Source organism: Euphorbia lathyris, chromosome 2 (assembly GCF_963576675.1).
Source record: "Euphorbia lathyris chromosome 2, ddEupLath1.1, whole genome shotgun sequence".
NCBI classification, from domain to species: Eukaryota; Viridiplantae; Streptophyta; class Magnoliopsida; order Malpighiales; family Euphorbiaceae; genus Euphorbia; species Euphorbia lathyris.
The window spans coordinates 68,041,712-68,113,800 of NC_088911.1; the positions used below are offsets into that span (position 1 = coordinate 68,041,712).

Genomic DNA, 72,089 nt, shown 5'->3' on the forward strand with positions numbered 1-72,089 from the left:
GTTAGCATTTAATATGATATACACAATATACAAGAAAGTCTATAAATAAACTATCAACAAACATGAACTTTATATTTAACTTCTCTTTTGCACTTACTTTTGGTTAATAGATACATCTTTAGTTTTTTAGTTGAATACAGTTTAAGGTTATTAACTTTTCTTTATTTTGTTGTTTATTTATAATCTATATGTGGAAATTCTAATTTTCTTTTTTTTCAGCTTTAGAATTTTATTTTGAAAGCTTTTCTGGAAGTTATCTCAAGGTATGTATCTTATATATTTACTTTTATTATATTAATATTGCCTTTCAAATGATCTATTTTTTAATTTTTTTTATTTACATATCGGATTAAGTAAACGTCAGATACTACCTACAAATAAAACTTTAGAATGTAACAATTAGTACATGTGTTAACTATACAGACTGTTGTCTTAATTTATTAAGCAGATGGTTTTGATAAAGATTCCTTTGAGATCTTTGCTCAATGAATTTTTCATACAAATGGAGCTTCCCACTATAACTGAAACTTTGAGTCATGATCCAGACAATAATCTGTTTTGCTGTTGTCTATCATTACCCGCCCTCAATTCAGGAGAGGTTGAATTCCAGTCGGTTGATATTTGCGGATACAGTGGTAACAACATTGAAGAGGCTAAACATTACGCCGCTCATCGATCTCTTGAATATATACAACCAATATATAATACTGAAATTCATGATTATAGTTCCGAATTAATTTTAGAATTAACTGAGAAGAAGGGAAAACTTGAGCTTGCTCACAATAGTGGCATGGAATCCTTGATAATACTCAATCAAAAATATAACGCTCTTAGAGAACTGTACGATCAGACTATTTCTATCTTTCGATCCATTAGCAATTCGTTTCGTAGCATCAACTTAGCTGATTTTGGTAATTTCTGAAATTGTAATATTTTTTTTTCGATATTATAAAAAATAAACTTCTTTACAATACGCTTGCTTTTATATTTGACATGTCAATTAAATGAAAATTGTTGTTTTTATTTATGTATATTTTTTTTTAAGACTTAGATATATTTCTCCTTAATGAGTGTTATCATTTTCCTTCTTATTTTTTTTTACTTATAAAATATTTTTTATTAAGTTATTTATTGACATATAGTCACAAACTTATTGTTTTCTTATATGTTGTATGTTAGGTGTTTTGTTTTAACAAATACTGTAAATTAAATTTAATATTTTTAAATTTTTTTAAGTAAGTTTTAAATTTGTTTGCAGCTATATCAAAATAATTTTATTACTAATATCTTATGTTTTTTTAATTCAATAATAATTAAAAGTCTAGTCTTCATTATTAAATTTATATATATATATATATATATATATATGTGTGTGTGTGTTTTTTTTTGTAATGATTGTAAAGGCTCACAAGATTTGGAAGATCTTATCCATTGTTTTGTTAACTTACTTATTGTATTATTTAATTATATTTTACTAATTTATGAATGAATATATTTTTTACACTATTCATTATTAACATATATCATAACTTTTATATTTTATTTATATATTTTTAAATTTTACTTATTATAGTACAAAGAATTCATTTTAATAGTTCTTTCATGCGGTAAAAGCTATTACCCTTATTCATTTTTATTTTCTTTTGCTTTTCCAAATAATTTTTAATTTAGTTATGTTTTTTTCGATATGTCCTATAAATGTTTTTAATCAAACACGTCTTTTTTGCTCTGTTAAAGTATTATGTAGTGATGCATATTGATACATGTTTCTGAAAAACAATGTTTGAGAAAAAAATAGGATTACTTTGAATTATTTCTCATGTTAAAGCCTTTTTACGTATCAGATGACGAGTATCGCAATTTCCTTGGATGCGGTTCTACGATGTGCTCTAAATGAATTAGGTCTACCACCGCCAACAATTGACTGTGCACAAAATGAAATGGGGTTGCATATTTGCCGTGTTTTTTTCACATATCATGATAATTTTAATCAGGAAAAATCAATGTCCGTATGCGGTATAAGTTCAGAGAGTGAAAGCACAGCAAAAAGAAAAGCTTGCTACTCAGTATTAAGAACATTACAGCAATTCTACGACATTGAAGTAGTTGATTTTAATCACACCACGGCAGCTACGTTGCATTCAAGTTACATGGAGGCCTTGGATAACTATAAGAACAATATATTAATCCCTCATACAAACCTTCTTTCCGTTTATAATTCTTTAAAAAATAAATTAAACATAGTTAAAAAATTGATATCTCAAATGCATCCGATAATTGATAAATTAAATAGGTTAATTTAAATTTAGATGTCTATTATTTCTTCATACTTTTAATGTTTGTAATAAAATAAATATTGCGTTTTTTAAAATATCTTACTGACTTTATTTATTTATTATAAACATTCATATTGTTTTTTTTCCTATATTCAAGTTTCTCTTTCATAGTACATCTATGGAACCATTTTCATCATACACTCTTCAAGACACCGATCTTATTGAAACTCCTATACAGATCAACCTTGGTAATATATATTTATATATATATTTTAGTTTTACGACATGTTTTAAATTGTAAATTTAAATTGTTTGTTAATTATAAACTGCAGATAGTGAATACAACAACTCTTTTCTTTGTACCTTAACAACAGAAAACGCTCCACCTAAACGATCAAAACTTAGCAATGCGAGTTCGTCCCATTCTTCAGTCATATTAAACAATCATTCTTTCAGTAATTCATCGTTCACATACTGTGGTTTTCAATAACAAACAGATTTGATAGACGTTCCAATTTCTATCGACCAAACAGTATACTCTTATTACAAGAACACAGACTATATTAAAAGTTCGTATTAAATTTTACAATTTTGAACACTTTTCTATTTATTGATTATCATACCTTTTCCTACTCTCTAGATGTCCCAATTTCCAATTACGGTGAGGCATCCTGCATATGCCCTTTTTGCGGGGCTTACTTTTGGCGCGAGGAATCGATTAAGTCTACCGTTAACAATATTGTGCCATCTTTTAATAAATGTTGCAAAAAAGGTTTAATCAAATTAGATCCATTTAAAAATCCTCCATCCTACCTTCAAACTCTTTTAAACAGTGAAACTAATCATGTTTATACTAAATTCATGGTTAATATACGAGTTTATAATTTTATGTTTGCATTCACTTCTATAGGTGCCAAGATAGATAGTAACATAAACAAGACTCCAGGTCCATATGTTTTTAGGATTTGTGGCCAGAATCACCATCTAATTGGTTCTTTTATTGCCTCCAACTAATCAGCCACCTAAATTTCTCCAAATATATATGGGGACCCGACTTGAGATAACAGGATGGGTAGATTCATCCTTGTCACATGTTCATCTCATTGGTATTAATAGGTATAAGTAATCCTCAGACTCAAAGGAATGTTAATTGGTGATTCTGGATTATGGAATGTGATGCTTTGATCCTGTTGTAACACGATCCATAACAGAGATGACTCTGGGGTGTGAACGGCAGACGTTGGGTATCACAGGAAGTAATTGCAAGATAATTATACATTGGATTGAGCATTTGTCACTCCCGATAAATGGGAGATACGTCCAAGGATCGCTTGTGGAAGACTTGACTCTAAATCCTTGCAAGGTGATAGCTTAAGACTTGAAATACAGATTTCACTTAACCTATCTAATTGGAGTTGACTCGGCCTGTATAAGTAAAACGAATGTCTCGCTATATGTGACTTGACATTATCCATAGTCATAAGATTCAGTTCAAGGATGTAGTTGATAAAGGATCGAATTATACTGTAACTAATACGGAAAGGTCAACGACAGAATCAACCTGTCTTCTTATAGCTCTGGGGGAATGTTTCGGATTTGCTAATCACATTTCGCGTACTCATTCCGTTATGCAAAGATTAAATATAATTCTGTGAAAATTAATTTAATAGTTGCATACGACTAGAAGCAATAAGAACCTAATGGGTCACACATAAGACTTGGAGCCCAAAAGAGAAACACATGTTAATTAATTGATGGAAGCCCAACTGAGTCCACTAAGGCCCAGTAGATAGGGGTGGGGCAATTTTTATGTATGATAAATACATAAATATTTAATTTGATTTTAACAATTCTAATTAGATTATAATTGTGAATTAAATTAATTAAAGGATAAATAAGTTAGGAGTTTTAATGAGATTAAATTGCTCATATTATTATCTTATAAGGTTATTATTATTATCTTTATATTTAAGATATAATTGTAAATAATAAATAAGAATTATATTCCGAATTAAATTCTTATTCAGTAACCTAATTCTATCTAACTAGGGTTTAGATACAAGAGAATATAAATACCCCCCTATATGTGATTTTCGAAAAACACATACTCAACCCGGGAGAGAGAATTTCGACCCACACTAGAGGACGAGATTATCCACCGCTTCCTTCCGTTCAATTGATTTTTCATCTCTTTCTCTTATTCCTTGATCTTGTGTTGATTTATTAGAGACAATCTATTTCTTGATTGTTTTATACGGTTGATATCTAACTTACTTTTGAATTGTGTTTTGTCTTGTGCTCGGGAACTCGAAGTAAGAGTTGTGGGCACTTCGATTGCAACGGTAGATAGAACATCAAAAGGTATTTCCTTTTATCCCTCTTTATATGAAATAACGATTAACGGATCTTGGGTTAATGGAAATAGGTTAAAATTTTTATATTTCCGCTGCCAAACGTTTGCCTATTTTCCTTCACTTCAGTCTAATAACATCATCACTCTCATTCTTGTTTGTTCGGAAGATATTGCACATGGTGATGAAGTCCTGAATGTGGGCATTTGGATCTTCATTTGGGTAGCCGCAGAATTGCACAACTGATTGCAACATCTGAATCATTCATGCTTTAATTTCAAACATGTGGTTTCCTTCATTGGACAGAACAACGCAAGACGAATGGCCTTCAGTGGATTGTCTGGAATAGTCCTTCATCCGCAACCTCTGATTCCTTGTTGTTACAATTATTATTATTTTCTTCATTATTTTCACCATGACCCTCATCATGGTTCTCTGGTCCTTCAGCTTTCGATCTCGGGATTTCATTGTTCATCCTTGCAAGTCTAGCTTGTCTGAACAATCTTCTTCTTCTTCTATAAGTTCTTTCTATTTCGAGATCTACAGGCAGAATGGGAATACTTGTTCTTCGGATAAATAGTTAAAAATCGAAACCAATGATACTGAACAAACAGGGGGTTAACATGTAACAAGTTAAGCATACAAATTCTTCTAACTTAATTTAACAATCCCCGGCAACGACGCCAAAAACTTGGTGTATTATATATGGACGCTAGCAAGTGTACTAGGTCGGATGTAGTTTTGGCAAGACCAAGTGTCGTATTCCACAGGGATTGATTTAAAGTTGTGAAAATGAGTTACCTTAATTGTTAGAGGCAAATAGTTGGTTGAGTTGATTTTAGTGACAACGGCATAAACAAGCAAAATAACAAGATAAAATTAACAAGGAGATATCAATTGAAATAGGCACATGCCTAACACTACGCCAATAGGCAACTGTAAACATACTGGTTCATATAATAAAGTAATTCCATATTCTTGATTTGATTCTCTTTCTCCAGATTCGCTAAGGTTTGGTGTCCCATTTCCAAAGATTCTAAGCATACAGATTAACCAAGTGTCCTTGCGTTAAGTGCATATAAGCATTAAGACCCAGAAAGCATTCATAAAATGAAATCTCAATATATGATTGTTTTCGTGTCCGTCCACAACGATATAAGCCACATAGCTGGTTCCAATACATTGGAGCACCGTCGTGCCATCTGCAGTAACTATAACATAGATTTGATCCTAATCTACACATTTAGCACACTATGCACAATCATTCATGGATAGAAATACTTCATTGATAAATAGTAATACTTATAGTCGCCGTTTATGGCTAGCTAGGCCTGCAAAAAGAACTACTCACTTATTCTCATGAGTGAACAACTCGTTCCGACGGAAATATTCCTTTAGACAAAATAAAAGTGCAAAGAATTGAAAGGTGGCAGAAAATGAGGTGCCAACCTTAAACTACTTAATACTGTATTTATAGGCAACAAAATGAACCCTAAAAACAAGGGCAAAAAGGTACTAAATCAACTATATAAGGACAATGAAATCAACACCCTCCACTTGGCATAAGATGGATGCAGACTTGCTATCCACGTTCTCTTCTCTCATTTGTCTTGCTTGACCCTCGCGTTAATCCGTAACCCGCCATTTTGATCCATTTCTGATGCTATTTATGCTGTTATGTTTCTTGTCATAGCTATTCGAGAGGAATCCTTCTTGAACTGTCATTTCTAGCTGTTTCTCCCAAGAATGGTTGAAAACTATGTCATTGAAGCTCTTTTCCATGAACATTTAGCCTCATAATTTCGTCCATATTACTCGTATCATGGACTAAAATTAAGTCTAACCTGATTAGGAAAGACAAATAGAGATGATTTGGTGATGGATCGAGTGACTGTTGCTGGAATATACTGATTTGTCCCGTGGTTCTGATTGGTGGAGAGAAAGGCAACTCCGACAGTTGTCCGGATGGCTATTCCGCACGGTGCGAGTGAACGATAGCAGCATGTGCGATAATACGATGATCAGTGATGGTAGTGTGCAATGGATTGGCGACGGGATGCAACACGGTTAGCAGCTACGACTGATTCCATCGTCAAACGGCGGGCTTCGGCTTCAGCAGCCCTACAATGGGCATCTAGTACAGACACAGGGAGGGGCTACAGAACTATAGTCGACAACGGCTCTATTGTCGATGCTGTAGGTGTGGTTGAGACGGTTAAATTTGTTGATGTGGTTTAATTTTGATTAAAGGGAGAATAGAATCGCCAGCCAGAACTCGGTTGAAGGGAAGAACCGGAGTCTGTGACGTAAGTATATTCAAGTTGAGCAGCACAAGGAGGAGCTGTGGATGTCAGATGATAAGAGGTAGACATCGGTAAATTGGTTGATTCAGATGATGCGGAAGTAGAGACTACTGATACCTTGTTGAATGGATAATAGATACACAATGAATATATTGTAAGGATATATGTATAATGGGGGAGAGAGAGAGAGAAGTATAAAAAATATAATGAATTCCCTTGATCAGGGTTAGGCTTGGAGCCTTCTATTTATAGTGATAAATACATGAGTTAGTGTAGGATTAGGAATACACAATACGTGTTATGGATAATTATAAACACTGACTTTTATAGTTTTTAAGCTCAAAATCCTAAAAATAACATCAATTATAAGATATTGAGACAGTTGCTTTTGCAACACTGACTTTTATAGTTATTAACCATTATATTATGGTTTGTACAAAATTGTTAGCATTTCAAGAGTTTTTATTAATAGTCTTTATGTAAGAAATTTCTCTGATGAACAAATGTATCAAGTTGGTATTTTTTGAAGGAGCACAAAAAGATATTCCTACATCAATAAGTTAGTGGTTTAGTAATTAAGTTTTTACAACAGTTTTATGTGTACCTGTTATCATCGTAACTTATAGCATTTTTAGCATTTAATTACTAGTTATTTTGTACCATTTTAATAAATTTTAATAATGGTTTTTGTTTATTTTCTTCATTTTATGTATCTAAGCCACTTTGTGTGTTTTTAGGCACTTTCGCGAGGTTTTCGGCACAAATAACCAAGTTGGGGCTTAAGGCGACAACTCGGGACTAAAAAGGACCAGAAAAAAGGAGTTTTAGTGACACCCAGCGTGCGCCTCATCGCGGATGGGTGATGTAAGATAAAAGTCCAATTGTTCACACTAGGACAGATTTCACACATTCTTGCATTTTCAACTTATCTCCCTCATACAGACTCGAATTAAGGCGATTCAAAATGCGTTGGAAAGCTAAGAGAAAGATGAACAAATGAATAATAATAATCATCTCCAAATTCGAAGTGTGTCAGGCCCAGAAAATTATCCAAAGTTGATGAACATGTTGAAGCATGTGATTCCTTTCCCACCTTTACACATTTCAACTCCTAAATTGTCAAAGCCTTCCACCACCTTCTCTTAAAGGCTGAATTCAGAAGATTAGGGAGTGAGAGTCCATAAAGAGACTTGGACTTTGGAATTATGTGTGCCATTTTACTATAAAAGGAGGCCTTGGGAGCCATTTGAAGACACCAAGCTTAGGCTTAATTCTTCCCTCTATAATGTTATTTTGCTAATTCTTCTCTTTAAGAATCAGTTTTTTTTGTTGTTTTAATTGTTGTTATTGTTCTCAAAGTGTTGTTTGTGCAAAGTTCATCCAATAAAAGTAAGTTTTAAGTTACCGAAAAAGTTCGTTCGGCAATCGTCATTACGATTTCTTCTAAACTTTAGGTTATTACGATTGATGATTTATAGTAACTAATAATTTTGGTATATCAACCATTAGATTCTGGGTGTTGCTATTTACCGCCCCTATTTTACTTATCACCGTTCCCTATTTGACAATTTTGCCCTTCTCATTTTATTTTGATCAAAAACTGAAAATTCATTTTCTCTCTCGAGCAAAATCGAAATTCTAAAAAAAATGGATCTGAGAACACCGGAAATGGACGATTTAGATTTTTTTTATACTCGTATTTGGCCTAGACGGGAGAAAATCCCGCCTGCCCAAAAGGCAGGCGGATGAACTTCCCTCATGCCCTTTGGCCAGACGGGAGATTCATCTGCCTAGTAGGCGGATGACGAGTTCTGTCTCTAAATCCAGAAACGGAACTCGTGTTTTCGATAAAAATTTAACAAAAAAAAACATAATTTTCCAGTAAATTTGCGGTAATTTTTCCCAATGATTCTCGTGTAGAGGTTTGTGATTTTTGGAGAGATTAGAGCGAGAATGAGAAGTTTTGGTTGAAAAAAAATGAAAAGCGCAAAAACGTCAAATGGGGGACGATGATAAGTAAAAGGAGGCGGTGAATAGCAATCCACTATTTATTATAATTTTGCACGGATATGTAGCACTACTCTATAAATTGCAAAGTTGGCATATAGATTGAAGGGTTTGACAAAGTTCTCTCTCGATCGGCTGGTAAGCTCACTTATGAGAATTGTTATTTGCACAAGGATTGTCATGTTGCTGGAGAAATTTTTGACATTTGCAGCATAAAAGGTGAAATGGTTTACATTCTCTCTCAATAATCCATTGCTAATACTATCAAATGCACTAGAATGTAAATCAAGTTAAATTAAAGGTCGAACATTTGCTCATGATGATCTACTATTAATACAAATATATGACAATTGAAAAAAATAATCAACTAAAAAAATCAAGATTAAAATTAGTTTTAGACAGACAAAGCAGATGATAAGATGGACACAGTCGAATAATTAAATGGAACGACCTCAAAATTACTCATCCATCTTAAAACGAACTACTACACTGTTTTGTAAATTGACATTTTAATGCTTGTATCTCCTTTAATTTTTTAAAAAGATTTCTCGTATAACTAATTGACCATTCGGGTGAACTGAATTGTTCTTTCGCATGAATCCTTCCCAATGCCCCCTTACTTTTTCCTTTAGCTACGGGTCTAATTGCCAACTTTAATAATACTTTGCTGAAGTGGATTACTATACCTAGCCACAATTTCCCACACTTAGACTCGGGAAAAGACTGAATTACCCTTTACTCAAATTTCAAAATTCTCAAATCCTCTCAAACAACCTAAACTCTCTTTAATCTAATCTGGACTAATTTATTAATGAAAACATGGATCGGAGGATGGACGGCAAAGGAAAGGGACTTATGGTACGTAATTTCGTTTGATTTGGATAATTTTTATACGCTTTTTGAATCATTTCGACTGTTTTTTGAATTCGAGTTTCGCGACATGGGGCGCACGGCTATCACGCCGTCACCTACGGTACGACGTATGAATATCACGCCGCACCACAGGTGACGTCGTGATAGCCATGTGCCTCACCACAAACGACGTCGTGATGTTCATACATTGTCACCCATGGTGAAGCGTGATGCTCATACACTCGTGTGGCGAAATCCCAATTATATATATTTTTTAGTTAATTTAATTTAGTTAAATTTGTGTTATTTTTATTTTATTAATTTGAGTATAATTTTTATTTTGTTAATTTTAGTTTGTTTAATTTAGTTTAACTAAATTTATATTTTGTTAATTTTAGTTAAATTTTTATTTTGTTTAATTTAGTTTAGTTAAATTTTTATGTTGTAAATTTTATTTTGTTAATTTTAGTTAAATTTTTATGTTGTAAATTTTATTTTGTTTAATTTAGTTTAACTAAATTTTTATATTGTTAATTTATTTTGTTAATTTTAGTTAAATTTTATTTTGTTAATTTTATTTCGTTAATTTTATTTTGTTTAATTTCGTTTGGTTAAATTTTTATGTTGTACATTTTATTTTGTTAATTTTAGTTAAATTTAGTTAAATAATGTGGTCAATACGTGTAGATGGAGAGGGAGAGTGTAGCCAGGAAATCTATCCCATCAGCACCTAGGCAGCTAGATATCGATGAGGAGGATACACCACGTCATACGAGAAGGCGTGGTGTTGATATATCAGGCCGTAGACGGAGAGCAGCTGAGACGCAGCAGTTGCGGGCGGCTCAAATAGATCAGCCTGTGTTGGGGGAGAGGAGGCGGATGATTCAAGAGACCGAGATCCTAGTCTTGACGTTGTCGATGAGTATTTTTAGGAGTTAGCTGAGGCGTAGCGACGGTAGGGATCTGATGGTGATGATGATGATGATTATGTGCAGCCGACCCAAGGCTCGAGCAGACAGCGCAGGGGTGGTCGATTTGCTAGTACATGTATTATTTATAGTTTAATATTATTTAAAATTTAGTATTAGTTATAGTTTAGTATTATTTATAGTTTAGTATTATTTAAAATTTCTATTATTTTTAGTTTAGTATTATTTATAGTATAATATTATTTAAAATTAAGTATTATTTTTAGTTTAGTTTAGTATTATTTATAGTTGAGTATTATTTATAATTTTAGTATTATTTATAGTTTAATATTATTTATAGTATAATATTATTTAAAATTGAGTATTATTTTTTAGTTTAATTTAGTATTATTTAAAATTTAGTATTATTTATAGTTTCGTATTAATTATAATTTCGTATTATTTTTAGTTTAGTTTAGTATTATTTAAAATTTAGTATTATTTATAGTTTAGTGTTATTTATAATTTTAGTAATATTTAAAGTTTAGTATTATTTAAAATTTAGTATTATTTATAGTTTTAGTATTATTTAAAGTTTAGTATTATTTAAAATTTAGTATTATTTATAGTTTTAGTATTATTTAAAGTTTAGTATTATTTAAAATTTAGTATTATTTATAGTATAATATTGTTTTAAATTTAATATTATTTATTTCAGGGACTAGAAAATGGTCCAAAGCTACTGAGGACCGTATCTGTATTGTTTCGGGGCCGGTGGAGGGTGGTTCCAGTGATGGTTCCGTGATTACTAGTTTTCTAGGACACGTTGCCTCACGGATGCTGGGAGGGGAACATCGATCTTATCTTACGTGCTACAACAGATCATTAGCATGTGGCAAATTAGAGCGATGGTATCGGGGTACGACACCCGAGGTAAGAATAATTTGCTCAATAAATTATTTTACTTATTATTTTTAACCCTAACCCTAAAAAACATTCAGTAATTGTATATGTGTCATGTTTACAGCTGAAGGATATGGTAGAGAGGACTGGGTTTTCTCACCTCCCATCCACCATGTTCAAGAACTTGGATGCGCCTCTAATATATGCGTTCGTGGAGCGGTGGTAGCCCGATACGAACTCTTTTCACATGCCGTTCGAGGAGATGACTATTTTTTTGCACGATGTATGGCAAATTCTACGTATTCCGGTGCACGGTCAGATGATCTCTGATACATGCAGTGTTGAGCGGTTGCAGGCCATATGTATGATGATGTTTGGGGTCACTTAGCAGGAGTTGCTATCGCCAATCGCGCATTACTAGAGTGGTGGAGGTGTTTATGCTGATACTGTGGAGAGACTTACACAGCCGGAGGGGGGGGGGGGGGGTCGGGAGGATGGGACTCGAGCCACAACGTGGATATGGCTTCTGTTAGGATCCACCTTGTTTGTCGACAATAGTGGCGATAGGATCAGACCATCCTATCTCTAGGAGGTTCACGGCGGTGTCAGAGGGGCAGTTGGACGTTCTTGGAGGTCTACTACACTTGCCACCTTATATCGGCAGCTGGGGATAGCGAGTAGAGGAGAGTGCTCGGGTATATGTGGATGTTTGACCCTCCTCTAGGCATGGATATATGAGTATTTTCCGGTGTTCCGGTCCTATCGACTACCACTCCAGATTCTAGATGATGCTCCCCGACGTGTAGATGGGAGGTCGGGTCTCCAGGCAAGAAGGCCGCCCGACTCGAGACCATTCGTGCACAATTGGACCACATGACGGCAACCGAGGTAAAATAATATTTTATAACTTGCAATAATTTACTTAAATAAATGTAATTTCTTATTTTCATGTTATTATATTTTTTTTGCAGGTCACGTGGTTGCCTCATGGTCCAGTCGCCGATGGCGATCAGCTACGAGTGTCCTACACCGGTTGGATACGATGTAGAGACATTGTTGAGCCATATATGGCCGATCGAGTCCTACGTAAGGTCGGTTATGTTCAGCCTATACCGACTGAGCATATTAGACCTGATACTGCATTCCGGCCATGGAAGTCTCTATCGTACAGACTCGCGCATTCATCTGTTACAGTTGATGATACTTGGCGGAGATTTCCATCGACTCGTGGCGTTGATCGGAGGAGAAGCCAGTCAGTTAGAGCCGATCCCACAGCTTGTGATGCCCGGTACATGAAGTGGTACAGACGATATTCACATCCTCGTCTGCTTCGTGTCCCTCGGGATGCGCCGATCCACCATTCTCGCTCCAACAGTGAATATGTAGGTTTTTTTATTATTATTGTTTTACATATGTTTGTTTTCTAATATTTAATTTTCTGCAGTGGGTTAGCCGTTTGGCAGGCATCGCTGAGCGGGCGATCTCATGCCTGCCCGATGAGGATGAGGAGGCTCCACCTATTAGGACTGATATGGAGGAGTGACATCGGACGAACTGATATCTGTTGTACAGGAATATTCACATGGACCTTAATGTGAATTTAGTCATTCACCGTTAGATCTGGGCTTATTAAATCTAAGCCACATGATGCTTTGAATCTCCAACTTAGGATTCTAATAAACCTAGATCTAATGGCGAATGACCAAATAGTACATGGTACCATGTGATCAAAACCGATCTGTTGTAATATAGTAGAACTTATTGTTTTTAACTCATTTTAAAACATATGTAATACTACTTGTATATTAATTAATTGTAGTGTTAATTGTTTACCAAAAAAAAATTAATTGTAATGTTAATTATTTATATTTAAAACTAAAAGGTTAATAATTCAAATTATAATCCGCAATAAACCACTAATCTGCAATAATTCAAATTATAATCCGCAATAACTATAAGGTTGGAAACTTGTTTTTTTCCTCTCCCGACACGCGAGCGTGAGGACATCACGCTTCACCATATGGTGAGGCGTGATACACACGCCTCACGTCCGGGTATCGGGAGAGGAAAAAAAAATAAATTTTCACATCCCAACACCTGAAAGGACATTTTCGTCCTTTCAGGTGGCTAGGGGTGAGAAATTGTGGCTGGGAATAACAACACCCTTGCTAAATCAAGCTATTAAACCTAGGATGAAACATTTCTTTCTTACAGTAATAACTACGATTTTGATTTTAAATACTCTATAACTACGTCAACATTTTTAAAGTTTTTATTTGATAATGATAATAATTTATTTCAATCTTAAAAAATATAAAATTTATTTGCAATTTTCATTCTAGTTGTGATCAATATTAAAAAATGAAAGTTTATGATTTAATTTGTTTTTTTATATTTTTATTATAAATAACTAAAATTTTTAAACGTTAATTAATTAATACAATAATAATAATTGAAGGAAAAAAAGAAAAAAAATTCTTGCCGGTCTCCGATCCACGTGATATGGAGAGAACGCAAATTGAGTCCACCAAAAAGAATTAAAAAAAAAAGAATAATAAGAAAACAAAATATACTGGGACGATTGACGAAGGCGGCCCTGGCCAGACGGGCGTTGATATTTTTCTCTCGAGCATCAGAAGAGGGCAAGAGAAAGTGATAAAAGGGTGAAAGAGATATCCTTGAGTCTGTTTTCTTTCTCCCACATAGTTAGAAAAGGTATTCTTCCTTCTTTCATTTAATTTTCCATACGTTTTCTTCTTCAACCTTCTTTTTCTTTTTTATAAATTGATTGTGTTTTTGTAGTGAAATGGCTCCTTATTCAGCCGCTGCGGCTGCCTCAAGTTCTTTGTTAATGAGCCTCCCTCAAATACGTTCTTGCTTGAGTCCAAGAGACGATGCTTATTCAAGAAGCTGCCGGGTCAGTCCTACACAGCCGCCGCATTTTTCAAGGCTTTCTACTCCTTCGGCTCGATTTCATCTCATACCTCAACCAATTTTAAACCACAAAAAGTATGTATTCGTATTCAGAGTGTTCAAATCCTCTTCTTTCAGTTGTTTGTTTTATATGTTGGTCATCTGCTTTTTTTTCAATTGAAGGTGGCCTCGTGGAGGATCATTCTCTTGCAGAAAGAAGCATAACGTTGGGAAACGGCCCAGTTTCCTGCTTGATGAAAGGGTTACTGAGGCTTCTTTTTCAGAACCTAGGAACTGGATTTCTTGCTGCTCCCTTAACCACCATGCCAGAAGTTCTAGGATCAGAAGATCTAGACCAATAGCCTTCCTTGACAAATCTACTTTTCATTTGCCTGGGCGTTCAGTTGGTGCTTCTTCTGTTAGTAATCTGCTTTCTTTTCTTGATCTCTTTTTTTTTTCTGTCTATGCCAGCATATCTACTGTCTTGTGAGTGCCTTCAGTTTTTTTTTTTTTTTTTTTTTTTGGGTTGGGAGCTGGTTTAGTCGCTTCTATCGTTTTTCCAATATTTTATTAAGATTTAATGACATGTACATTGAGCTTTATCTATCATTAGGAATATGCCATGTGTGGTGGAGAAAGGTAACTAGTAGAGATTCCTTGGATACTTGAATGCTGAGTGGAGCTCAAACCTGCCTTAATTGTTCTTGGACCTTAGATTGAGTGTACACTCTTTAGTTTGAATGTCAGAAAGCTGGACTTCATGTTTTTTAGCTTTGTTCTGCTCTTTGAAATTCTTATGCTCAGTGCATAACAGATGACATATGGGAAGAGTAGTTGAAGAAAGACTCGTTTCAGTCGTCTGCTGGTGCTTTGGTAGCTCTAAGGGAGTAATGTCAACGAACCTTGATGTTTTATATAACTTATTGATGTATTGCAAGAGTTTAGGGGAATAGAACTTGACAACTAGTCAGTAATAAAGAGCTTTGGTTAAAAATAATAGTTATTTTTTTGGAACAATAATAGGAATTCTTAACAGAATGAGTATTGGGAAACAATGATTAATCAATTAAACTACATAGAAATCATATCTGCATCAGATTTGAAAGATAATTTGTAACTGACACAGATTTACTCCTGCATCACTTATCCTTGAAATCATTGTAGTTTTTTGCATACAAAATATATTCTGCTGTGCAAATTATTGCCTTGTCTAATTTTCAGGTGAAGCGTGTTCCATGTGCATCTGTGGGTCCAAATGAGCCACATGCTGCAAGTACAACTTGTCCAGATGGTATTGTCGAGAGGCAGGATTCAGATTTGTTGTATCCTGAAATAATAAGAAGAATAGCTGGTTTTTTAAGCTCTGAACTTCCATCTCACCCAAAGTTGTATAGAGGGCAGTTGAAAAATGGCCTGCGTTATCTTATATTACCAAATAAAGTTCCACCAAACAGGTATACTCTTACCATTTATCTGCGTCTTATTGAAAACTGTAAGAGTAGTAATGGTTTCAATGCCTTTAAGGATATTTTAGTTTTAAGTTAGGGGTGTTTGTTTGGGGGGTTTCAAGAAAGGGTAAGGGAAAAAGAAGTCATGATTCCTTTTTTTTGTTTCTTTCATCAATTTAATTGTTCCAAGAGACTCTTAGTCCGCTCTCTAAAAATAATATAAATAATTGATTCTTAGTAATTTGAAGAGGGTCTAATACATATCATCTCCAACAATACTCCTCATATTTACTCCTTATTTATTATTTTATCATTAAAATTATTAAGTATTGTTATATTTACCAATAGTGAGAGGAGAGAGTCCTTAATAATAAATTATTAATAAAAAATGAAATATGGATGACACTATGAGTGGAGAGAGGCTCCTCAATAATAGAGAGGATGGAGAATCTCTTAGTGATTTGAGGAGTCACTAAGACCTGACAATTATCGTGTTTCGTGTCAAAATCGTGTTATCTCATATTTATGTTCCATATGGTTTTATATGTTATAAATGCTAATTTTCGTTTCAATCGTGTCGTGTCAGTCGGGTTGGCTATGTAATCGTGTTTTCGTGTCAGAAATTGCCACCTCTCGTTGGAGTTGGTTTTAACTCTCTCTCAAATTTTAACTTAAGAGCCCAACTAAGAGGTTGTTGGTGTTGGTTTTTAACTCTCTCAAATTTTAACTTAAGCGCCCAACTAAGAGGCTGTTGGAGATGCTCTTACACCTCCATCTTCCTCCTAAAATTCTACTTTAGCCTCTATTTTATTTTTAATTTTCGTTTTGGTCCTTGTACTTATTTTTTTTTTTTACTTTTTTACATTTGGATTAAGGGATAAGGTACCAAAATAGGCCTAAGGTTTTTTGGGAAGTACCAATTTAGGCTCAACGTTCAAAATAGCACCAATATAGGCTTAACGTTTACAACATAATATCAATTTAGGCTTAACGTTTACAATATAACATCAATTTAGGCCTCACGTACAAAATAGCACCAATATATGCTTAACGTTTACAAAATAATACGAATTTAAGCTCAACGTTTACAAAAATATATACAATTTAAGCTAAATGTCTTAATTAAATTAATTATATTATATTCTTTCCTTATTAACCTTATATGTTATCTTTTTATTTAGTTCTATATTCTTATTTATTATAATACAATTAATTAGTATTCTTACACATTAAGATCTTATATTTGTTTTTCATCAATGATTCCATGACTACTAAATTTCATTGCTCATGCAATATATGCAAACTAGTTAAAATAATATTGATACATGTCAGTGTTCGAAATATTGTGGATATTCAATTACTTTTAGTTTGCATATATTACATGAGCCATGGAATTTAGGAGTCATGGAATGGTTGATGAAAAACAAATATAAGGCTTTAATGGGCAAGAATACTAATTAATTGTATTATAATAAAGGCTTAATGCTTCTCCAGCCCCCTTAACTTGTCCAAATTGGTCATTTTACCCCTCCAACTCATTGAATGTCCTAGTTACCCCCTTAACTCCAAAAAAATGGTATTTCTCACCCCCTTAACTTGTCCAAATTTATCATTTTACCCCTTCTCAACTCATCGAATATCCTATTTACCCCATTAACTTGGTATTTCTCACCACTTATGATCCTATTTACTCTCTTAACTCCATAAAAATGGTATTTTTTTTATCCCTTTATAGTAGTAAAAAAAGTTGAAAAGAGAAAGAACGAATAAAAAATACAAATGACAAGAACATTAATATAAACAAGTTAGATACATTATATGTAGGGATAATGTACCAAAATAGACCTATGATTTTTGGGGAAGTATCAATTTAGGTTCCACTTACAAAATAGGATAAATATAGGTTTAACGTTTAAAAAAAGTTATCTATTTAGGCTTCGATAACGGATTGTAAGGGGTGAAAAATACCACTTTTATAGAGTTAAGGGGGTAAAATGAACAGTCTATAAGTTGGGGGGGATAAATAGACAAGTTGATGGGGTGAGAAATACCACTTTTATGGAGTTAAGAGGGTAAATCGGACATTCGATGAGTTGAGGGGGTAAAATGACCAATTTGGACAAATTAAGGGGGCTGGGGAAGCATTAGGCCTATAATAAATAAGAAAATAGAACTAAATAAAAAGATAACATATAAAGTTAATAGGAAAAGAATATAATATGGTTAATTTAATTGTGACATTTAACTTAAATTGGATATATTTTGTAAACGTTAAGCTTAAATTCGTATTATTTTGTAAACGTTAAGCGTATATTAGTGCTATTTTGTACGTGAGGCCTAATTGATGCTATATTGTAAACGTTGAGCCTAAATTGATATTATATTGGTGCTATTTTGAACGTTGAGTCTAAATTGGTACTTCCCCAAAAACCTTAGGCCTATTTTGGTACCTTATCCCTTGGATTAATGTTACTTTTGGTCTTTGTACTCATTTATTTTACTTTTTTTCCCGCTAGACTAATTTCACTTTTGGTCACTATAATTATTTTATTTATATTTTTACCCTGAAAATTATTTTTGGCCAAATTTTTTTATTTTGTCATCTTATTTCAGTTTTAATTATTTTAGAATTACTTTCTTTTTAAAATATCATTTTTGTGTATTTTCTTTGATTAATTTTATTTCAATGTCCTCCGTTTCACTGCCTTTTGATTTTTTACTGGTTGAAGTAATTGATTTTAATTTTTATAGTTACAGGTGATTTTATTAATGCAGAACATGTAGTTAAAAAAATTGTTGTTAAAAAGAATTCACAACTCGGATTGGTTCTCTCCTTTGAACCAAATAGTCACAAAGGGAATCAGATGGTATATCATTCCTATAAAGGGGAATTCGGGGTCATTCCTTTCTTCTCTCCTTGTTTCCCTTTCTGGATTCCTTTCCATTAATTCTGCGCGAACCGAATGCCCTCTTATTCTAATAATATAGGTGCACGGTGACTACTGGAACGGTTGCTAATGCAAATAGATTCCAATTGTTCATGCAACTAGATCATGTAATCCTAAGTGACGCAGTTGTAAAGATTTGGCAGTTTGCAGAGTAGTAAAAGCAACAATAACAGGGTTAGCTGCACATTATGGTTTTGATATGAGATAATGAACTCCAAAAAGTTGCATATGTGCTGTACAAGGTTTTAAATATTCTTCTGAGCTTGGTTCGAAGTTCAATTTTCTATAGGAAGATCTAATAATAACTTTTGTAAGAAGGGCACATATTTTGACTAGAAGGGGACGGGATAAATTCAAGTGATTTAATTGATAAAGGTACTCTAACTTCTATTATCTGAGTGAAATCTTATCAATGGATTTTACCTTGTGATATGTAACTACCCCTCAATGTAGTGTTGACACTTGACTATCAATTTTTAAAATGTGATATGCGATTCCTAGGCATATACTTCAAAAAGCAAGGTAGTTAAACAGCGCTTGGCACAACTAACATAACACATCCTTGTATGGCTTGCTTCAGGCGTAAGGCGCCAGAAAGGCTGACCTGACTCACAATTTCGTAAACATAAGTGTATTGTATATTAATGCTTAATAGGAATTAAAAACTTAACGAATAAAGTATCATACTGCTGCTGCATATTAATAATTAATAGGATTTCTAAATGAAGCAAACAAATTAGAGCACTGCACTAGTAAATTATAATTTACAAGTGTAATAAATGTAAGCATGCTTAGGCTGTTGCGACAACTAGATGGCTGCTAGTGGGCCTGTTATGTTGGCTCAATTGTAGGAGTAACTTAAGAAGAACCTTGTATGTATCTATGTGATTCACCTCAAGTTTAATATATTCATATAATCTTTCAGATTACATGGTATCAAATGTATTTCTTTTTATTTTCACGTTATTTTACATGGTATCAGAGCCTAGTTCGTGTTTATGGGTTTCTGTCTTGAAATTGTTTTCATATTATGCCTTAGAAACGCAGAGTTCTGTGTTTCTATTTGAGTCCACGTGCTACATCTTGTGCTTGAGCTGCTTCTTTCGCTGGTGTCGTCTCCTTCATCGTTGTCTGGGTAGTTTTTCAGTTTTTCTGGGTTTTACTAGTCGCTTTTCGATATTTGCTTGGGTTCACCTGTCTGTTTCCAGTGTTGCCTCCTTTTTTCTTCCGTTGCCTTCTCCCTTTTTCCAGTGCTGGTGTGCAGTTTCGACAACTTCGGCATCATCCTTGCTAGTTGAGGATTGTGTTGCTGCTACTTCCACTATTTGGATTTTAATTTTATGGGCAATGCTGGTCCACATGCTAATTCCATTATTTTGATTGGTCTCTTGGGGTATTTAACTTTGTGGGGTTGTCCACGTGCCGACGCGTGAGGGTGCATGGAAGCTCCGCTTTTGGTGAGGCTTGTTGTTCCTCCGTTGCCTCTCTCTCCTCTCTATTCCTGTCTGGATAGTTTTCGGTGAATTTCCTTGTTTGTGTTGACCTTGCTGGCAGTTACTTCAACTGGGTTCTTCTTTTCCGTTTCTGAAAAAGCCTGTTTGTTCTTCTGGGTTGCGTTTTTCAAATTACTTCTTTATATCCTAAAGAAACTTGAGTTTTTTTGAGTAATAGTGATTTGTGCGCTACATTTTTGAGTGATATTGTTTTGCGCGCTACGTTTTGACATAGATGCTACGTTTTGAGTCTCTTCCTCTGCTGTTCAGTTCCGGTGAAGCATTCAGTCCTTTTCGGTGAGGAACCACCTTGGGAGGAGACATACGAATTGTTACCTATATTTGTAGCAAGTTAAGCATGATTAATATCCATGCTCTATGTAAGCATGCTTAGGCTGTTGTGACAACTAGATAGCTGCTAGTGGGCCTGCTATGTTTGCTTAATTGTAGGAGTAACTTAGGAAGAACCTTGTGTATATATGTGTATTCATCTTAAGTTTAATATATTCATGTTGCCTTTTAGGTTACATGGTATTTTACAACTAGTTCATAAGTGAAAAAAGAAAAACAACTAAATTAGTGCATTAACAGAATTTTATGTGAGATATAAACAACATGTTGCCCATTTCACATTTAACAGCCATGAAAAAAGGGAAAAATGTTTGAGATATAAACGACATTTCATTGTTGTATTAGAACACACTGCCATCAACGATGTAACTAGATCCGGTCGACCAACCTGCTTAGTTGATAAAAGAATATGAGTACTTTTAGACTATGTTACATGTTTTATAGTGTCATGCAGAATCTTAATTCGTACTTCTCTTTCTCTTTGACTTTCTTCATGGATAATGGCTTTGGGATCACTGATTTAGAAGATGATGCTTGAAGGAGAGTTTTGTTTGCTGTTTTTGATTCTTATATTGCTATAAATTGCTGTATTTTAACATTAAAATGCCTTAAATTAATCACCTGATTCCTAAATAAATAGATTTTTATTGCACAATGATAACTTTAAAAAAGAAAAATCCCCTTGAACCAGTGAATGAAAAAAACTGTGTAAAAAGCACCAAAAGCCTTCTATACAATCACCTAGGTGAAAAGGCTAGCGCCTCTTTGAAGGCAAGGCCTGGAGGTGCAGTCCTCAAATTGCACCTAGGCAGCTGCCTAGTGTGCCTTTGACATCACTAGTCAGAAGATCACTTAGACTTTGGAAGTCTTTTTGTTATTCTAGGATGCTTCACTGTAATTGTTTCTTCTCATTTCTCTCAAAATAAATAGGCCAATGTAGTGCATTAGAGGTTGACTATTATCTAATTTTTGAACTTCTTATTTCACGACTTTTTGAGATTTTTCTGTTTGTGGTTAGGCTTTTGTACCATATTTTTTTCAAGATACATGTTGTAGTTTGTAGGTGGTATATATTATAAAAAAATCCTCCAATAAAAGCTTAGTTTATATAATTGCTCTAGACTTTTCAAACTTAAGGTTACTATTATAAACCTATAGAGAACAAAGTAGACTACCATTAATTGAACTAAATGAAACCCATGTGAAAGTTTTATTCAATTCATTATTGATTTGAAGAAATGACAATCAAATTGTTATGATACCAAAGATGTATTCAACTACACGCACTTCAGTTTATCAAATGATATTAGAGCTTGTCATTAAAAAGAGATAAGTCAATTTCCAATAAGTGAGACTTCCAATAGGGGAAATGATGCATGATGTGTTTTAGTGGGAAGACACATAAATCTACACCACTTAATTCTATCAAGTGGGAAACAACAAATTGTTCTTGTGGCATGTGGCGATCCCTTTGTATCTATCTAGATGTTTGTTGCTTATGGACAAAAAAATGTTTGTTATTATAGGTTTGAGGCACACATGGAAGTTCATGCAGGATCAATAGACGAGGAAGATGATGAACAAGGAATTGCGCATATGATTGAACATGTTGCATTTCTTGGAAGCAAGAAACGTGAGAAACTTCTTGGAACTGGGGCCAGATCAAATGCATACACTGATTTCCACCATACTGTATTCCATATCCATTCACCAACTACAACAAAGGTTATCACTTCTTTGCGATTCTTTTCTTGCTTGCTGATTGACATAACTGTTAGTTTTGTGGTCTATAGGTCATTTAGATAGATGTTTTTGGCTGCGCATTATTTGAATGAATTTGAGTTTTAGTTTGAGACTTGGCATAGCTTACTTGATAGTTGGCATTTTTCTTTAAAGAGGTGCTGTTGAGCTCCAGTCCCTCCTGCAATTATATAAAAAAAAAAAAACAAAACTAAGGTTGTTATGCGACACGAGCAAGCAGCCATAATATTTATTATATATCATTATTGTTATATTTTATAATTTGTCTTTCCAAGTGTTTAGATGCTATGTGTCATTTTTTGTGTTTGTTATTTGATGTTACTGTGTATGTTATATGTGTTAGTTTGTTGTCATAATCTGAAATTTGTTTTAGTTTGCTGTAAGAATAGGTAGTTATTTGCAGTTATTAGCCTGTCTCAGAGAGAAAAGCCAGTCATGAGCAGTTATAATATCTCTAAAGATTATCCAGTCACATACTTGTAATGTTTGGAATTTCAGCTATAAAGAATCTGCAGATGCAACATAGTATTTTTCATTATGTATTTCCATAAATTAGATTCCAGAGATCAAAGTGTTCAACGAGTCTTACATTCTTGTCACCATAGTTTCTAAGCGAAGAAAAACAAAGAAATAAATTAATTTTACCCGTCCTGTAACTAGATCCTAGGCCTACAACAACTTGGTATTAAAGATGGAAGTTATGGGTCACTCGAGTCCTTTCCAATAACAGTTTGAAGCCTTCATGGTCATGTACCAAGAAGACAGAGTATCACGATCCTTCTACTTTCTTCACTCCGAATAATGGCCATTACTTCATTAAACATGGAACCTTTTGTTTTCCAAGCATTTGGATTCTTAATAGATCAAACTCAGGGTTTAATCCCACAAGAAAGTCATATACTTTGTCTTGTTCAATGAATTCCTTTAGTACAGCTGCATCATTGGGACTCTCAGTCTGAATTACTCGATAATGATCAAGTTCCTGCCATAGAGATTTTAGTTGGTTGGCATATTCTGTCACAGGTTTGCTACCTTGTTTTGCCGCCATGGTTTTGACCTTAACTTCATACAGTTGTGCTTCATCTCTGGCCTTTGAATACGTTTGCTGAATTGCATCCCAAGTATCTTTGGCTGTAGCCATGAACATCACAATATCACTTATTTCAGGCATCATTGAATTCCAAAGGCATGCCATTATCATAGAGTCCTCATCCCACACATCAAAACCTGGATCTCTTTGCTTTGGTCTTATTCCCAACAAGTGACTGATCTTCCCCTTACCTTCCAATATAGTATTAACAAGTTGAGACCATTTGATATAATTTTGTCCATCCAATTGTAGGCAGATTAAATGATTTGTAACTCCACCCTAGTTCCTTCGTTTGGTGAAGCCACAACTTATTCAGTCTTCTTTCCTTCTGTCATCTTTCTTTACTTCAAAGTGCAGCTGACAATCCAAACAAAGCTAGTCAACAGAACCAGCATCACAGATAGAGGTTGATAACAAGAATTTCCAGAAATGAAGCTGATAAAGTATATTTGATGAGCAGAAAAACAGAGTAAAACAGAGACATGAAGGCAATGGAAGAGGTTGGCAATGAAGGCTCAACTCCTATAATTTCCCAGAAAAAATGAGCCTATAGCTCTGATACCATAACAGATTTTATGATTGTAACTTGTGTATTGATTCAAAAGAATTACATGTATTTATAGTGCAGCATATGACTAATTCCTAACATTTCTCCTGTGACTGCTCCTACAATTGCTCCTCTATTTTCTTCTATTGCAGCTTGCTATGTTCACACATATAGTCAACAATTCATAATTTACAGCTAATAATATCACTAGTTCACACAGAACCATTACTATCAGGGCTATAACATCTTGGTATCAGAGCCTAAAGTAATGGGTGATTCACATGGACTACAATGATAACTTGAAGCCTTTATAGCCATGTATTAGGAGGAGGATAGAACGAGGATGCCAGACAATAGGAAGTCACCAACCAACTGAATGATTTGGTTTCAGAAGTAGCCTTTACTCTGATGGAAGTCCATGAACCAGAGAGGGGAGGGAGTGTGATCCTCTGTTGGAGAGGAATCTGGACACAAACCCTGTGGCACCTAGGTATTCCGGAATTGAATTTTGATGGCAATGGAGGCCCCTTGTCGTGGTTAAGTTGATGTGAGTTCTTCTTTTTGGGCATCAATGAACTCCAGAGGTGGAATGGGTGGAGATGGTAGCACCACATTTTGACGGGGATGCACAACTGTGGTTTTTGAAATTAGATAGAGATGGACTTGATCTAACATGGAAGGAATTTAAAAACCTTTGTAATTTCAGATTTAGGCCTATATAGTCATGGAAATTTGGGTGAATTATCCAAGTTGAGGCAGATGGGAATTGTAGAGGCCTATCAACACATATTTGAATAACTATTTGCACGTTGCACTGAATTATTCCCAAAGCAAGAATTTGAAATCTTTGTGAGTGGATTACATGTGCACATAGCAGTAGAGTGGAATCTTGCTCCCCTTCATGAAATGTGTTATTTTGGGAGAGAACTACATTTCATATATTGAAAGATAAAAAGTTTATATACAAGAATGGCGATAGAAAGCGGATGTATATACTGATCCTATAATTGCTGCTTTGACTGCTCCCTGAAATTTTTGTATTACAGCTAGCTATGTTCACATTCATTCATACTATAACACACTCCCTCAAGTTGGAGGAAAGATACAATCACACCCAGCTTGTTACATATATTGGTAAGCCAACGAAGCTTTAATAAAGACAACAACTAGTTGTTAGGTGAGATGAGACTAAAGGAAGTGACTGCCGAAGAATAAGCGACTTATGTTATTTGTATTAGCCCAAGACAACAGTGAGGAAGACCTTCCGAACTTGAACAATCTGCCATTGATGCAACAATGACAAAATCCAGAAATGACTTTACCCACAAAGGTGTTCACTAAGGTAAAAGGAGTCCAAACACGAAAAAATAAGGCGATCTTCTGCAAAGGATCAGCCAACAACTGAAACAAAACTCGGTCTTTACCAAATAACTGAGTAACAAGAAGAAATCACCATTATGAAGAGAAGGCAACACACAACCAGACACCACAACAACCAACAACTAGTACACAGGTAAGGGACAAAGGCAAGAACAGAAGAAAAAAGAAGGCTTTCCTGATACTGCTGAGCCAACAGAGGGGTTGACAGTAGTCTGCCTTTGCCGGAATAGAGCAGCAGAAGCAGAACGGAGGCACCACGCACTGATACTTCCTATTATGTAACACTGTTATTTTATGTTATAATTTGTCTTTCTACGTGTTTAGGTGTCTTCTTAAGTGTCCTAAGTTATATGCGTCTTACTAGGTGTCTTTATTATATTAAAACTGCTCGTTACATGTATAACTGCACAAGGGAGCAGTTTTGCAGCAGCTACAAGTCTAGTACGGGTTGTATCTGTTACATCTGTTGAAATGAATAAGAAAGAAGGCAGACAAAGTTTTTCGGAAAATTTATGGTCAAGGAGATCAAAGGGTTCTCACTGAATGAGGGCTTGCTTTTATTCACCACGTTCTAAAGGAAGAAAAACTCTGAAAAAATCAGACCCATGACCAGATCTCAAGGCCATAACAAAGGAAATCAGTCTAGCTTTAGTTTGTTGTTCTCTCGCTCCTTTTCTTTCTTGTTTTTCAAGTTTTGTTGAACTTTTATAATATAGTTTGTCTTGCCAGAAGATCTCAGAATTATGTTTAATCCTTTATACTAATATCAAAATGTGTGTGCCAAGAGAAGCCAATCTCTCCTGTGCATGCTGTGGTCATTGACTGTTCATGACTGGTTGAACATTTTACTTGGGATAAGTTTGGTAAGTCTCAGGGCTTAGCATCCAACTTGGTAAAAATGCAATAACGTAGTCGTACAGTATCTATGTTACGTGGTTAAAGAAGATTACTGGAAACAGAACTGGTAGCATATGCCTTGTTAGCAGTATCAGTTCATTTGCTTGATATAACTATGAACAGAAAGTAGGATTTATACAAAGTCAGAGTTATTGATGAATGTATTTGTTATATAAGCTTAGTTACCTAATCTTTTTATTTCTTGATTTTAATAGTTTGAGCTAATTTTAGACATTTGGTGTTTATTTGAGGAAAATTGTTCAATCTTTCAGGATGCTGATGCTGATCTACTTCCATCGGTATTGGATGCTTTAAATGAGGTATGAATCATGATCAATAATTTTCTATGAGTATATGGCACATTGCACAATTATAATATAAATAATGTGTTAGTAATGCAGCAGGTTGTCATAATGCATCTTCAGTAGTCGTTAATTTAACTCGTTCTACTGTAGTGTCTGAGCATATGTTACCTTCTCTTGATGTCAATAGAAATATTTTAACAACATTAAATTATTTCAATTGAAAATATTTCATTGAATTAAGGTTTATCTAACATGCATGCATGTTCCATGAGGACAGATAGCTTTCCACCCAAAGTTTCTCTCCTCTCGAGTTGAAAAAGAAAGACGTGCTATCCTTTCGGAACTACAGATGATGAACACGATAGAGTACCGTGTAGATTGCCAGGTATAACTTTAATTTGTTTCTATATTGGAGCTGATTATGTTTTAATATTGCCAGGCACTTTGCAGTATTCTTAACAATTTCCTTCTTGAATACAGTTACTACAGCATCTACATTCTGAAAACAAGCTGAGCAAAAGGTTCCCTATTGGTTTAGAAGAACAGATTAAGAAGTGGGATGCAGATAAAATTAGGAAATTCCATGAACGGTGGTACTTCCCAGCAAATTCAACCTTGTACATTGTTGGCGACATTGGTGACATCCCAAAGACAGTTCACCAGATTGAAGTATGTAACAAAAATAAATTAGAATTTGCAAAAGGCCTGTTTGGTGTTTCTTCTACTTATGGAAAAAGAGGAGTGTTACATCATTCATTTCTTTTGATGCAGACTGTCTTTGGACAAACTGGCATTGAAAATGAGACAGCTCCTCCACCTACTCCTAGCGCATTTGGTGCAATGGCTAGCTTTCTTGTTCCCAAGCTCTCAGGGCTTCCTGGAAGTTCCTCTCCAGAAAAGTTGTCGGGATCAGATCAATATAAAATCTTGAAAAAGGAAAGGCATACAGTTCGTCCACCTGTGCAGCATAATTGGTCTCTCCCTGGAAGCAGTGTACATATGAAACCACCACAGATATTTCAGCATGAGTTGCTTCAAAATTTCTCAATTAATATGTTCTGCAAAGTATGTGTTTTATGTTATTGAGCCTGCATCTTTTGCGTATAAGTTCAGTATTATTAACCATTTACGTTCTCTTTTTTCGTCTCTTCCGCTTTGATTATTTATATTTATGCTGCAGATCCCAGTGAATAAGGTCCAGACTTATGGTGATTTGCGTAACGTTTTGATGAAGAGAATATTCCTATCAGCATTGCATTTTCGCATTAATACACGATACAAGGTACATGTGATTGTATTCATATAATATACTAACCTCACTTGTTTATGATGTTTATTTGATTGTTTTACTTGTAAATACTGCTTAGTAATAATTTTTTCCTTGGCCTTTATTTTTCCATGTCTTTACATTTTCATGCAAGGACTTGGATCATCACTTAAATGTCTATTTTCTAAGACAGTGCTTCTCTATGCAATAATGATGGCGACTAATTTGATGACGATTACAACCTGAAGTCTAAACATTTATAAAGCATACATGTTGTCTGGTGCAAAAACGGAGAGGGTTGCTGATTCTTTATTGTTATTTTGATGCTTATATATCTTCAGGTCCACATTGTCTGTTGGATTTGATACACTGTTTGACTGAGATATTATGGATGCGGACTTGCTGGAATTTTTTTAGCTGATAATTACTAATACTGTTTTGTGATCTGCATTCAATGTTCTAATTATTGTGCACAAAACCAAATCAAGGATTGAAGAATTATATTGACGACTTCTACTTTGCTGTATTGTTGCCTGGTCTTTTTGAGTTGATATCATTTTATCTGCTCAGCACTTCTTTTTTGTTATATTTTCAGAGTTCAAATCCACCATTTACATCGATTGAATTAGATCATAGTGACTCTGGAAGGGAAGGATGCACTGTCACAACTCTTACAGTGACTGCTGAGCCCAAGAATTGGCAGAGTGCTATTAGAGTTGCTGTTCAGGAGGTTTGTACTTTTGCTAACTTAATTGAATTAGATCATGGCTGCTGGACATCTCTCTTTTATAACTTGCTCTATTTCTTGGACTTGATTGTCAAATATTAAAGGATCATTAGAGGCGAGCTTTGGTGTTTCAGCAATGATCTACAACAACAATAAAGCCTTAGTCGCAAAACGATTCGGGGTCCGCTAACATGAACCGCCATACGAAACCGTGAAATCAAGTCGTGTCAGCGACATAAATTCTCTCCCTCCACTCCGTCCTATCCACTACCATATTTTCCTCAATCCCCAATAAACTCATATCACTCTCAATCACCCTATTCCAAGTTTACTTAGGCCTTCCCCTACCCCTCACCATTGCATCCCTTTGCCACTCTCCAATCCTTCTAACCGGCGCATCAAGTCCTCTTCGTCTTACATGGCCAAACCACCTTAGTCGGTTTTTCCTCATTTTATTCTCAATAGATGTAACCCCTACTTTTGTCCTAATTATTTCATTACTCACCCGATCCTTTCTCGCATCTTCGCCAGCGACATCTTATGAATGTGATAGTGTTTCACTGCCCTACATTCCGTACCATATAACAATGCATGTCTAATTGCTGTGCAGTAGAAATCCGTAGCACTCTTCCACTTCGACCAACCAGATTTAATCCTATGAGCAACATCTCCATCAATTTCTCCATCTGTTTGAATAATAGACCCTAAAAAAATGAAGCAATCCGAGCCCTGGACAACCCTTCCATCTAGGGTGATTGTCCCTGTCTCCCGACTTTTGTTGCCGCTAAACTTACACTCCAAATATTCCATTTTACTTCGACTCAACTTAAAGCCTCTAGATTCCTAAGTTTGTATCCATAATTCCAACTTCCTCTCCACGCCTTCTTTCGTCTCATCAACCAACACAATATCATCTACAAACAACATATACCATAGTATAACATCTTGAAGTGAACTTGTTAATTCGTACGCAAAAAGGAATGGGCTAAGTGCAGAACCTTGATGCACTCCAATCATAATAGGGAACTCTTAAGTCTTCCCAACACTGGTACGTACACTCGTGCACACTCCCTCATACATGTCCTTTATAAGTCAATATATTTTCGCGAAATGCCTTTCCGTATTAAGGCCCACCAAAGTACTTCCTTTGGTACCTTATCATATGCCTTCCCCCAAGTCAATGAAAACCACAAATCTTTCTTCTAATTTTGATAGTGATCCATTAATTGTCTCATTAGATGAATGACCTCCATAGTTGATCTTTCCGGCATAAAGGCAAATTGGTTTTCTGAGATCTTCACCCTCATCCTTAGCCTTTGTTCGATCACTCGCTCCCAAAGTTTCATAGTGTGACTCATTAGTTTGATTCCTCGATAGTTGGCACAATCTTGGACATCGCCTTTGTTCTTATACAAAGGAATTAGGGTACTTCTTCTCCATTATGATGGCATCTTATTGCTTCTCCAAATCTTGTTGAAGAAAGTCGTCAACCATTCAATTCCTCTCTCACCTAAAGATCTCTAAATCTCCATAGGGATGCCATCAGGACTGCTTTCTTCAATCTTATCTTTTTTTAATGCCGTTTTGACTTCACCCTTTTGAATTCTCCGCATGCAATCACGATTTATCATACCGTGAGGGATACTTATATCTCCAACATCTTGTCCGCGATCTACATTAAATAAGTCATTAAAATATGACCTCCATCGTTCCTTGATATCCTTATCTCTAACCAGGACTCTTTGGTCCACATCCTTCACACATTTAACTTTTCCGAGATCTCGCGTCTTCCTATCTCTCATACGGGCAATTCTATACATGTCTCTTTCCCCTTCCTTCGTATCCAATCTTGTATACAGATCGCGATTCACCTTTGCTCTGGCATCTCGTCTAACCTTCTTTGCTTTTAGCCTCTTTATACTTTTCGTAGTTCTCATCACTCCTAAATTTCCCTAATATTTTATAGTATTCTCGCGTACTCGTTATTGCTTGTCGTACTTCTTCGGTCCACCAAGATGTGTCCTTATCCGGTGGCATGCTACCTGTAGATTCCCTTAGTTTCCTTCTCTACTTCCTTTATACTATGTTCCATCTTAGTCCACACTGAATCTATATCTAAATCCATGTTACAAGACCAAATATCTTTTGTGGCCTCTTATCCACAAATTTGTGTTGGTTCTCCCCTTGGAGTTTCCACCACTTATAATCTTAGTCTACACTTGTGGTATTCGTTTCCTTATACATCTCCTACTTCGAAAATCAAGCACCACTACTCTATGTTAAGATGTAGTACTCTCACCAGGGATCACCTTACAATCAATATAACTCTTTCTCCAATCACTCCTTACTAGGAAGAAGTCAATTTGGCTCGCATTACCGCCACTCCGATTAGTCACTAAGTGGGAGGTTCTTTTCGTAAACCAAGTGTTCATGATACTTAAGTCATAGACTGATGCGTTCCAGAGTATTTCCTACTTCATTCCTATCTCCAAAACCAAAACCTCCATGAACACTCTCAAACCCATCACGCCTAGAAGCCACATGTCCATTAAGGTCACCACCCAGTACCATCTTCTCATCCCTAGGAACCTCCATTTCTACTCTTATCCTTTCCTGAGTACCAAAGCTTATAACCCTAATGAGCTATCTCTTTGGCCTTGGATTCAACCCACTTGGTTTCTTGTAGGCACATTATATTTATTCTCCTCCTCTTCATAACATTTACAATTTCAACTAATCTTTCTGTCAAAGAGCCTATGTTTCATGTCCCAAAGAGTAACCTACTACCCCTACCATTACCGTACTGTGGACTAGCTTATTTACCCGCACTCGTCCTTCGTGTGGGACCTTTGCACATTTGACACTACCCTTGGGCACCGAGGTGGTGCGCCGCTTCGGGGCGACGACCTAGCAACCCTTGCACATTTTTCACTACACCCGGGCCTATGAAGTGCAACTCGTCGCTGAGTAGGGAACGCCCCCACGATATTCATATTTTGGTTCATGTCCATAAGATGTGGCTAAGTTTTATGCTGGCCGCCACAAACCTACCGCAACCCTCCTTTGTCCGGTCTTGGAACCGGCTGTAAATGCCACCAAGTGACCGTCAATGAAGATGAAAATTTTGTGCTTTCTTGTTATCCATTCACATTTTGATAGATGTGGTTGGAAAGTAAGGCCAGGATGTGGAGTTCATAATTTTCTTTGAAATTGTTGTGGGTTAAATATTGTATTTTGAGCCTTTTCTAGGGTTTTTCTGGATTTAGGGGAGTATCTTGTGGTCTTGTTACCTTAACCTTTTTTCTTTATTGAATTCAGTATCATAAAGGGGAATGTCTTGCTCCTTTCGGATTTGCATTGTTATCTTGTTCAATTAATAGTCTTATCTTTTCTCAAATAAAGGAACCTTTGACGTTATCCATTTGGTACTTATGATGATGCTCTTGTTTATGCACGGGAGGTAGAAGTTCTGCATGGGTTTTCATGTTTTTGCCTCATAGTTATTAATGGCGACGCCATGGCACAAGGCTCAAGGCCGTGCGCCTTACAACCCTTAGGCGAACGATGTTGCTCTGGCGATGCCAAGCCGTGCCTTTGGTTATCAGAGGTGCACCATGGCACGCCTTTTGTGTCACAAGTTATTTTGTTAGGGTTCTATGTTATTGACCCACATGTTCAATCTCCACTGTTGGATTAGACACATCTAGTGTCCAAAAATAAACAAAAACAAAAGGAAAGGAGACAGACTTTCAAACTAAATAATATAAATAAAACAGAGAGAGAAACATGCACAATGCAAAACAAAGGGAAAGAAGAAGCACACTACAACAGTAAAATACCAGAAAAAAAGAAGCAAACAAAGGCATAACGTGAAGTTGGAGACTTTTGATAGTAAGTAGCTATTTGTCAAAGTATTTACTATTTAGTTGAATACTTTGACTTCAGAATATAGGATTTATTGCATGTTAGAATTTATCATTAAGAACATTGACATGTTTTCTCTAGGACCCCTTCGCTCCGTAGTGCGCCTTACGCCTTAGGCCTTTAATAATTATGGTTTGCCTTTATTACCTAACTAGAGGAAGAATGATTTACTGCTTTATTTGTTCAAATTATTCAACTACTTGCCAGTGTAATGCTTATAATTTCATAAATGATACTGTGAATCTTTTATTTTTTATTTTTTTGTTCTTGTTTGTCAGTTCTTCTCTATTCTACGGTGCAGGTTCGAAGGCTTAAAGCATTTGGTGTTACAAAGGGTGAATTAACTCGCTACATGGATGCACTTCTAAAAGATAGCGAACATCTTGCAGCTATGATAGATAATGTTTCTTCTGTTGATAATTTGGAATTTATTATGGAGAGTGATGCATTGGGTCATACAGTGATGGATCAAAGACAGGGCCATGAGAGTTTGATGGCGGTTACTGAGACAGTCACTCTCGAAGAGGTAATTTTTTTCTTATATTCAACTTCAGATATTATAAGGCTTGTTTCTTCATTCAAACAACACGGATGAACCTTATTGAGCGATTTTTTTTTAAATGTGTATTTATACCCGAAATGGCAGTGCCAATACACCATAGTTGTCATATCGAGATTCGACTCATAAGATTCGGTTCAAATCTTAATATTATAAAAAAACAAGATTTTTACCATGTTGAACTTAAAATATTAGTTTGGAAATGCAATTTTAATTTGTCAAAAAAAAAAAAAGTCATATAAACTTACTTAAAATTCAAAAGCAAATCTCATGCAATCCTAAATAAAACTAATTCACAAAGAAAGAAGAAAGTTTGGAAAGAAAAGAAGACTATGAAATTATGCAATCCACCTCTGTTGATTTATTATGAAAAGGGCCGTTGTATTTGTATGTAATTATAATTTGGAAAGTCTAAGTTGAGTTTTATTATCTGTTTCTTTGAATTTGAATTTGAATTATTGATTTTTAATTTTTTTTAGTTTAATCCTTATTGGCTGTATGCGGCACACCAGAAGTCATTGATGAATCGTGCCTTCAATTGTACATTGAAATGTACAGATTCCAAAACTCTTAATTGCTGCCAATTTTTTCTCTTGATGCATGAATAGTTAGAATCGGACGATTCCGCCGATTCACTACCGATTCTTGATGATTTCAGATTCTACCTATAGAGTCGGCTCGAAATCGAGTCGGCTCGACTCGAATCATACGATTCGCGATTCTAACAATAGTGCAATACACACTTTCCTGGCATTTCTTGTTGCTAGTATCTGCATGTTGCTGTCAACGCAATTGCAGTTTTGTGTAACAATATAAAGGGGCTTTCTAGTGTTTGTAGCTGGTGTTCCATTATTTTATATGTTTGGTAGAGATAAAATGACATAATTCAGTCTGAAAAGAATTAACTAAATGTAGATTTGTGTAAATATCTTTGACTTATTCGGTATTAATCCCTTAAGAAAACCGAATAAATAGAGAATTATTTATTTCCTTTTCTGTAAATTGCTGATTATTAGGAAATTAATTCCTAATTTTTAGGAGATTAGTTGACCTAGGTTATTTGACTGGCTTTGTGATTTGCCTATAAATAGGTTATTATTTTGATGAATAAGATATACGATTATTCACAAAACCACATGGTATCAACGCTCTCCTTACTCTAATCGTATCTTTTTCAAGCTGCTCTTAACCTAAAACATCCGTTGTATCCTCTTCTCACGATTCAACCACCACGACTACCGAGAAAGACTCCTCACTCTCAGGCACAGCCTCCCATCTCTCCTCAATCTCAAATCCACCTCTCATAATTGGCTCTTCCTCTCATGGTACTGAGGCTGCCTCTCTGGTTACTAGCCACAAATTCAAGGGTAAATAATTTATTAGTCCCCTCTTTTTCACCTAACGCACCGTTTAGTCCCTTATTTCGAAAAACATATTATAAGGTCCCTATTTTTGTCAATATTAACTCTTTGGCCCTTCTCTCTATTTTCTTTAGATTTTTAATCGTTATATTTGGCATAAATAGAAAGACTGGAAATAACATAGTAACATGGTCATAGCTTTCAGGACAGCCATAGTATGAATGGCCATGTTACTATGTTATTTTCTGTGTTAAAAATCTAAAAAAAAATAGAGAGGATCAAAGGATTAATATTGACAAGAGATCGGACCTTGTGTGTTTTTCAAAATAGGGGACTAAACAGTGTGTTACGTAAAAATGTGAGGACTAATAAATTATTTACCCCAAATTCAATGGCCATAACTATCTCCAATGGTCACAGTATGTGATGATGTACATCGGAGGAAAAGGGGAGAAATACCTCAAGGAGAGGTAGTTGCTCCAAAAACTGATGATCCGAAGTACAAAACATGGAAAACTGATAATCACATGATTAAGTCATGGCTGGTTAGTTCCATGAACTATGGGATGCTGTTAAAGATTCCTATTCATGTTTTGAAAATACATTAGAATCATTCGAAATTGAGGCCTCTATCACTCAATACTTCAACACTCTTGCACGCTATTGGCAACACCTGGATCTGTTCGAATCCTACTCTTGGAAGTGCCCTATTCCTATTCAAAAAGAAAAGTTAAGGTTTCTGATTTTTCCATTTTCTATATGTGGTTATGAGATCTGTTTTAGCTTATAAAGAAACTCAAAACACTTTGAATTCTTCATCTCATGTCATTAAATGATTGAGCTATTGTCAATTCCAAGCACCATTACCTCCTTCTCAACCATAGCTATTTGAAATTGACTTTGCGTTGTTTAGTTTCTTTTTTTTTTTATTTTTTATTTTTTGCATTACAGCAATAATCAGTTGGGGGATAATGATTTATGGAGGCGAGAAGAAGAGACTAGAAAGTGATAGAGAGATGCAGGAAGGGTGGCTGTTTTGAGAGAAAAGGAAAAGCTAGGGTTAGTGGAGAGAGAAAATGAAAAGACAAAGGATAGAGAGTGGAGATTGAACAACAAAAGAAAGAAAAGTGGGACTCAAGTGGAGGGGAAAATGGTAGAGAAGTCTTTCCGAAAAGTGGGCTCCATATTTTATGATGAAAAATGGTTAATGCTGATGTGGCACACGACTAGCAGGTTATATGAGATACAATGTTAGGCACCACTAAGTTCAAGAATTTTTAAGTGAAAAAATGAAGTTTAAGTACCAACGTTTGAGAAAGGCCTCAGTTGGAGCTTGGAGGGCCATGGGTGTAATTTACCTGATGTTTCACTTCATCTCATTTTTTTTTTAAATTCTGTTTATAATCTATGGCCGAAACACGTGGTGGCTTGAGTTTGTCTCTGTTTATATTCCATGAGCTTTGCCATAGGATTTTGATGGTGGATCATCATAGACAACACAAGTCCCAAACCCATCAATCAATGCCACTAATAACAAAAAAAAAAAAAAAGATGTGAACAGGGAATACAAAAATCAAATATTATAAACCATGTGGGTGAGTTTTTGTGTTGAAAATGCATTAGTAGGTTTCCTGGCAATGAAATTGAAGTACAACAGCTTTTTCTGCCATGCATTAATTTTTTGTGATCATGCTAAAACATTCCCCAAAGTTTAGTGACTGTTTGTGCTTTTAACATGAGTAATGGCCCATGACAACTTACAAATCACTGTTCCAAAGCACTCAATAATGCAATGCTAGGTTGAGAACTGAGTTCAAAATGACCATGTCAGGCTTCTATGTCAACCATCTTGATAGTATTTTGAAGCGATGGTCTGTATGTTCTTGCTGATAGATTTTACATATATATATACTTCTCTCAATTTCGTGGTTCTTTAGATATGGCAAAATATCAGTAATTTTCCTCCTCCTAAGAAAACCGTATTCTGTTTTTCAAATTTGGCGATAACATTGAATACTGAAAAGAGTGCAGAAAAGGTACTCACTTAGTAAGTAGAGCACCAAAATAGGTAATCTAAGAAAGAAACTGCTAAGAAAGAAAATGTATCCCCTTGACAATCCAGGATCTGTTTTCAAATTATGCTACCCAATTATATGAATGTTGGATAGCGTTTCACTTCCAATCCAACCAACGTATGCTGTTGGCATTTATCTAATTTTGTAAATCATCAGGAAGCCCTACTCCTAGAACTAGAAGCTAAACTACTCTTAATCATTCATGGAGAAGACATAATCATATATCTGAATGGCTTTGCTTCTTACAAGTATCCTATTGCAATAAATTTCTTCTCCTAGTTAGGGCATGTCTATTGACTTTGGCTTTGTTCACATGGCCTTTACCTGGTGTATTCTGTTTTTTTTCTCTCCAAGTCATGAACTAAACCATATGGTACTTCCCTTCGAATGGAAAAAAAGGTCCTATGGTACTTACTGTTTTAGCTTACTCATTGGTTATGTTCATTTGTTAGTTTCTTATCTTGACATGATTTATAGCTTGTTGGATATTTTCTCTCTTTATCTTGTAGGTTAATTCTATTGGTGCCAAGGTATTAGAATTTATTTCAGATTTTGGAAAACCCACTACACCTCTTCCTGCAGCAATTGTTGCATGTGTTCCAAACAAAGTGCATATTGATGGAGTAGGTGAAACTGAGTTCAAGATATCATCAATGGAAATTACGGCTGCTATAGAATCAGGACTGGAAGAACCAATTGAGGCTGAGCCTGAGGTTTCCTTTAGAACTCATGCTGCCCATTTCAACTTAGTTGCTTTATATTTTTGTAGAAAGACCATATATTCAATTGAACTTTGTGTTGAATCTTCTGGTTTGCTGCAGCTTGAAGTGCCAAAAGAACTGATATCTTCATCACAGTTAGAAGAGTTGAGGTTACAACGTCAACCATCCTTTGCCCCTTTGCTTCTAGGAGTTAATATGTTGAAGCTGCATGACCAGGAAACAGGAATCACTCAATGCCGTCTTTCAAATGGAATTGCTGTAAATTATAAGGTAAGGCTTATATTTCAGTTTAGTGGCCACTCTCGTTATATGAAATTCGCTCTCCACTATTATGAGTTTCCTTAACATGCCATTTATACATACAACTCCAGATCATTTTGGAATAATAGTGGAAGAGGATTCTCATAGTAAGAGAAAGGAAAGGAGTACTACTTAAGATAGTGAAAACAAATTATTGAAACCGTCTTGAAACAATTGGCATTTTTCTATGTTGTTGCATGTGTGCTCGAGAAACACCTATAAGATCTGAAAGCAATATAGGACAAACACATTATGAACAGCTTATTCTTGAGTATTTGCACCAATGAATGACAGAGGTGAAAAGTTATAAAATGAATTGCTAATGAACCTTGTACAACTGTAATCAATAAACCGAAATCCTGCAAGGTTAGCAGGAAAATTCATTATTCTCCATCAGAAATTCTGTTTTGAAACTTATAATGAGAGACCAGTTCTAGGTACTAACCGTATAATTCACACAACACAAATAAAAATAATTAGGGGTGCTAGTTCCTTCATAGGTCTTAAAACTTGTTTGATGTGAATAGTTATATTATTATCATAAAGATACCAATCTTAGGATGCTAACCTTCTCTAAATGATTTCCAAGGGTAGAGAGGGTCAAATGAGTCACACATGCAATAGAAATTAAGAAATATTATCGAGGAAGAACTCTTATGTCGTCATTGCTACACTACACGTATAAAATTGTTTGTTATGTTATGTTGGGAAAAGAATCAGCCAATAGTTTGCCATTTATATGCTAAAGAAAGAAAAGGAAAATTTGACAAAATGCAGCTTCGAGAGTACATGTAGTGTAAGCTATTCTTGTATAGTTAGGTGACTTGGTTTTTGTCCGCTTGTTAAGATAATATAATATAAATTTATTGTTGCTATGCTATTATATGTATTGTAAACTATGCTATTATATAAAATTGTGATTGTTTCTTCAAAATTCTGTTAAAGTGCAATTTTAATTGCATTATTTTCAGTTTTGATTATTTCTAGTTCAACAGTAATAAAGTATAGCTGTTTTAATGTTTGATATATGCAGGAATGTCTCTTATCTTCCTTTAGTTACATTTTAGATATTATACATCTTCTGTCTTATAGATTTCAAAGAGTGAATCTCGTGGAGGTGTAATGCGACTTATAGTTGGTGGAGGACGAGCAGCTGAAAGTATAGAGTCAAAGGGAGCAGTCATTGTAGGTGTTCGAACTCTCAGTGAGGGAGGTCGTGTGGGCAACTTTTCAAGGGAGCAGGTAAATGAAAACACATTTTGTGCAGCTTTATTGTTACTGTCTACATCCACAGGAATTATTCATCTGCTTTTTGGTAGTAGTCGTGACCAATGTATTCGCATAGAGAGGATAAGCAAAATGAGAAGAAAAAAAGTAATATTCCAGCCATGTTCTTTATTAGTAATTTTTGGTGCTCTCCCTAGTTAGCTGAAATAACTTTTCTAATATTTTATTAAGTTATGATTCTGTTTTATTATCAGAGATTATATTTTATGTTTTTGTCATCCTGATCGTTCACCGCACACCAACTGGCCGTCAATGTATAGCAATTGTGAATAGGCTGAATTGCTGAGTTTTGTTTAGCCATCGAGCTGATATGAAAGAAGAGACTGTAAATGAATATAAAGCTTCAAGAGTTCTGTTGTTAGATCTAAATGAATGCACAGTTGAACTCATTCAAATCCCTTCTCCTGTATGTACCATAGAATTTGGGTTTCACAAAAAGGGCAACCTGGTCATCCCTTTTCCTGTATGTACCATAGAATTTGGGTTTCACAAAAAGGGCAACCTGGTCATGACATGATAAAATATGTGGGTTTTTTATTCTATTTTATTTTTATAAATGTTTTAGAAAGAATCAAGTAGGAATTTGTCATGTTATTAGAGTAATTAAGGGGAATTATTTAGGTATTAAATTAGGTGGTTAATTGCTTTATTATTTGCCTTGTTTTTTGGTTTTAAATAGTTGTTATTTCTGTTTAGAAGTTTGTTACAGCAGCTGTACTATTTACAGCTGTTGGGACTATAACTGCTGCCACGTCAGCAGTGGTTTCCTATTTAGAGTCTCTCTTGTAAGGTAAACGTATGAGATTAATATTAAATGAAACTTATCTCCTTCTTCCTCTCCTCTCTACTTTCTTCTCCCCTAATTCTCTGCTTTCCGTCTTCTTTCTATCCTTACTGTCAGAAGTCGTAGTCCTGACATTGTAATCATAGAATGCGTTCGTAGGGGTAAATTAACAACTCATGGATAGATGTTCATGGCTTCATGTTTAAATACTCTGTTTGCACCGGCATAGGTCATTTTTTTTGAAGCATGGCATACAACTGATTTCTCCATTGTTACTGCCTCGGTGCCACCTTTCTGAAGTTTGTTGCAAATTGTCACAAATAATGATGCATGCCATGTGGTTGTGCAGTAAAAATGCTAACCGATACAGTACCCTAATTTCCCTACTTTTCCTATGCTTTGCATGAGTGAGAATCAAGGAGGAGTTGTACATAGAATGGGTTTTGAATGGCATTAACAACTTATGAATAAAAGTTCAAACTTACAACTCACGTTTGCATGTGTTGCATGAATGGGTCATTGGCTTTAAAACCTTGACATAATCTGGTTTACCATCTTCATCACTTCTATCTTTATCTGAAATTAGTTGCAGATTATCAGACAATGATGAATGTTGTGTGGTTTTGCTGTAAAAATGAAGATGTTTGAGTTGCATAATTTCTCCACATTTCTGAGTAGCTGATTGCCTACATGTGTTGTACTTCAGGTAGAACTTTTTTGTGTGAATCACTTGATAAATTGCTCTTTGGAGTCAACAGAGGAATTCATCTGCATGGAGTTTCGTTTTACTCTAAGAGACAATGGCATGCGAGCAGCATTTGAACTTCTCCATATGGTGCTTGAGGTAACCTGCTTATGGACCTCATATGTGAGTCTTAGGAGCAGGGGAAGGCTTGCCCCCAGTACACCCTTGTGGTGGGACCCCTCCCCGGACCCTCGCTCAGCGGGGACGCATAGTGCGACCGGGCCGCCCTTTTTTTTTTTTTATGCTACATTTTAGAATGAATATGGGATGTTTTTGGTTCCACCAACTGTTTGATCTTTGTGTCTCAGCATAGTGTCTGGCTGGAAGATGCATTTGATAGAGCAAAGCAGCTATATTTGTCATACTATCGGTCCATTCCCAAAAGTTTGGAACGCGCAACTGCTCACAAATTGATGACAGCAATGTTGAATGGAGATGAGCGATTCGTTGAACCAACACCACAATCATTACAAAGTTTAACATTGAAAACTGTGAAGGATGCAGTGATGAATCAGTTTGTGAGTGGTAACATGGAGGTATGTAAAAATTCATGTTTGATTCTGAATATTCACATCTCGGTGCAAGGTTCTCATCATTTGAAGGGTGCATACCTTTTCTTCAGGTTAGCATTGTTGGGGACTTCTCAGAGCAGGAGATAGAGTCCTGCATTATTGACTACCTAGGCACTGTTAGAGCAACAGGAGATTCCAAGCGAGAACAACGATTTATTCCTGTCTTGTTTAGACCTTCCCCATCTGATTTGCAGTTTCAACAAGTAAGACCTGAACCAAAATTATTTATAATTGCATTCGTCTAATTTTGAAATTGGATTAGGAGTTCTTGCTATGCAGAAGGCATGAGGATTAGATGGGTGAAAAATGAACTGATTTTTTTTTTTTGGTGTTACACATGTTAATGTTTTAGTAAGTTTGAGGGTTGACAAGAATATGTTTTTGGTGAACAGTGGGATGATATTGTAAGAATGAAAGCTCTTTTAAGGGAAAACAATGTGAATTAATGTACTTACTGCTTGAAATCACTTACTACTATTTTTTATTATTCTATTTGGAAATTAATATGAACCTTTCTATCTTGGTAAAATTGAATTCATTTGATATTCTAGTGTTTGTAATCTTCATTTTTAGCTTTGATTTCTGCTGGGTGGTAGCTGTTCAGAATCAACTTTATGTTTTTTTTGAAGAATATATTTTTCTTTTTTTCGCTTGCATTTGAGCCCTTAATATGCTATTCTGAGAATTCTCTAGTATGAGATTGGACCAGGATATAGTATTGGTGAATATTTAACTAAAAGTCAAACCAACCTTGATCTCAGCATTGTTGTGGCAGCGCTAGCTTAATAGAAGGTAGCAGTGAGGTTGCCTTGGCTTGGCTGTTTGCACTGCTTACTATGTAGATATTGTTTTCTTTTGCTTAGAAGGTTGCTAAAGTTATTTTGCCTGGTACTCTTTGTATTGACGATATATGTGTTTATAATTTGGTTTCGTATAATTAGGTATTCTTGAAAGATACAGATGAAAGAGCATGTGCATACATTGCTGGTCCCGCACCAAACCGTTGGGGTTTCACAGTTGATGGGAAAGATCTCTTCGAGTCAATTAGTGAATTTTCAGCACCAGGTGAAATAAAAAATTTAATTCTTGCCGTTTGGTCCTTTCGATCCTTCTTGAAGAGAAAAGTGCCTAGTAACCAAACAATAGAATATCCTGTTATATTGCTTTGGCATCTCTTATTATATACATTTGTTGATGACAGCAAATTAGATAGTAACATGTAATCTCACATGAGGAAATATTTCAGTTACTTGTTATTTGGATTATGCTTTTAGCTGCGTTATGAGAGGTTTAGCTTCATTGTCATTTTATTGTACAGCATTAGATTGCGCCATTGAATTGGGATAAACCAAGTGATAGTTTCATTTGGTGAATGTTTTGGATATGGACACAAAATGGTGGGCTTTATCTTAAGAATTTGGTATTTTTTCATCATTGTGATACTGAGTTGTAGCTATAAGTTTTTATTTCTTCCTTCGGTAGCTGCCTATATTAACTGCTCCAGAGCTATTGCATTTTTTTCCCTTAATAAAATATCTGGCATGTTTGTATCCAGAAATGCATGCAAACCTGGTGGTAATTTATAATGCTATGAGCAAACTAGAAAAAATTATCCTCAACAGTTAATGAATTACTTATTAGTTTTAGTGGTTCACTTTGCGAGAGATGTATTGTAGGAACCACTAACTGTTTTTGATGTTCAATATCTTCTGTATTGGATTCCAAACTAAACTGTAGCCATTTTATGCTGCTTATAAATGCGGATGATGATGATTGATAATTTGTATATTCAAACTTTATTGTTTTTTTGTAAATCTATCTGTTGAATGTTAATTGGATTTTTTTATTTTTATTTTACATAACAAATTTGTTGGCTATCTTTGTGAAGTGTTTTTTTTTCTTCTTTCACTTTTTACCAGACTTGCCTACTATTGAGATCTTGTATCTTGCAGATGCACAGCCAAAAGAGGAACATCTTATAAATGGGAAGGATGCTTTGAACGATTGTCAAAGAAAACTCCCCAGACATCCACTTTTCTTTGGAATAACAATGGGGCTGCTGGCTGAGATCATAAATTCAAGGTAACTCTTACCAATTATTACAAGCCCCTACCATCACACTACATACTTTTTTTTTGTGGGGAAGGGGGATAATGAGATAAAAGAAATTTCTCAACCGCCATCCTTGTTTCCTTGCCACCATTAGGTGATCTGCATCCTTGTTGCCTGATTTTTCTTTTCCTTTCCCCCCTTCAGTTGGGAAATTTACTTTTACTTTTCCTTTTATAGTGAATTAGAACATTCCGTTTTTGTACAATATTTGGATACCTGACCGGAAAAGGACTTGTTCATAACAAGAAGAAGTTTCTACCTCTTCCTATCTGTCCAGGGAAAAATGGATTTTCACTGTTTGAATTTCTTGGATTTAAAAAAAAGGGCCAAATAATCTTTTGTTGACTTCATTGCAATAGAAAATGGATGACTGGTTTGTGTTTGGTCATTATGGGTATGTGAGAATCACATGCTTTTTGTCTGCAATGGTGCATATCAGATGAAAAGTCCGACCTTTGTAATTGTAGCATGATAACAGAAAAAAGGACATTGATCATGGAAAAAAGAGGAAGACACTGATTTTTAGAATTTTTTTTCACTTCTGTAAAATGCCCTCAGGTCAAATGTAAATGATGCTATTTCCATATTAAATTTTGTTGGCTACCACCATCAGTCAATAATGACGAGGAAATTACTTTAGATGTTAAGAATTATTAATATGTGCAGTAACTTAATATTTTAATACAAATTTGGTCCCTTAATTTTCTTAAAGGTTCAATAATAGTGCTGGTAGAGACTGTTTAATATGATCCAATGACAGTGGTTGACACCATGATATGTGCCTTCAATTAAACCCTGCAAAAGATTCGCTAGAGTTATATTATTTGCATCAGCCAACTTATATGATATACAAAGTCATTAATGTAGTTAGTTCCTGAGGATTTGTTCGTTACTTCACCTGTAGTATATTTCTAACTGTCGTTCGAAAAAAATTAATTGTGCTTTATTTATTTGTATATTCTTTTTCTATAGGCTATTCACCACAGTCAGGGATTCTCTTGGATTAACGTACGATGTATCATTTGAGTTGAGCCTCTTTGATAGACTTAATCTTGGATGGTATGTAATATCAGTAACATCAACTCCAGGCAAGGTGAGCTCTCATTTCCTTATAATCTACATATAATTATTCGTCATCGTCCCAAAGTTGTTCACCCGCTTTTGGAATCATAAATGTGCAGGTATATAAAGCAGTTGATGCGTGCAAGACTGTTCTAAGAGGGTTGCACAGCAACAAGATTGCGCAAAGGGAGTTGGACAGGGTTAGTTTACAGAACAATTACAACACTTTTTCTTTACCCTAATTGCATTTAGAGTAGTATATGGATGTTTTGCATAGCAACAAGGTTAGACTATAATTGATCATTGGATGGAGATGTTCAGCATAGCAACAAGCCTACCTGGGGAGTTGGACAGGGTTAACATACAGAACAATTAGAGAATGTTCTCTGTCCTATAGTTGATAGCATTTATGGTATTGGGATGCATTTAAGTAAATATAGCTACTTTGGACTTGATTTCACTCTTGATTAACTGTTCATTTTGGGATTAACTCAAAAGCATGGGCTTCGTCTACTTTTTTTTTTCAATTTTCAGTTTTATGCGTGCCATTGGTGATAATTCATCTTCCGTTATAGATTGGGATTTCCCGTACTGATTTTGATGGATGTGGATGCATCTCTTTGAATCACAGGCAAAACGAACTCTTCTGATGAGACATGAAGCTGAGATTAAGTCAAATGCCTATTGGCTTGGATTGCTAGCTCACTTGCAAGCGTCTTCTGTTCAAAGGAAGGTAAACTCAACATTTTTCAAGCTTGATCCTGTGTCAAGTTTCTCTATTATCTGCTGGATACATATGAACAATGTGTTCCAAAATCCCCTTGCTATTTTTTTGTAGGAATTCTATATTAACGATTATTATTATTATTTTTTATTATATTCTTTTTGGTTTTCAGGATATTTCATGCATTAAAGATCTTACTTCACTTTACGAAGCTGCCACTATGGAGGACATATACCTTGCTTATGAACAATTGAAGGTTGATGAAAATTCGTTGTATTCATGCATCGGGGTTGCTGGCAGTCAGGCTGGTGATGAGAACACTGGTGAGTGTACAGAGTTGAAATTTGTGGAATCATTCTTTGTTTCATATTCTTTGGTGTAATGTCTAGAATATTTGAGTATCTGTCAAGTTGAAGGAAATTGTTCTCACTTCCAAACTAACATTTGCATGTCTGGTATCAACAATTTTGCGTTTGGTCTCCAACAGCATCTTAGTTTGGCTCTAAGTTAAAATTTGAGGAGGCAAAGTTAAAAATCAGCTCCAACAGCCTCTTAGTGGCTCCTGAAGCCTCTCCATCAATAGAGAATCTCTCTCCACTCTTAGTGCCTCCTTATTTCATTTTTTATTAATAATTTATTATTTTGGAGTCTCTCTCCTCTCACTATTGTTAAATATAACAATAATTAACAATTTTAAACCATTAAGAGTCAATTACTTATATTATTTTTAGAGTGGACTAAGAGGCTCTTGGAGATGCTCTTAGTATTGCTACCTTACTTGATCAGATCAAATGCTATTGGAATCCTATAACAAATTTTTTTTTTTCCAATGAAATGTTCTGCAGCTCTCTTACAAGAAGAAGAAGAAACGAGTGATGGTTTCCAAGGGGTTATTCCTGTCGGGCGTGGTTTATCCACAATGACAAGGCCAACAACTTGATTTTACAATTCAGTGGTGCTCAGCGTTAGAAGGTACATAACCTCAAGTCAGTGATTTTGATTCAGTGGAGGCTTATTAGGTTAATAGTTGTTGCTACATCAAGTTCAGTTACATGTTTGTATAAGATCCTCGTAAAGAAAACAACCCATTTTTGTTTGCGAAGATGATTCTAGATATTTCATTTTAACTGGTTATAACATATCGTGGTATCATAGTCAGGATTCTTCTTGTTTTAAAAAATTGAGTGAGAATAGATGTTGTTGGTGAGATATGAGATGGCTTGCGTGTGCATTATACCGTTGAATGCTTTTTCGAGCTAGGTTTGTTTGTGTAATCTAATCTGTATATTATTTTCTTAGAGAAAATAATTGAGATAGTTTCATCTAAATCTTGTATCAGATATATTAACAAGAGCCAAATTCTTCCCTCTTAGAACCGGAGAGAAAAGAGGCACAGCAGCCGAAGCTTTTAGCAGAATAAGCAACCTATGACGGGGCCATTGGAGCGGTTTGAGTTTCTCCCATTACAATATCTGAAAAGTTATACCTTCAAAATAAAAGGCCATTTTCATTGCGAACGTGTACATATAATCACCATTTGATTCCATCCACGAAATCTGAAATTGTAAATCAAATTGTGTGCCACAATGTAATTCATTTTACTGTAATGAGAAACTTATAGAACTAACTCGACTCTTGCATCCTTACTGTATGAAAAAAAAAATAGAATTATATGAAAATGTTAGCAATATTTTGTAAATATGCCAATTCCAATATTGTCATGTGTGGTTTGGGTGTGGGTACAGATAAATTATTTATTTTCTTAATTAATATGAATGGTTAAGTTTAAGTTTATAGAGTTTTCGCGCCTAAACTTAAAAACTAATCGAAGCGATTGGCGAGAGATGTAAGAATTGAAAAAAATTCCTTTTGGGTTCCTAGCACCGTTATAAAAACATTGCTAGATAGTTAATTTTAGGGATAAGTACACAAAAAATGCCTGTGGTTTACACGTTTTACAAACTCGGATCTGTGGTTTTTTTTTACAAACAGAGGTATGTGTTATACGCCGTTAACAAACAGAAGCAAAATTGACTAACGGTGTTAAAATTCAAAGAGAAAAGAGTTAATTTGGTCCTTATATTTATTTATTTTATAAATTAATCCCCCTAATTATCTAATTATCACAAATAAACCCCAAAATAAAAAATACCATCTTCATCCCTTTTTAATTTTTGATTTTCATTCTTCTTTCTCTCTTCTTCTTCTTTTTCTTCTTCTTCTTTAGAATCGGAAAGGAGGAGGAGAGAATGCTTACGAGGGAGTCAGAGCCGTTCACAAAGCCTCTGTGATTCGCTGTCGTTCACCACCGAGTCACCGCAGTTCATAAAGTCTCCACCAATCTTCCATCGCTAACCACCGGAGAAGGGAAGTGCCGCCATCGTCAAGGAGTCGACAGCCATGGCAGAGAAGAAGCTTTAGCTTTCCCGTTTTTGAAGGCGAAAAAGAAGGTAGAAGGAATAGAGAAAGCAGATCGAAGAGGATCGGACTGCGTTTAATGTAGGGGATAAAGGAAATGATGAAATTTAATGTAGGGGGAGCTGCTATGGACTGCGTTTTTCTTCCCAAAATTTAGATGTAGTGGAGAAAGAAAATGATGAAATTTAATGTAGGGGGAGCTGCTATGGACTGCATTTTTCTTCCCAAAATTTAGAAGCAGTACACCATTTTTTTTAATTCTTCAGCTGTGAAAACTATTTCATCATTTTTGTTTTCGATTTTGATCGCCTAATATGTTGTTGATTTCGGTTATGATTTCGATTCCGCAATTTCGGCTATGGACTGCGTTTAATGTCTGGATCATTTTTGTTTTCGATTTCGATCTCCTAATATGTTGTTGATTTCGGTTATGATTTCGATTCCGCGATTTCAGCTATGGACTGCGTTTAATGTCTGGATTTTATACGTTGAAATTTAAGAAGAAGAAGAAGAATAAGAAGAAGAAGAAGAAGAGAGAGAAAGAAGAATGAAAATCAAAAATTAAAAAGGGATGGAGAAGATGGTATTTTTTATTTTTATTTTTGATTTTGGGGTTTATTTGTGATAATTAGATAATTAGGGGCGTTAATTTATAAAATAAATAAATATAAGGACCAAATTAACTCTTTTCTCTTTGAATTTTAACACCGTTAGTCAATTTTGCCTCTGTTTGTTAACGGCGTGTAACACATACCTCTGTTTGTAAAAAAAAAAAAACCACAGGTTCGAGTTTGTAAAACATGTAAACCACATGCATTTTTTGTGTACTTATCCCTTAATTTTATGGGTTAATACACATATTTGCCCTTGTATTTTCTCGGAAAAACAGATTTGCCCTTAAATCAAATAAACCTACAAAACTATCCCTGAATTTTCCATAAACCTGCAATTATACCCTAATCTGACGGAGCTGCTAAACGGCGATGACATCAAACCTTCTTGTCTCCAGAAAAACTTCAGAAAAGAACAACCAATCACAAACAGAAAAAATATGCACATTCAATTTCGATTAAAAGCAAGTTAGAAGAACAGATTGGTCAAAATCCATTTTCATAAAAGCTCAATCAACCTAATAAAATGGCGTCTAAACCTCCTAATTAATCCAAAAGCAATAACAATAGAAAACAATAAGAAACCAAATGAATTTTGACACATTCAATTTCGATTAAAAGCAAGTTAGAAGAACAGATTGGTCAAAATCCATTTTCATAAAAGCTCAATCAACCTAATAAAATGGCGTCTAAACCCTCTTGCCCTTCTTGGGATACTTAGGATTGGGAAGGTCCCCTTTCCTCTTCTTTGATCCCTCAATGGCAAGAGCCGATATTGCCTTGTCTTCCTTCATATTGGGCTCGACTGTCTCGAGCATATTTGCAAGCTCTTCAAAAGAGGTTTGCAAGCCATTCACCTGGTAGTTCATGATGAACTGTGAATAACTCTCTGGGAGGGATTGAAGAAGTAAGTCCACACTTAGTTCATGATCCATCGCATCTCCAATACTAGAAAACTTGGTAATACGGCCAATCATCTTGACACAATGTGTCATTACAGATGTGCCCTCCTGCATCCTGCATCGATATAACTACTTTGATATCTCGTAGCGTTCGCACCGAGTTTGATTCCCAAACAACTCTTTCAGGTGCGTGATGAAGGAATAGGCATCCATCTCCTCGTGTTGCCTTTTCAATTTCGGTGTCATCGATGCAAGTATGATGCATCCCGCATGATCGTCATCAGCCTTATGCTTCTGGTAAGCATCGATCTCTTGGATGGAGCATCATCAGCCGGGGTAGGGGGTATCGATGTATCAAGTACATACCCTATCTTATCGAACTTCAAAACAATTTTGAGGTTGCGATACCAGTCGGTGAAGTTTGAACCGTTCAACTTGTTATCGGTAAGTATATTTTGTAGATTGGTTTTAGTCATGATTTTACGAGTGTTTTAATTTAACCTGAGAGTGAGAAAGAGTAAATGTATGTCATTCATTTGCTTTAAAGTATATCAATCTAAAATTGTAGGTCTTTTAATTTCATTTTAAATTTCTCCCACTATTTTGCCAAATTAATAGTCCTCCATATTAATTCGAAGAATTTCACAAATCCTTTAGTGAGCTAGGATCCTAACTCTTGAAATTTCACATTGAGTTTACTCAACAAGCTAGTCCCATTTGTTAGGTAGATTCGTACAATCAATCACATCAACAATGCGATTCCTAGGTTATTGGGTTACTAACCACATTAGTAACTAATATGTATTCATATTAATCCCAACCATATTGCCCATTAGTTTATGACAACATGAGTTTACCCATCCAATTATCATAATCTAATTTAACTATTACCCCATATTCATGAAAACGATTTTCGATAATTCAGGTGTTACCATAAGATCCCGAGCTTGAGTTTACTCAACAACCCAAAGGCCCCCAGTACTGCCGGCTGAATTATAATATTAAGGAGGAGCAACCGATTTTAATAACTTGCTTATTTACTTAACTTTTAATTAGTAAGGGATTTTTATTTTAAGTCTCATAATCTAACCTAGTCTTGATTTGCTTTAGTATATATCAGACACATACAATTTACATTGGCGTTATGGACATATTATCTAAATTATTCTGTTGAGCCAGAAACGGAATAAAAGGTCAAACCTAGGGAAATACTAACTATTACATATTTCTCTTCAGGTCCTCCGTCTTCTCCATGGCGCCTCGAAATTACATCAATATTAATTTCTATACTACTAAAGAAAACTTCAATTAATTTGAAGGGAATTAGATGAGAGGAGAAATTACAATAGATAGTAGATAGGCAGGACACGCAGGTCCTATTTCCAAAATACCAAAAGACTAAATAGAGGGTCCAAATATGTCCATAACTCCAACCATGCATAGACTCAATTAAATAAATTTAATTGGTTGATTACATAAAATATTTATGTAATATTTAGGTTAATCACATTAACTTGTCAAATTAACTTTCATCCAATTTTAATTCTATCAATTTTGTATCTTCTATATCTAATCTAATCAAAATGTAACAATTACATATTAGATTAATATGACTATACAAATCCTTTTGTTATGCATATCCCGATTAATTTTGTTTTAATTCATTTAACATCTTTGATTTACAAATATCAAATAATAAGTAAAACAAACTTTTAAATAAATTCTTTTATTTGATAATCAAAATAGAAAACTATTTATTTCTGAAACGTATATATATATATTTAAAACTATTTTATTTTTAAAACCGATTTAAAAACAAACATACCCTCGGGTCGAGCTCGTAAAGGGCCTGACCACATAGCTGCTGCCGTGTGGCAGCAACATCGCGCCTGACCCGTCGCTGCCTTGCGACAGCGGCGGCCAGTCGCGACAGGTTGCTGCCGTGAGGCAGCAACCATGGAACAGTAGTTCGGGTTGCTGTCTCACGGCGCAACCCGAACTACTGTTCTATATATTTTTTATTTAAATATAAATATATATATGTGTATATCAGTTTTAAAACAATTTTAAAACGATTTTCAGAATATAAGAAAAGCTTTTAAAGATTTTCTGTTTTATCTTTAGAATTAATAAAACTAACTTTTATTAATCTAACCATAAAACAAATAGATTTTGTTACAATGATTATCAACCAAAATAATTAGGAACTTATGCATAATCAATTTTAATTAACAATTAATTAAAACTTATTTATCTTTAGATTAATCAATTAAAATAATTTTATTAATTAACTTAACAATAAATATATGTTCAATCTGATTGAAAAACCTTTTAATTTTCATATATGAAATAACGGATTTAACGCAGGCTCTGATACCACTGAAGGAAAATAGGCAAACGTTTGGCAGCGGAAATATAAAAATTTTAACCTATTTCCTTTAAACCAAGATCCGTTAATCGTTATTTCATATAAAGAGGGATAAAAGGAAATATCTTTTGATGAACTATGTACTGTTGCAAGCGAAGTGCCCTCAACTCTTAATCCGAGTTCACGAGCACAAAACAAAACACAAATCAAAACGATGTTAGAACTCAACCGAATAATAGCAATCAAGATAGATTGCCTCTAATTAATCAACACAATATCAAGGAGTAAAAGGAAAGAGATGAAATCAATTTATTCGGAAGCAAGCGGTGAAAGACGATCCACTACGGTAGTAGGGGTCGAAATTCTCTCTCTCCGGGATAGGAAGCTTGGCCGAAATTTACAGTATAAGGGGGTATATATAGCCTCTTGTATCTAAACCCTAGTTAGATAGAATTAGGCTACTGAATAAGAGTTGTATTCGGAATAATACTCTTATTATTATTATCTATAATTATATCTAAATATAAAGATAATAATATCTTATTAATAGGATAATAATTAGAAGCAATTTAATCTCAATAAACCTCCTAACTTATTTATCCTATAATTAATTTAATCCATAATTATAATCTAATTATAATTGTTTAAAATTAAATTAATTCCTTATGTGTCACAACACATAAAAATCGCCCCCCTCTATTACTGGGCCTTAGTGGACTCAATTGGGCTACCGTCAATTAATTAACATCTATTTCTCTTTTGGGTTCCAAGTCTTATGTGTGACCCATTAGGTTCTTATTGTTTCTAGTCGTATACAACCATTAAATTAATTTCTCAAAATACATTCAATCTTTGTATAACGGAATGAGTACGCGAACTGTGATTGGCAGATCCGAAACATTCCCCCAAAATCTTATGACTATGGATAATGTCAAGTCACATATAGCGAGACGTTCGTTTTACTTGTACAGGCCGAGTTAACTCCAATTAGATAGGTTAAGTGAAATCTACATTTCAAGTCTTAAGTTATCACCTTGCAAGGATTTAGAGTCAAGTCTTCCACAAGCGATCCTTAGACGTATCTCCCATTTATCAGGAGTGACAAATGCTCAATCCAATGTTAACTATCCTGCAATTACTTCATGTGATACCCAACGTCTGCCGTACACACCCCAGAGTCATCCCTATTATGGATCGTGTTACAACAGGATCAAAGCATCACATTCCATAATCCAGAATCACTAATTAACATTCCTTTGAGTCTTAGGATTACTTATACCTATTAATATCAATGAGATGAACATGTGACAAGGATAAATCTACCCATCCTGTTATCTCAAGTCGGGTCCCCAATCCTAATGACCCTTTCATTGGATCCATATAACTGTCCAAATATCTGCATATCCGAAGCTTGTGAGATCAGCTCTCTGTCTTGATAGAAAACATTGTTACATGCAAGTCTTAACAGTGTTATGTCAATCCCTATTCAAAACATATAACTTGACTTGGGGTGGTTTTAAGTTTATTAGTTTATTATAATGTTTTGTCTCACTTCATGCTTGTATGAACACTTTATAATTACTTTAAATAAACTTAGGGATTTCCTTTTATTTAGACTTATTTAGTTCTTTAAAAGAGGTTGTCTTTATACAGTTATGAAACCATATCTTATTAAAACAAATGACATAAAGAACAATTCATTTACAGTAGGTTTATATCCTGGAACAATTGTCTATAGGACACTAAACCCCAACATGGCAGTCCTCTTTAACCTAAAATAACCTTTCACTACACACCCAACCACCCTAACCCCATTACAACCCATCAAAGTCCTAATGAGGATATGAATTCCTATCCGAACAATGAACAGACCGATTTGCAAGTCCAAGGAACACACCCGCTCTTGAATTGGTTGCATAAGGGAAAACAGCAAAAGAAAACTATAACACCCTAAACACTCCCTCTGGACTCGATGATCAAGGTTGCAAAACTTAAACATAGCCGGAATTCAGAACCAATGAAACATAATGGAAAAGAAGTAAGGGTGCGAATAACGGTAGCTGGAAATAAGTGAATCCTTTTGATTAAACATTTTCTCCTGTTCTTGCAAGTCTTTTAAGCTATTATGACCTGCATGAGAGTCGGTGACATGTGTAAGAAATCAACATCTCTATGGAAACATTGCTTGAGGACAAGCAACACATTGTTTTAGGGGTATTTTGATGAGTACAAAATGTGTATATTATTTTGGCAAACTTTGGGCATAAAAAGAACAATAATACAACATATCGTTCTAATAATGTACACTTTTTTGTATAGATTGCTTGTAACAAAGCAACTGCATGTTCGATAGCAGAATCCACATCGTGAACAAGCAGGAAAGGAACGCTGAAAGAGCAGAACAAGGGCGAGAGCAAGAATCTGTTGGGTGCAGGATGTACCCGAAATTTTGTAAATCAATCATCAGCCCAAAAATAATTGAAGACCTTTCTTGAAAACAATTTAATGCTGGAGGCAGAACAACCATTCCTTATAGAAAAAATGATACAGCATAGGCTGACTGCTGTGCTGCAAACTGTTCCTAACTGTTAGAACAGTCTGCCAGACCGTATCTTCTTTATTTTATTTTATCTTGAACAATCATTTCCAGTATAATTTCGGGCTATTTAAGGTGCCCTCATTTTGTATTTTGATCATTCAGATTTTTAGATCTGAACCTTGTTTTGTAACTTTGTTTTATGTTATTGAATGGTTTGTTGTTTTCTTTATTATAATTTTGTCTTGCCTCATTCAATCATGAGTGAGTAATTTAATTAACAGGTATGCAGCTGTGCAGAAATAGGTAAAAGGGCAGGTTTACTTTCCTCTAAATTCGTTAAGTACGTTTAGCTTGGCTGTTCAGTGAGTAATTAACGCTAAATAGGATTAGCTAGCCTATTTCTTGTTGAAACACCTTTTCACATGATTTTGATTTGACAAAATTATTTAAGTTAATCCATGATTAAGACAATTAAATTTAAGTGTTTTGATTTAATAGTACTAATGTGTTTGTTCAATGTTGAGTATAAACATAAATGTGAAAAGAAATAAAAAGTAAGACAGGACGAAGTCAGCATGAGCCACAGATGCTGAGTAGAACTCGACTCAGCATAATAGAACAGAAGTCTTCCTCTAAACTAAAGCGCTTGCAGACGAAGCTGACCATGGAAGCTGAGTAGAATGCGACTCAGCCTCACCAGAGACAAAGAACAAAGGCAACGTCAATAAAGTTAAGCTGAGTGCTTGTCAGGACAGCGCGAATGATCCGTTTGCAAAAAGACAAGATCCGACAACTGTCTGCACCAATACAGAAGCTTTGGAATTAGGCACGGAGACAGTTTCGAGATGCATGGGTCAACTAGCCGTTGGCTAAAAGACGAAACTGGCGCTAGAAGACGAACCTGGCGGAAGTAGACAAGCCTGACGCCTGCTAATTTCAGACGACAGGATTGGCCTGCAATATCTGTATGCTGACCAGTGAATGACGCAAGGAGCCGTTTGGATTTCAACGGATAGATCCGAATTCAAATGATTAAGCCATCAGATTTCACTATAAAAGGACAAGTGCAACTCTTGGATCCTTTGCCGAAATACAAAAAGAAAAAGAGCATACATACAAAGCACATTCAAACAAGAAAAGAAGATCTTACACCAAATTTCTATTTATGTGTAAAATCTAGATTCAATTTGTATTCATCTAAAGTGTTCTTCATCTAGAAAGAACAAGTTTGTATCAATTGTAAAAAATTGAGAGAGTGGTGCTGAGTACTCGGTTTTAATACTGAGTGGTAGAGAAAATCTAAGTGTTCGGTTATAGCGCTTAGTGGGGTTGAGTAGACGAATAGAGGACGGTACTCTTGCATACTCAACTGCTTTGTAAACGGTTTGTGCTCTACCTTTAAAGAGCTCAGTATTGAATTGAAAAAGCCCGGAAGGACTCTGGGGACTGGATGTAGGCGGTGAGGCCGAACCATGATAAATCTGCTGAGTAATTTCTAACCCTTTCTCTCAATATATTTGTATGTGTTGTTTGCTTAAGTTACTCAGGATATAAATTGTATAAGCTGACACTAAGTAATCAGAGTGCTGAGTTGGAAGCTGACCTTAAGTGTTAATTCCCAACTCACAAGTAAAACGGTTCTAGTCAGTCTCTGACTAAAGCTGTCTTACGTCTCTCGGTCGTGCTGACCAAAACTGAGTTAAGTAATTCAAAGAATTGATTAAGTCAGCGTAATTAAACAAAAAAGTTATATTAGTTCCTAACCCCCCTGGAACTAATCACACGGGACCAACAAGTGGTATCAGAGCACAATAGCTCACTACTCAAAGATATAACTATCTTGAGCTGATCCCTATAAATGGCTGAGAACAGCACTCGTTTCCTTCTTGGAAACCAAACAACACAGATACTCCCTAAGGGGTTATCAATTGGTCGGCCTCCTTTGTTCTTCGGATCAAACTATACATTCTGGAAGAACATGATGAAATTTTTTATTCAAGCCACAAACATGAGTGCATGGCTTGCAATAGTACAAGGCCTGTTTGTGCTTTATAAAATGGTGAACAACGAGAAAGTTGTTAAGAGTGAAACTGAGTGGTCAGAAGATGACCTTAGAAAATTACAAAATAATGCTTCGGCTATCAATATGCTTCACTGTGCGTTAGATGCTGCAGAGTACAACAAAATTTCAGGTTGCGAGTCAGCACAGGAAATATGGAAGAAGCTGGAAGTGACCTATGAAGGTACCAGCAAGGTCAAGGAGTCAAAGGTGAACCAACATATGAGATTATACGAGCTGTTCGAGATGAATGACAACGAAGACATCTCGGAAATGAATGCTAGATTCACCAACATCATAAATGAGCTGAAAAGACTCGGTAAGAACTTCACAGAAGAAGAGCAAGTGAAGAAAATCTTGAGAAGTCTACCCAAGAGCTGGCAAGCTAAGAAAACAGCTGTGGAGGAAGCTCAGGACCTGACCACGTACAAATATGACGAACTGATCGGATCTCTACTGACTCATGAGATTTCAATGAAGAACTTTGAAGCTAAAGAAAAGTCAGAAGACAAGAAGCAAAAATCACTTGTCATGAAAGCTGGCTCAACAGAAGCTGACTCATCAGATGATGAGGAGATGGCCATGTTCACAAGAAAGATGAAGAAGCTGTCCAGAAAGAATGACAAGAACAGCAAAAGGCCATTCAGAAGAAGCGATAAGTACAAAGTTGAGTCCAGTGAAAGCAGATACAAAAAGGACAACTCGAAGCCTGTCACTTGCTTTGAATGCCATCAGACTGGGCATATTAAATCAAGCTGTCCAACTCTGAAGAAAGAAAAGAAAGGTAGCAGAAAAGCAATGGTGGCAACATGGAGTGACAGTGATGAGTCAACCTCATCAGAAGCTGATGCCATGGAGTCTGCAAACATATGTTTTATGGCGGACGAATCTGCTGACCAAGGCCGATCTGAGCAAGCTGACCTCTCATATGACACTGACCAAGAGGACCACTCAAATGAGGTAACATCTCTTCTTTTGCTCAGAAATGAAATGGTTAATGCCCTGAGTGATCTCTATACACTAACTAAAAAGTGTAATAAGAAAATTAGAGCACTCAGCAGGCGATGTGATGAGATCGAGGAAGTCAAACTGAGTGACATCCGACATCTCCTTCAGGACAACACTAGGCAAGATGAAAACTTAAAAACAATGCATGGATTTGTCTCTGAAGTCCAATCAGACTCTAAGAAGCTGAGAAAGGACATCGCAACCATACAGAACCAGCTGAGTACATCGGCTAAGAAAAGGTTCTATCCTAATGCCGAGTATCGAGGTACTGGTCGGCATAGACAGTACACTCAGCAGAACAATCAGTGTGACTATTGTGGGAAAAGAGGGCACACCATTGATGTGCGTTGGTATACTCGGCGGAATGTCCAATGCAACTTCTGCGGAAAGAAAGGCCATACCACTAAGGTATGTTGGCATGCTCAGCACAATCGTGCTGACCAGAAACAAAATCACCCTCAAAGGGTAACCTATTGTGACTTCTGTGGTAAAGTTGGCCACACCATGAATATATGCCGTCACAAAATAAAATATGATGCGTCACCTGTTTATGCTAACCAACGAGGACCTCAAAAGAATTGGGTACCTAAAGATGAATAGTTTAAAATGCAGGTGAGCCTGAGCTGCGCGGAGAAGTCAAAGCTTTGGTATATTGACAGCGCATACTCGAGGCATATGACTGGTGATGAAACTCAATTCATCACACTTGAGCGTAAACGAGGTGGAAGTGTAAGCTTCGGAGATAACAAGAAGGGTAAGATAGTAGGTTCAGGTACTATCGGAGGTAACCCTACTATTGAGTTAGTCTCCTTAGTCAGGGGTCTCAAATATAACCTATTGAGTGTGGCTCAGCTGTGTGACAGTGGTAGAAAGGTTGTATTTGATGCCACTGAGTGTCGGATACTCGAGGGAAAAACAAACGATTTGATTTTAACTGCCCCTCGTGTTGACAATGTGTACATGTTGAGTTTAGAAAAGAATTTTTCGAAAAACATATGCTTAGTGTCAAAGGAGGATAACTCCTGGCTATGACATAAAAGACTTGGTCATGTAAGCATGGATCTTCTTGCCAAATTAGCTAGAAAGCAATTAGTTGAAGGTTTGCCCAAACTTAGATTTGAGAAAGATCAATTATGTAATGCTTGTCAGCATGGTAAACAAACCAAAAAGTCCTTTCAAAGTAAAAATATTGTCTCAACCAAGCGTCCATTGGAATTACTACACTTGGATCTTTTCGGACCTGTCCAACCACTCAGCTTGGGCGGTAAGAGATTTTCCTTGGTCATTGTGGATGATTTCTCTCGGTACACTTGGGTCATCTTGCTGAGTAGCAAGGATGAAGCTTTTGAGACGTTCTCAACACTGATCAGAAAACTTGAAAATGACAGAGACTTAAAATTAGCTCACATCCGTAGTGATAATGGCGGAGAATTCAAAAACCAACAGTTTGATGAATTCTGTAAAGTCAGCGGCATTGACCACAATTTTTCTGCTCCTATAACTCCTCAACAAAATGGGGTTGTTGAGAGGAAGAACAGAACATTAGTTGAAATAGCTAGGACAATGCTGAGTGAGAATAGGCTTCCAAAGTATTTCTGGGGTGAAGCTGTCAACACAGCATGCTATATACTCAATAGGAGTTAGACCTATTCTTAAGAAAACCCCCTATGAACTTTGGAAAGGACGAAAGCCCAATATTGGATACTTTCGTGCTTTTGGTTGTAAATGCTTTATACTCAATACGAAAGACAACCTTGCCAAATTTGATTCTAAAGCTGACGAAGCGATCTTTCTAGGGTACTCAACTAACAGTAAAGCATATAGGGTGTTCAATAAACGAACTCAAGTCGTAGAAGAGTCTATCCATATCGAGTTCGATGAAACTGACCCTGCAGGAAAATCAAGTCAGTCTGCCGAAGATGACCCAGGCTCAGCTTCCGCTGACCAAAATGGAGCCGCTGAGTCATTACCACACGGGCTGACCAAAGGTAAAAACGAACCTGAAATTACCTTTGCTGACCAATCTAAAACTGCAGAGATTGTTGAAACACCTACTGCTGACAACTCAACATTACCCAAAGAAATCAAAATTCCAAGAGGACACTCGGAGAAGTCCATTCTTGATGCTGCTGAGAACAACCTGATGACAAGAAATCAACTCAGGAGATATCTTAACAATGTTGCGTTCGTCTCAGTCCATGAACCAAAGAATTTCACTGAAGCTGAGCACGACGAATTCTGGATCAATGCTATGCAAGAAGAGCTTGATCAATTCAAGAGAAATGAGGTATGGGATTTAGTACCAAAACCTAGGAATCAAAAGACCATAGGAACTAAGTGGGTCTTTAGAAACAAACTAGATGAGCAAGGCAATGTAGTCAGGAACAAAGCCCGACTTGTAGCCCAAGGCTATAGTCAGCAAGAGGGCATTGACTATGGTGAGACCTTTGCTCCCGTTGCTAGGTTAGAAGCTATACGAATATTATGTGCATATGCTAGTTTCATGAACTTCAAACTATATCAAATGGATGTCAAAAGTGCTTTTCTCAATGGATTTATAAACGAAGAGGTATATGTTAGTCAGCCTCCAGGGTTTGAAGATCCAAAATCTCCAAACCACGTTTATAAACTCAAGAAGGCCCTGTACGGCCTGAAACAAGCACCACGTGCTTGGTACGAGAGGTTGACCAGTTTCCTGCTAACCAGGAACTATGTCAGAGGCAAAACTGACACAACCTTATTCATTAAGAAAAAGGGTAAAAATACCCTGCTGGCACAAATTTACGTAGATGATATAATCTTTGGTGCTACTGATGAATCTATGTGCAAAGAATTTAGTAAACAGATGCAAACTGAGTTCGAGATGTCAATGATGGGGGAACTCAACTTCTTCCTTGGACTACAAATTAAGCAAGGGAAGAACGACATCTTCATCAGTCAGTCTAAGTATGCCAAAGAAATGTTAAAGAAATTCGATATGGAAGAATGTAAGCCCATATCTACCCCAATGGGTACTGACACTGTCCTTTGCGCTGACGAGAAAGGTAAGTCAGTAGACAGTAAGTTATACTGAGGTATGATTGGCTCTCTACTTTATCTTACTGCTAGTAGGCCTGACATTCAGTACTCAGTATGTTATTGTGCAAGATACCAAGCTGACCCCAGGAAATCTCACCTTGTAGCTGTAAAAAGAATTTTTAGATATTTGTACAGCTCAGTTAATGCAGGTTTATGGTATCCAAATACAAATGACTTCACACTCGTTGGATACATTGACGCTGACTATGGACGAGATAAGCTAGAGCGTAAGAGTACTTTAGGAGGGTGTCACTTCCTTGGAAGCTGTCTAGTATCTTGGTTCAGTAAGAAGCAATTGTCAGTGGCCCTGTCAACAACTGAAGCTAAGTACATTGCTGCTGGAAGCTGTGTGGCCCAGGTCCTATGGATTAAGCAACAGCTGGAGGATTATGGTGTACAAACTGACACAATCGAAGTCAAATGCGACAATAAGAGTGCCATTGACTTATCCAAAAATCCAATCCAACACAGCAGGATGAATCATGTCAACATTCGACATCACTACTTTAGAGATCATGTACTCAAAGGGGAGATCAAGCTGACTTATGTACCAACAGATGAACAGCTTGCGGATATCTTTACGAAGCCTTTGGCTCGTGAGCAATTTAACATACTAAGGGAAGCTCGTATGTCTAATCCTCTTCAATAAAATTCTATGTTTAAATTGAATGTTGAGTGATTACCATGCTGAGTGATTTGTGCGAAATTAGTAACTATTGCATGCTGAGCTAAATATGTATTATATCACCCTATGCTGAGTAGACATACATATTGAGTGATTATCATAAGCTGGGTTACTAAGCGTACGAATATTCCCACTACGTAAAACTGAGCACTCAGAATGACAAAAACGTTTAGTATTCTAGATACTGAGTAAAGCCAGTAAAACAATAAATGCTAGCATGCGCATTGAATAGCAACCTAGGATGACGTAAGCGTAATAATTAGAAAACACATGCGCCGAATGTGTCATAAATGCCATGATACTTGTCGATTGATCAACTCGATGCCAAACCGCCATTCCGACCTATCAGATCAACTTGGCACTCCTATAAATAGTGGACGAATTCCCACTCATCTCTCTTTATATTTGAAATTTCTGGCATTCAATTTCTCTCTCTCTTATATCCCAAAACCTCTCAAAATTTCTCAAGGAATTATGTCTGACGATTCACAAAATATCTCCGGTGTCGATTACGATAACAATCGCTCCGATGAAAATCCTCCTTCTCCTGTTCAGCAGGACTACGAAGAGACTTCAAGTGAGTCTCAAGGACACGGTCAGCATGACCAAACTAGGAGTTCTACTCCGAGCAAAAACCCTAAAGCTGACCAAGCAACCCCTTCGAAAAAGAAGAAGGAAAAGAAAGACAAGCAACCGAAGGAGAAAGTATTCCTTCCTATATACAACATCGTTAAGGGTTGTGAGGTACTCCGCTGTCGTTGGTTCTCTAAAGGGTTCGTAGAGGCTGAGGAACACTTTTGTGAATGGATCTCTAAAAACGGCTAGTCTGAACTCTTCTCTCTCCCCGGAAACACATATCCACAGTTGGTAAGGGAATATTACACAAACCTCAGAGTTAACGAGGACAATGTTGACCACAGAGTGACTAAGGTCAAAGGCAAGAACATCACGATCACTCCATCCTATCTAGCAACTCTGCTAAAGCTGCCGGCCAAAGGTACAGAATTCAGGACCACGAACGACCACGCCAAAATTGACTATCCTATTGAGTTTTGTAAGCCAAAGACCCACAAGGGAGAAATAGCCAGCACGTCATGGGTCAGCCTCAGAAAATGGCTCATTACATCCTGACCAACTTCATATTCCCAAAGGTCAACTCCTCCTCATCGGCCTCAAACTTTGAGCAATGCTTCATTTGGCATATGCTGACCTACCAACCACTCAATATGCCCGTCTTTCTTGTCGGCGCATTTCAACGAAGTATCGGGAAACTCAGGATGGGTTCCCTCATCACGAAAATTCTTCAAGACCACCAAGTAAGCACGGTCGAAGAAGTTGAAACTTGGGGAACCGAAATTACAGCGGCATTGCTATTTGGATTAGCCTATAATCAGCCGATTAAATCCAAGAAGGGAAAAGGTGCAGAAGAAAATGAAGAAGGGGATAATATGGTTGAAGCAGCACAGGATGTGCCAACCAAGAAAGGAAATAAGGTAATGGTTGAACCCGCTGACCGAACAAGACAAGATAAGAAGCGGAAAGCTGACCAATCCGCAAGGGATGTCAACACAGCTCCGCGGAAGCTGAGGATATTCTCCAGCAAAGCTGATGCAGTGCAAACTAAAGGTGAACCTAAGTCAGCAGAGAAACTGAAAAGGCAAGTTGAGCCTGAGGAAGAAAGTGAGGAAACCCCTGAGAAACCTTTGAAAAAGAAGAAGAAGACTTCTGGGTTGAAACCAATTGATGCACCTCCTCTTGACTTTGTAGTCTCTGAAGACTCACACTTCGTGAGAAGTCAAGAAATTGATATTGAGAAAACTCCTACTGACCAAGAAGAAGAACTGGGTGATATTGGAGGTCAGCATCAAGTTGACACGATAGGATTGGCTGAGCCGAATGTGACTGTTGCTGCTGAGCAAAGTGAACGAGTTGATACTGACCAAGCCGAGCATAGTGCAAAGTCACCAGTGAAGGACAAGGTGGTAGAAGGCCTCGATGCCGACCTTGGTATTCACTCTGCCTCTGAGTCCCTTGAATCCATTGCTGCTGATCCCTCTCCTCCAATAAATAAGGGCAGCACAAGCAAACGACTCAAACGAAAGGCTCAGAAATCTGCAGTCATCGACCTTCTGGACGATTCTCCACTAAAGGAACCAATCACTGACCTCACCACACTCTAGTTTCAATTCTTCTCCACGGTCACTGAGCCAACTCCAGACCAACTCAAGAAAAAGCAAGCCTCTGTTTCTCAAGCTGAGGAACAAGCCGATCCCAAAGCTCCTGAAGGTCCTGTTTCTGCCGAGCAAGTGCTCGAAGTCCCTGCTGCTCAGAACAAAGAGTTAGCAAAGGAAAATCCTGCTCAAGTCAGCTCTGAACTACCTCGAGCTTCTGAAAATACTCAGCTTCAGACTGACCCTGAGCAAGTCAATATTTCTGCTGATCCACCTCTTCCTAATCCTTCAACGCAGAATAATAATAACCAATCAGCTCCTGTTGCTGATCTGAATAAAAGTCCAGCTGCTGACCACGCTGGCACTTCTATCTCTGGACAACACCAAACACCTCCTCCATCCGGTGCTACTTATATTCCGGCCTCTGAAACACAAAATGATGAATCCTATGCTTACTTGCATGCTACTGAGTCCGGACGAAGAATCATTGACTCAGCTCAAGCCTTACTTTTAGGATATTCATCACACTAATGTCGATGCTGTTGGGTCTGTAAATGTTGAGCCAACTCAACTCTCTTTTGTCACTCAACTCCTAACTGAAATCAAGGGTCTCAAGGACTTAATGAGTGTCATGACATCCTTTCAATCTCAACAACCCAAGCAAGAATCAATAGTGAAGCTGGCTGAACTCCAGCTGATGATGGTAACTCATATGGATGCCATCCAAGGTCAACTCAATACCTTATCAGCTGCGAACTCAACATGTGCAACCTCCGCTAAGGTAAATCAACACTTCTCCCAGCTGACCTCTGAGCTGACTGGAGCTCGTGAGCTTATCTCCTCCTCCTCCCAGCGTTCCATCGAACAGATTGGTGAAGCAGTTTGCCTACTCAACCTGAATAAACAGGAAATGGACACTGACCTCGTGAAGACTAATGAGATTCTGCAATGCTCTCAATCTACCCTTAAGCAGGTTCGGTACACCAACGTTCAACGTCAACAATATGACACTACCCTGCTCAGGATGTATCATCAATCCTATGCCAAACTGACAGAATCTATCACTTGGATCGGGAAATCTCAAGAGTATCTCTTAAGTATGCTCAGTGCCAACATTAAGATCCCCGCTTCCACTATGGCCGATGGCATGGCAGTCTTCGACGGTCTTCGGGAAAGTACGAGTCAACTTCAACTGTACTCGACCAAATTATCTCGTGCTGCTCAGCAGGGAATCTTCTTTCCTCCTCTTTCCAATCCCGATGCTGGCAAAACGGGGGAGAACGAACGCGTTGCTGGAACTCAGCAAAGATAAAGGGAGATAACTCAGCAGAAGCCTGGTCCATCTTCTGCTGACCCAAGAAATCCAAGTCAGCAACAAAGAACGGCCAAAGGCAAAGGCAAACTTCAAGTCAACATGAAAAGGTAGATTAGGAATAGTCCTAGACTTGTAACTTTTGGCATGTTCTATTTTTATGCTGACTATCTATATAAGCATCTTGTTTTTATCCAAACTGACTTATCTATATGTGATGCTTACCTATTATGATTCTATGCTGATCTGTCATACTTAAACTAAACATTGAACAAAGTAAAAATCTTGTGAACATAAGTAAAATACAAGTAAAATATACTCAGCACACATAAATCTGATACCCATAACTCTGATACCTATGTGCCACACTGAGTAATAACTATATGTTCCAAGTATTGACAATCTTCTGAATGCTGACCTAGGCTCATCTGAATTAGATCTTGGAAGGTCTAGAATTGAACTAAGTCAGTAAAGGCATGTCTTAACTTTACTCGATTAAATCTTAGAAGGTTTAGAGTTAAATTGAGTCAATAGATTCAACCCTTACGGGGGAGTAACTTCAGAAGAATAAAAAGTAAAACAATCATGGGGAATCTCGATGCTGAGTTTCACAATTAAATATTTTTGCCAACATCAAAATGGGGGAGTTTGTTGAAACACCTTTCCACATGATTTTGATTTGACAAAATTATTTAAGTTAATCCATGATTAAGACAATTAAATTTAAGTGCTTTGATTTAATAGTACTAATGTGTTTGTTTAATGTTGAGTATAATCATAAATGTGAAAAGAAATAAAAAGTAAGACAGGACGAAGTCAGCATGAGCCACAGATGCTGAGTAGAACTTGACTCAGCATAATAGAAGAGAAGTCCTCCTCTAAACTAAAGCTTGCAGATGAAGCTGACCATGGAAGCTGAGTAGAATGCGACTCAGCCTCGCCAGAGACAAAGAACAAAGGCAACGTCAATAAAGTTAAGCTGAGTGCTCGTCAGGACAGCGCGAATGATCCGTTTGCAAAAAGACAAGATCCGACAACTGTCTGCACCAATACAGAAGCTTTGGAATTACGTACGGAGACAGTTTCGAGATGCATGGGTCAACTGGCCGTTGGCTAAAAGATGAAACTGGCGCTAGAAGACGAACCTGGCGGAAGAAGACAAGCCTGGCGCCTGCTAATTTCAGACGACAGGATTGGCCTGCAATATCTGTATGCTGACCAGTGAATGACGCAAGGAGCCGTTTGGATTTCAACGGATAGATCCGAATTCAAATGATTAAGCCATCGGATTTCACTATAAAAGGACAAGTGCAACTCTTGGATCCTTTGCCGAAATACAAAAAGAAAAAGAGCATACATACAAAGCACATTCAAACAAGAAAAGAAGATCTTACACCAAATTTCTATTTCTGTGTAAAAGCTAAATTGAATTTGTATTCATCTAAAGTGTTCTTCATCTAGAAAGAACAAGTTTGTATCAATTGTAAAAAATTGAGAGAGTGGTGCTAAGTACTCGGTTTTAGTACTCAGTGGTAGAGAAAATCTAAGTGTTCGGTTATAGCGCTTAGTGGGGTTGAGTAGACGAATAGAGGATGGTACTCTTGCATACTCAACTGCTTTGTAAACAGTTTGTGCTCTACCTTTAAAGAGCTCAGTATTGAATTGAAAAAGCCCGGAAGGACTCTGGGGACTGGACGTAGGCGGTGAGGCCGAACCAGGATAAATCTGCTGAGTAATTTCTAACCCTTTCTCTCAATATATTTGTATGTGCTGTTTGCTTAAGTTACTCAGGATATAAATTGTATAAGCTGACACTGAGTAATCAGAGTGCTGAGTTGGAAGCTGACCTTAAGTGTTAATTCCCAACTCACAAGTAAAACGGTTCTAGTCAGTCTCTGACTAAAGCTGTCTTACGTCTCTCGGCTGTGCTGACCAAAACTGAGTTAAGTAATTCAAAGAATTGATTAAGTCAGCGTAGTTAAACGAAAAAGTTATATTAGTTCCTAACCCCCCCCCCCCCCTTGGAACTAATCACACGGGACCAACATTTCTTAGTGGTGCAATTACGAGGAGACTCTCTTTGCAAAGCTCAACTTTCATTGAACACATTTAATTATGAAACGGAGGCGTAATTAATTAAATGCTAAGGGTTTTAATTGTTCAAATTAAATACTTTCCTGTTCTTAATGCTTAAAGATATATTAATCTCAATGAGACTTATTTTGATTGTTTTTAAAGAACGTTGGGAACATGGGACACCTGACTCAACCGATTTTCGTGAAAGATACCTTAAGGCAAAGCTGTTTCTACTTAATGAACAATGAGTGAAGTGTCTGTTCACTATCATTTATGTGCATGTTGTATGCCTATTCTCTCTAAATCTGAAATCAAATTCCTTTTTCAACTTGCTTTATTGTTTTATTTTGTCAAACCAAACAATAACTCAACTTAAGCGATCGGTTACTCTTTAAACTTGACTGTGCTCATCCTTATAAGTATTTATATGAGCTTGTTCTATCCTCGTGGAGACGATATCTTACTTATCATTATATTACTTGTACCTAGTGCACTTGCTAGTGTTCACATTGTAGGACAACAATTTTGCACTAGGAATTGATAGTTGAATATAAAAGACTTGAAAACAAGTTTCTAAAAGACTGAATTAAAACTAAAACAAGTTTGAGAAGTAAGATGAAAGCTAGAAATTATAAAGAATGAGGCTCAAAATCAAAGTAAAATTTGGCATAGTGTAGGTATTTTTTATGCGGTTGGTTGGGGTTTGGAATGGTTGCTTTGGTATTTACATTTTTTTGGGAAGGTTTGTTGGCTGAATATGTTGCCCACTTATTTTAATCATTTTGGAAAAAAAGACAAAAAAAAGAAAACATAGATAAGGTAGCGAGAGATGTGAAACTATATAATTGATAACAAAATAAGTACTATATATGAAAAAAGAAAATCAAATAATTACCTTCGGAAAAATAACGATTCCCTGTAGTTTTTGACACCTTTGTTTTTCCCGATATCCATGCCTCTTCTATTTCCATCTGATTTTTTAAATTTGAGATATCAAAGTCTAAATTCTGCCAATTCTTGAAGAAAATGTTATTAATACAGTTTATCAATGGAAACCGCTCATAAATAAGAAAAAAATTATACGACTATATTATTCGAACTAAGAACAAAATAATAAAATTATATTATAAGAGTATGAAGAACAAAACTAATACATAATAAAAATTAAAGGTTAATGAAGACTTTTATTTTCAGTGGCCCATGAATATAATGGTGGAATGTTATCTATCATGCTTTATATATAGGTGTATTTATGCCTTTTGGATTTCCTTCACTTTGTGTTTTTTCATCCCTATAACTCTTACTTTCTTTTTTTTACTTTAATTAATGAGCTAGTAATTGATAATAAATAATGTGTTAATGTAGAGATAATTATAACTCATTAACTCATTTTTTTCTCTTTGCTCTTAGGGTACTAACTCATCCAAAAATCCTCTAAAATACTTCTTCTAAATTCTTTGTGCTTTCGGTATTATATATACTGAAAACGTCAGTATCGTTGACCTGACTTCAGAAATCAGCAAAATACCTGAGAAATGTGCTGAAGCTGTAATGAAGGCCAACAACGGTGCAGCCGAGAAGGAAAGTTCACCGGGTGACCAAAAATACAAACGACCTTCAGCTCGGGAAGAAAACATGAAATTCAACGAGCGAGGTGACAAGATTAGCCCGGATCGTGGTTCAACCTTAATGCCTGCAGCAACTGTGCATTACAAAGGGCATACAGGGATGGACAACAGGGCGAGCAATTATGATGACTACCCCAACCATAACTGGGGGGGGGGGGTAAGAGTCGTGATTATGGTTATAATAAGAGAAGTTTATCGCCCCGAATCTCTTAAACCTTACCCTAGACAGATTGACCAAAATTTCCCTTTTCCATATAATTTTAGAATTCCTAACTTTACATTGTTTTCAAGGGAAGAAGGTCAATCCACGATGGATCATATCACGTGATTCACTTTTCAGTGTAGCGGACTTAGTTCGGAGCTGAATTTTGACATGTTTAAGCTTCAGCTATTTGCTAGTTCTCTTACAAGGCCTGCCTTTTCATGGTATGCTGCATTGCCTGTAGAATCTATTGATAGCTGGAGGCGAATGGAGGATGCTTTTCATGCCCACTTCTACAGGACGGAGCCCGAGGTGAGTATCGCTGAGCTAGCACGTATGGTTTAGCGCCAAGGTGAGTCTGTAGAAGCTTTTATTAATAGATTCAAACGTATGAGACATAGATGTCGTGTCAGTTTGCCTGAAGTTGAATTTGTTAGGCTAGCCCAAAGGGGGTTTAGATTTTGAGAACCGTAAGAAGTTCCAAGGAATAGAATTTCGTGATTTTTATGATCTTATTGCTAAAGTTACGGAATATGAGGAACTGATGCCAGAGGATTATAGGAGAAAAAAGAATTTTGTTGGTAGCTATCACCAGGTAACTCAAAATTATGAGGCTGCAGTGGCCGAGGTGGTTTCCATAGGCTCTAAAGTCTGCCCCATGTTAGCTAAGAATTCACAGGTACATGAGGTGGTGAAAAGGAACACTAATGCGCAATATAATTTCGACACCTCCAAAACAGAGGAAATATTTGATTGCCTCCTGCATGAGGAATTCATTACCTTACCCTTCGGACATGTCATGCCAAAGAGGGAGGAGATTCGTGGAAGGACTTACTGTAAGTATCACGATGCATGGAGTCATAACACTTCCTCTTGTTTTATTTTCAAGAATATTGTACAAGACAGGATCGACCGAAGAGTTCTCCAGTTTTCGGCAAAGAAAGCAAGCATGATGATTGACAATGACCCGATGCCAGCAGCGGCAATGGTCAACGCCACCTCAATACGGTTCAAGTCTAGCAAGCAGGAATTTACCAGCTCCATCCACCAGAAGTTCAACAGAGCTCCAAGGACGCGACATGTATGGGTACCGAAAAGAACCCTACCGCTAAGGTCAGTACAGAAAAAGCCAAGGAGGACTTGGGGGGGGGGGGGGGGGGGGTAAAAAGAAAGATAAAATAGAAACGCCCCAGCGTCCTCCTAGATTCATTGTTCCATCTGCTACGGTGCCGGAAGGCCAATGGCAGGTGAATCAGCATAGAAAATTCCCAAGACCTCTCTAAAAAAATCAAAAAAGAAAAATGAGAAAGAGAGGCAGAAAAAAGAAAGAAAGAACAAATAGAAGGGTTTAGTACAAGCTCTAGCGCTAGCGCTAGCCCGAGAAAAGAAAACGAAAAGAAAAAGTCTGATAAGATAGATAAAATAAAAGTAGGGGATTTTGTTATTCACATTGGATGGGCAGCCACCTCGTTAATTTTACCCTCAAGCTTCCGAGGTGAGAGTCCCAAGAAGAGGGTACACGAATGCGCAGACGAATCAAGTGGAGTTACGATTAAGGCTTCGGCCGAAGATCATGCGAAGAGAGTTTATTTCGATAAACCTACTGTTGGAGTTTAGCGTCCTAAAGACAATTGTTTTAGGATATAAATATTAATGAATAAATTGTGTATTTAGTCATTTGTTTAATCAGATATATAGCATTAAAATGTAACTATATATAAAGGCACAAATCTTTCATAAAGAAAGTAATCCTAAGTTTATTTAAGTAGTTATAAAGTGTTCATACAAGCATGAAGTGAGACTATACTTTATAATAGACCAATAGACTTAAAATCAACCCAAGTCAAGTAATATGTTATAGGGGTTGACATATTACTGTTGAGAATTGCATGTAACAGTGTTTTCTATCGAGACAGAAAGCTGATCTCACAAGCTTTAGATATTTAGATATCTAGACAGTTACATGGATCCGGTGAAGGAGTTCATTAGGATTGGGACCCGACTTGAGATAACAGCATGGATTAATTTATCTAAAAGTGTCAACTGTTCATCTCATTGGTAATGTAGGTATAACTAATCCTCAGACTCAAACATTCGTTAATTAGTGATTCTGGATTATGGAGTCTGATACTTTGATTCTGTGCGAGCACGATCCAACAGGTGAGAGCCTGGGGTGTGTGAGAGCAGGGTTGGGTATCACACAAAGTAATTGCAGAATAGTCAATGTCAGATTGAGCATTCGTCACTCCCGATAAGTAGGAGATATATCCAAATGGCCGCTTGTGGTGAATTGACTGAAATCCTTGCAAGGTGATAGAGTTAAGAGTGGAAATGAACATTTCACTTAACTTATCTTTCAGAGTGAATTCAACCTGTACAAGTAAAACCGAACTCTTCGTTATATGTAACCTTGACGCGTTCCATGGTTATAAGGAATTGACCGACAGGATATAGTTGATGAAGGATTGTATTATACTGTACCTAATACAGAAAGGTTAACATCAATTATCAACCTGACTTTTTAATTGCTCTGGGGGAATATCATAGGTTCTGCTAGTAACAGCTCGCGACGGTATTCCGTTATATATATGTTGGAATTAATCGTGATGAATAATTTCAAAGGATATATACGGCTAGTGGCAATAAAGAACCTAATGGGTCGCATATGGGACTTGGAATCGGAGGACGAAAATGTAATTAGTGAGACACTATATATATGGGCCGAAATTTATAGATTAATTAGGGATAAATTAATTTGATTAATAATTATAATTTGATTATGGTTATGAATTAAATTAAAGGATTATCTGATAATATTAATTAGAAGTTTTATGTGATTGAAACTCTAATTAATTATCCATAATATTAATTAATTATTAATTTGATTAATAATAATTATCTAGATATAATTAGTTATTATTTAGATAATAGTAAAGTGTTTATTTAGTTATCTAATTAGGAATCCTATTCCGAATAAGATTCCAATTATTTAATTACCTAACACAACTGGGATTAGGGTTTTGAGAAGTCTATAAATAGACTCCCTAACCCCATAATTCGGCCAACACTAAATAGAAGGGCTAGAGGAATCGTTCCGCAACCGTCTCGGCTAATTACAATCTTTCTTACTCTCTCTTTGATCTCGTATCGATTTCTGTTAGAGGCAATCATTGCGATTGCTATTATTAAGGTTGATTACTGATTAGTTATCTTTTTCTGTGTTGTTTCTTTTGTTGTTCGTGATACAGGGATTAAGAGTTGTGGGCACTTCGTTTGCAACCGTAGATAGTTCTTCACCGAAGGTATTACTTTATATCCCTCTTTATATGAAATAACAATTAATAGATCTTGGAAAAGGGAAATAGATAAAATAGATAAAATTTTATTATTCCGCTACGCCTAGGCTTGTCTATTTTCCTTCACCTACTCCTAAGATGATGCGCCATATCAGACCATTATATGTGAAAGCTCACATAGACGGCAAGCTAATATCTAGAGTGCTGATTGACAACGGATCCGCTGTCAACATAATGCCACTGAAAATGGTGTTAGCATTGGGAAAATCAGAAGAAGACATCATGACTTCTGAGGTTGCAATGTCAGCCTTTACTGGAGAGGTTGCCAGGACATATGGAGTTCTATCAGCAGAGCTGACCGTCGGTTCCAAGACTTCAGCCACTGCCTTTTTCGTAGTGAATTCATCAGCCAGCTATCAAGCTTTGCTGGGAAGAGATTGGATTCATTCGAATGATTGCATCCCGTCATCCCTACACCAACTGATGTTGTGCTGGAAAGGAGACGACGTGGAAGTGATATGGGCTAACAACCAACCATTCGCTGTCCGATCCAACATGGCAGAATCCAGATTGTACGAGCCCAGCATTGGTCCAATCAAGGCGGGACCTACGCAAAAGAAGGCACATGCCGAACAGATTAAGCATATGTTCGAGTCAAATGCTGTCGTGCCTCTCCGAAGGCAGACAAGCACTATACCCATCATTGAGGAAGTCCAATGATTGGGTCTCGATCAGAACAAAGAGCGGTAGCATCAGCCGCTATAGCAAAATTGAATGCACAT

The 72,089-nt window shown here is 36.3% G+C and overlaps 1 protein-coding gene across 3 annotated transcripts; it reads left to right on the top strand.

The window, feature by feature from the left end:
• Nucleotides 1-14,155: 14,155 nt before the first annotated feature.
• LOC136218528 (stromal processing peptidase, chloroplastic) lies at nt 14,156-46,653 on the top strand. Of its 3 annotated transcripts, none has more exons than XM_066005452.1 (26): nt 14,156-14,315; nt 14,403-14,609; nt 14,697-14,931; nt 15,735-15,967; nt 22,280-22,478; nt 26,701-26,748; nt 27,011-27,118; nt 27,214-27,402; nt 27,505-27,798; nt 27,914-28,015; nt 28,596-28,730; nt 32,953-33,177; nt 37,156-37,359; nt 37,468-37,638; nt 38,761-38,910; nt 40,446-40,583; nt 40,793-41,020; nt 41,107-41,259; nt 41,998-42,121; nt 43,009-43,138; nt 44,141-44,261; nt 44,350-44,430; nt 44,862-44,963; nt 45,127-45,277; nt 45,800-45,926; nt 46,294-46,653. In XM_066005452.1, the coding sequence occupies exons 2-25, from the start codon at nt 14,407-14,409 to the stop codon at nt 45,892-45,894; spliced, it is 3,819 nt and encodes a 1,272-aa protein (XP_065861524.1). In that variant the 5' UTR covers nt 14,156-14,315; nt 14,403-14,406; the 3' UTR covers nt 45,895-45,926; nt 46,294-46,653. The 3 variants fall into 3 exon arrangements, with proteins under 3 accessions (XP_065861524.1, XP_065861525.1, XP_065861526.1); XM_066005453.1 differs by having other exon boundaries at nt 46,328-46,653; XM_066005454.1 differs by lacking the exon at nt 28,596-28,730.
• Nucleotides 46,654-72,089: the final 25,436 nt, after the last annotated feature.

What these genes read in the sequence shown, in the direction of transcription:
- LOC136218528 (XM_066005452.1), top strand. Translation starts at nt 14,407, where the DNA reads ATGGCTCCTTATTCAGCCGCTGCGGCTGCCTCAAGTTCTTTGTTAATG. An exon ending in CGCAAAGGGAGTTGGACAGG is followed by an intron (nt 44,431 to 44,861) that starts GTTAGTTTACAG and finishes TTTGAATCACAG; the next exon opens with GCAAAACGAACTCTTCTGAT. An exon ending in GGCTGGTGATGAGAACACTG is followed by an intron (nt 45,278 to 45,799) that starts GTGAGTGTACAG and finishes AATGTTCTGCAG; the next exon opens with CTCTCTTACAAGAAGAAGAA.